This window comes from Ostrea edulis, chromosome 9 (genome assembly GCF_947568905.1).
Source record: "Ostrea edulis chromosome 9, xbOstEdul1.1, whole genome shotgun sequence".
In the NCBI taxonomy this organism is placed as follows: Eukaryota; Metazoa; Mollusca; class Bivalvia; order Ostreida; family Ostreidae; genus Ostrea; species Ostrea edulis.
Window position 1 is genome coordinate 68,152,782 of NC_079172.1, and position 72,089 is coordinate 68,224,870.

Consider the following 72,089-nt stretch of genomic DNA (forward strand, 5'->3'; position numbering starts at 1 on the left):
TGACCTCAGTAGAGAGGTTAGCCATAGTTAACGTCTGCATGGGCTGAACTAGGAAAATACCTGGTATGTTTGTGACTGTAAGGTTTATATCAAATGATCATGATCGAATTGGCATCTATTCAAGACTTTTATTGAGTAAACCAAGCAAAATAGCATATTTAATACGTTAAGTTCAATGTAGTGAGTATCATCAGCAAAAGTTAGTTCTGCGTATGATCAATTTTTAAATCAACGCAGGCTACTGAAAAGTGAGTTGATGTTACTGGGGTTTCAATCTTCTCGTTTAAAGTCTGCATTTTGCTTTCATGGTCGTTATGATGATCTAATTTGCAAATACTAGGCACCTGACCTTACCTCTGGTACTCCAAGGGCTTTATGTTTGCCCAATTCGCAATTTTGTAATCTACATCGGATTAACGAGATAAACCACTGTTTGTTATTTTCACTTTTTTATACAATACAAATAAGAATTTTTATATTGAGAAAACAAAATTATACCATATTACTAGATATTGTAACGCTTGATATGCTATATTGGTCTGCATCTTGTTCTTTATGACATGTCTGTGATATGTTCTTCCCAGTCTCCATATTTCGTATCTCTACCTGTATTCCTTCTCCTGTCCAGTTTTTCAACATTCAAATCACGAGTTCTGTTACAGACTCTATCCATCCTTTCGGTTCTTGTATTTAGATAACAGTACAGATATGGGTTTATAGTTGAATTGGAATAGCCAAGCCATGTTACCACAAACCATACCCTGTTGGAAATGTGTAAACCGAAGAGACTCTCCAGAAGCAACAACACAAAAAACGGCGTGGTACACACGAAGAACGTCCCCTGCAATATCATGATGGTTCTTGTAACTCTAGCCTCAAGATCATGTCGCTGGCGTTGGAGGGCGCTATCGCCAGTTCCTTGTTCGGTGCATAACAAAATGTTTCTGTTGCGAACTTTAAGACATATCTTAACACTTGCAATGATATTTAATAACAGCGGAAGGTAAAATGAAATGCCTGAACCAATAACAGACGGTATTACTTGAGCAATAGATGAGTAATTGCATTCATAGTTGTACATGCTTAAAATAGCAACGATTACTGAAATCATAATCGATAAAATCCAACAAATTATTATCATCAACGACACTAATTTTCCGGTCATTATCGTAAAGTATTTCAATGGATTTCTGATAGCCACAAAGCGATCAATGTTCATGCACGTGAAATGTAAAATCGAGGATGTGGTAAACATACAATCTAATGCAAGAAAGAGCCTGCTCCTCACATAGTCCATGAATAGTGAATGAACGATGAAGTATTGAATGATGGAAGGTACCATCACTAACACAGCAACACAGAAATCAGCCACAGCCAGCGATATCACAAATACACTGATCTTTCTGTGAAATTGTCCTCTTCTGACCACTGTCACTATCAGCATAATGTTTCCAATTACAGTGACAGCAAACACGCAAAATAAAAGAACTATGCAAACTATCCGTCCCGCTTGATTTGTTACGATCTCTTGTTGGGAGTCCTCACAATTTGTGTTGAAACTCACTGTCCTATTTTCTACCATTTCAGTTTGCAGTTCACTGGAGAGAGAATAAAAACATTTATATGATACTGAAATTTCATAAAAATGTCTAGCTTTAAACGCTTGAATCCCTATACTAATATTCGTCATTAAATGACTTAAGAGGACTATTTGGGGGAAATGCAATTACACATCAGTGTTGGATTCGGTTGAACAAATGAAACAGTTTGTGATGATTGGAAAATCAATCATTAAGTCCATCTGCGTAAATCTCACTAGGGAAAAACTGCATTTTGCCCTACAGAATATGGAATTAATTTTATGGAAAAGATAAATACAAATATTAATTAGAAAATCAACAAAGTCAACTTGGGCTCATCGTCGGATACCCAAGGTTGATTACGATTCGTTCTCTTTCCATCACATAGGTTCTTTCATACCAATCCACGTGTTCTCAGAAATAATAATATTTTTACTGTCCAATCAAAGTAATCGTTATAGAAACAGAACTCTTCTATTTTAAAGGTAGTATTACTTTAACCTTGCTATTACAGCAATGGCTGCAAAATCATTTCTGACCAGTCATATAGATTTCTGTCGTCAAACACAGGGATGGGTTTAAACTCTTGGACATTCCAAACGTAAAAGGATTTGCCTGTAATAAGTGGGCAAACAAGCTCAAACGTGTTATAAGATCAGCATGGACCTGAAAACAAAATCATTTAACATTAAAGAAGAACGGGATACGCTAGAGTAGAACACACTCTTCTGACATGTGGCTTGAATGGATAAATATCCACGAAATTCTGAGGGTATATAGGTATTTGTCATGTCTTTTCCACTTTCATGTCCGAACTTATTATAACTATTACTTACCAACCAGGTTGTCCATAGTTGGAGGGTGCCATGACCCTGAATCAAAGTCAGTTGACCACATAACTTTACTTAATGACAAGGTTGACACTTTATGATCCAAGGATGAGTCATTCCCTTGCCATAAAATCAGTTTTTGAAAAGCATGGTCACAGAATCTAATTCAAAAGATATTGAGTATGGTTCATAATTATTTTCTACTGAAACACCTCATCAAAGGACGTCATGACATTAAACCAGGGTCGTTACTGTACATTTATATCATTTAATATTCATATCAAGTACGAGTATGACAGTCATTTTAAAAAGACCATTAGTAGGGCAAGTCCTCGTGGACAACACTAGTTTCAACTTGAATTGGGACTTAATAATTTATCGTATGTGTTATTCTGCATGGATTAAACGTTCGAATCAAAGAAATTGTGATAATCATAATGGGTGTATTCTTGGGTACTGGTTCTGCTTTACTTCTAAAAATGTTAATTTAAAAAAATGAGAAGAGGTGGCTTATATACAATTACATGTACATATTGTATTTTTGGTCTTGAAATTATCAAACTACATGTACTTAATCTTAAGAATCTGGGTTCAATTTCAATAATATCATGTCATTAGTCTGGACTAGATGAGAAAGAAAACTGATATAGTCAGAATAGCCCATTAGGATTTATCGCAGTAATTCCAACCTACAGAAAATACTCACAGCGTTCTTTCATTGTTGTTCTTAATGATATCATTAAAACATTGCAGGAGAGACAGTGTTTTTTCTGTTCACAATACTTGAAAAGCTTGAAAGCATATCCTTTTGCCACGCCTGTCTTCATGTACACATATACAAATATCCATCCTTTTTCTAATGCATCTATTTTAAATGCCTTCAATTCTCTTATTCCAAATCGTTCACAAACTACTTGAGCAATGGTCGCCATTTTGAATTGTGTAATGAACGTGTGTAGAAAGAGTCGTACTGATTGGACAAATTGCCTCTGGTCTTCCTAGAACGCCCAATGTAATTGCTTCGTTAATTATTCATGAGAACGAGCTAGGGTATTGCTATAAATGGACGGTGATGGAGAGAGGAAGGAATCATAATCAACCGTGGGTATTCAACGATGAATTGGGTCAAGTCAATTGGTGCGTTTCTATATGTGACCTTGACCTTTGACTTCAAACGTATCGGTGGGTTTTTTTTTATCATATCAAGTACGCAATATATGGTAATGAAATCGTTGAATATCATAAGGGTTAGTCTTTGGTGTGGGGTCCACATTATATTATCGGTGATGCATGTATCATTATTTTCCAAAGTACATAAGTGCACTACATTACGTCATACAATGACGTCACACGGACTGCGAATAATCAATTTACACTGAATCGATTTAGCGGAAGATGTGCCCTCGGAATGTCAGTGATTCGTTCATACGGTAATAGGGAATTAAACATGCATCAATGTCATTGCTGTCCTAACCCCGTCCATCGTCCTCCTCGATCGTTATTTCAATAAATTCCGTACACATCGTCCATTGTTTCACTTAAATATTTGATTCATTATTCATGCATTATCTGATTGGATTTGAATGAACTATCTGGCGATCGAAGCAGTCTAACCGTTATCGATGTATTAACTATGTCAGTTTGGGGAAAAAACAATTATTTATTAATACATATTTACCTTTAAATATATGAGCATACAATTACTTTAGAAATGTACCATTCATTCATTGATATCCTGTTTCCATGTATATTAGTATTGCCTTTTAGTCTTACATTTTACAGAATTATAAAAATAATACACATAATCTAGTAGTTAGGATATTTGTACTCATAGCTGGCAAAAGATTAGCATATCAATTATTCATCTCGTATGAATGCATATGACCTAATAGAATTGAATTTTTGTAGGCTAACTAACAAATATAAAAATGTAAGAAATTTCTTTCAGCGTCCCTTACAACATGCTGGCGTGAAGAGGCTCGCGGTATTTCATCTCATTCAAAAACTGAAAGACATTTCTTACATAACGAGAAAACGTTCTCAATATAACGGCTCGGTTTTCTCTTGAAAACAACTTGATTATCTCTTTATAGCAAATTACTATCTCGTTACAACGAAACTTAGTTAGGCCTACCTCTTTGTAACGAGTTAATATCTTATCTCGCTATAACGAGTTTTAAAATATCTCGGTATTCCATTGACACATGTATATAACTTTTTGCCACTTACCGTGCAATAAAGATATGATACAGGAACGCCCCTTAAATCCCAGATCTCCAGCGATTCAGGACACCGGGGATGTATACAGACAATTCAGATGACAGTCTTAGTCAGTCCAGGCCTCTAGGTGAACACTCACCAGGGGTCACCGGGCTTGACCACTACTTCCACGACCAGAACCCGGAGAGAGTCAGTCAGAGATGTCATCAACAATCTAAATAACTAACAAAGATGGAACCCAGTCATTCAGGAGATATCACCAACAGGGGGATCTGGAATCTTTTCATACACCAAATAGTTCTATAGCAGTTTGCAACAATTTCCTTCCACAGCATCACAAACCTGGGCCACAGAGAATCCTGGCTAGGGATAATCAACTCGAGTAAGATGTGGAAGTGAATATTGACCAAACATTTCACGTCATCTACCCGCACCGCTACCGGTGACACTTCAGAGGGCGCAACGAGCAGAATATACCTTGTTTTGGACTTGTATCATATAGGTTTAGGGTTGTGCATCCCATCAGAGCTACCACTGGAGAATAAATACTGCAATGTATCATGATGTATTAATTTTAGTCCGGTTTGTTTGTATCTTCTTTTGTGTATCATTCGAGATTTTGTGTAACATGAAAACGACACCAGCTTTAGCCAGGTGAAGAGTGACGAACTTTGACCTGTAATAACGCCCGACGTCATAGAGCAGTGAGGTTTCTTTATCGTGCCCTGGCCTACCGTGTAGCGGGACTTCCGTTTCATGGTGACATCAGAAAGATCCGTGACTTCCACTTCTAAAGCAGGAAGTTGAACGAAGAAATAGTCTTTACCTATGTTAAACGTCTCCAATATCGAAATTTGAACACAGAACCCAGGACCTCCCTGGAGCGAAGCGAACGTCTTCGCCGATGGAACGAGTGAATATTAATAAATATTTAACCAGTGTCTGTGCAAAACAAAAACGCATTTCCCAGGAAGAAAGGTTTATCCTTCTTGCGTCTAAACAGACTCGCAAACAAACAATATCCCAGACACACAAAATCACTGAGTTCCTTCCTTTGATATAAATAGTCTCACACACGTACAGTACCATCGATTTCAATGTATTCAAAGTTATAGTGACGTAATCATTTTACATTCCAATCATGATTGTGTTATATATGTAGTAAAAATCCAATAGGATATCTTGTATTGTATGAGACCTAGAATCATCACAAAATCTGCTTGCACATCTTGTATTTCGGAATGAGCGCAACAGAGAATAACAACGTCTATGAAATAACACTCCTAAGATAAGGCTGTACACAGTATATGCATCATAACGCCAAACGTAAACCTAGAGGCCCATAGGCTACATAGCTCATGTGATCCACCTTGATTCTCCCGTTGCTCTAGGTCACTATGTCAAGCACCAAAGTAAAACGAGGTCTTGCTCTAAAGAACATATATATAAAATATAAAAGCTATACCTTAAATCGTTCAGGAAATATCAAATAGATCAGGATTTTTTAAAAGTAGGTCAAACTCCAAGATCAACAGATTAAACCTCATTTTGACACAAGGTCTTGCCATAAAGAATCTCTATACAAAATATGAGAGTCCCACCTAAAATAGTTCCTCATATACTTAATAGGTTATGGTTTCTTAAAAGTAGGTCAAACTCTTAGTTCAAAGTCACTAGGTCAAAGAATATGATATGAAATGAAAGGTCTTGCCATAAGACATTTATATACAAGATATGAAAGATCTACCTTAAATAGTTCAGGACATTTTGAATAGGTCAGATTTTTATTAAAAGTAGGTCAATGTTACAAGATCACACACCATTGGAGAACATGAAAGATCTTACCGTAAAGAATGTATACACAAAATAGGAAAGCCCAACCTTAAATAGTTCAAGAGATACTTTAAAAGATTTGTTTTCATATATATATATATATCAGCATGTAAAACTTTGATCCCTATTGTGGTCCAATCCTACCCCCTGGGACGATGATTTGAACAAACTTGAATCTACTCTATGTCAGGAAGCTTTCATGTAAATTTCCATTTTTCTGACCCAATGGTTCTTGAGATGAAGATTTTGACTTTTCCCCAGTATATTTGGAATGTAAAACTTTGATTCCCTATTGGTCCCACCCTAACCCTGGTACCATGATTTTAACAAACTTGAATCTGCACTATGTCAGAAAGCTTTCATATAGATTTCAACTTTTCTGATTCTTAAAAAGATTTTTAGATATTTTCCTTATATATTCACATGTTTAACTTTGATCCCCTACTATGGCCCCATCCTACCCCCGGGGGTCATGATTTTAACAAACTTGAATCTGCATTATGTCAGAATGCTTTCATGTGGATTTCAACTTTTTTGACATGTGGTTCTTGAGAAGATTTTTAAATGACCCCACACTATTTTAACATTTTCATAATCAATTCATATTTGAAGGGACGTGGCCCGCATTTGAACATACTTGAAAGCTCTTTAACCAAGGATGCTTTGTGCCAAGTTTGATTGAAATTGGCTAAGCGATTCTGGAGAAGAAGTCGAAAATGGAAACAATTTTCGGACGAACGCCGAACAAAAAGTTATCAGAAAAGCTCACTTGAGCTTTCAGTTCAGGTGAGCTAAAACAGATGGGCACCTATTGAAATTTTGATTAAATTCAAAACATTTTAGGAGAGTTGTTTCAACATGTACATGTATTAGTTTGATAAACTACGAATCCCGAGATTTCATCTAAAAATGACTTCTCGACATGATTGTGTAACAGCGGCTTATTTCAGATTCGTCTTATCTCTTTGGACGTAATCTCGTGAAGTGTCGGACGTAATCTCGTGAGGTGCCATCTCTCACTGACATTTATTGTAATGGGTGTAGACAGAGTGTTTGATACTTGAATAGACAGTTTTAGAGAACAGTAGATAAATCATGGGATTCACTGAGTACTTCACTAACCAGGCAATCCGTGCAGTAAATATAATACCTTTACACTCATTTTCTGTACAGCATACTCCGAAGTTAATCAAACAAAACGCTATGGGATATAGTGCCGCTGAAATTGTGAACACCACGAGAATTACTATGATCATTTTAGATATGTTTGAATTTGATGCTTAATTCGGCTTGTCCGTCGTCTCTCGTGTAATTCCGATTCAGATTTGATAGATACATTTCTTCATCAGCAATGTCGTAATAGACACAACCACTTTGAAATTAGATTTTTTGAAATAATGAATATTGAAGATAAAGGGGAGAGGTATCGATTAATTGATAAATAAGCAGCGACAAAACCTATGATGACATTGTTTCGTGTATTGGACTGTTTTGTAAACAAATTAGCGTAATTCAGAGATGAAACTTCGGGGACTTCGTTGTAATTTCAACACGATATCGTGACATTTATAAACACTTTAACACTTTTCGGAGACAGCTTCACGGTTGGAATTCGTGCTAACAATTTGCATTTGATACATTATCAGTGAGATTTTTGTGGGCATACCCTATAGCGGGTTTTTTTTCCGCAGGTCTACAATTTGGCGATTTACAATGGGTATGAAACACGCAAGACAACATTTGACCAAAATATAGGTTGTACTTGCGCACTAGATCATTATAACCTTATTACATATTCAAATAAATTTCAATTTTGCATGAGGGTATACTTCATGAAGCGCGTTATCTTTTATATTTATATTCTACTTTCATTTCTGCTGGGAGATTTCCAATCGTTAAGATGGACGTACTATATTAATCAAACATTTGATTGATCCAATGATAGGTTGTATTCTCACACTAGATCGTTATAATGACCATAAAAATTGCAAAATGCTGACTTTAAACGAGATTGTTGAAACCCCTGCACCATCATCTTGTTTTTCAGTAGCCTGTTTCAATTTAAAAACTGATCATACGCAGAACAAGTTCCTGCGTATCGAATCAGTTGAGATATATATAAATCAGTTGAGATATATATACACCATATACAGGTGATAATGGAATATTGCTATATAAATATGGGAAGTTGACGATGAAGAAGCTGAAAACATTCCGTTTGTCATAAAGTTGAGTTGGTAGTTTGCCGTTAATATCTATTTTCAATAAAAAATCTAAGTATGAAGCAGAAGTAGATGACTCTGCGGTGTCTATTATTTCGAGTTCACGGAGGTGTATCGAATCGACATATGAATAAAAATTATTATTGTTAATAGTAAAACGTCGTCGATATTTCTAAATGTCGAATTGAAGGCCACAGCAAGAGAATTTTTCCTCAGAAGTTTTTGAATAAAATCTGCTTCATAAGAGTATACAAACAGGTCAGCTAACAAAGGAGCACAATTCGTGCCCATAGAAATCCTGACAGACTGATGGAAGACCTGATCACCAAAGACCACGAAGATATTGTCAATGAGGAACTCCAGCATATTTTTATTTCATCTTCAGAGTATCTGTGCGTGGAATCAGATTAGTGCTTTAAAAAGTATAATTTTTTGGATGACTGATCACTAGATATGAATATTTCCGTTTTCCAGTTTTGTTGAAGAAGCAACTCTCCATTATGTCAAAAATTCTAGTCTTTAAATTGTCGTGAGTAATGGTCGTGTAAAGTGTTGAAAAGTCATACGTTTTGATGTTCATTTGAGAAAAGTTTTGCGATTTCAAATCTATAAAAAGTTCTTTGGATCTTTTTAGAATCCACATTTGATTTACACCACTCCTTCACAGCTGTTAATATTTTCATGAGGAGTAAAGATATGGGCTTGGTAGAAATTTACTGGATCCAGCAATATATCTTTGTAAGGGTTTTTATAAAGTTTAGGAATCCAGCATAGATACGGTAATTCATATTCTTCCGACCTATGTGTCTAAAACTGAAGCATGGTTTTGAAGAATTTCATCGTTTGAAAGTGCAGTGCAAGAAAGATTACCAAAAGTTAAATTAATGAAAAGTTCGTTTAAAACACAGTCGTACCGTAATCATGAGCCTTACAAAAAACGACAATGTTGTTACAAGCTTTGTCAGCTGAAACCAAAACGTATTCCTCATGTAACCTATCTAATTCTTAGATCACTTCTGGTTTACTGTATCAAGTTCTTTTTCATATTTTACCCATCGTCTGGCATAATCTTCGACAGAATTCATAATAGAGATGAAGTTGTGTCGCCAATTGAAAGACTGAATTTCTCTGTATTTAGCACCTTTTAAAATAAGTGATTTGAGGTCCTCATTTTCAACTATGTCAACATCACCAGTGATGACATGTCCAGCTGGACTATAGTTGAAACAAGACGACGAAGAAGAAGACAATGGTGGATTAAGTATAAGATGGTCTATATCTAGGCACTATAAAGTTTGTTTATAATCAAAGTTTGGATGCAATAGTAGAAGTATATTTGTAGGAAATACAGGTTGTAGACTTGAACTTTAAATATGTTGGAATACAAGATTGAATTCTTTTATGACGAAGAATGTTGCTTAATTCCTTTGTTTGCAAATTTAAGCTTAAAGAACTGGCGGCATGTTTCGGAAGGAATATCATCCATGACCCACGGTGGTTCGTTTATCAACCCATCTTGCTGCTATTACTAATTAATCATTGTAAGATATGTCCATAGTTTCATCTGCCATTACAGCATGCCATTTTGTTTCTTTCATATCAATGAACAAGTGCATAAAAACATCTTTCCCGATCAATGCAATTCGTTCAATCACAATTTCGGGAGATAAAACAATTTCGGCAGTTATCTAAGACTCCATTTCAGGTCTCTCGTTTTCTCGGAGATATAACAATTGTATGAAGTTGCTGGCGACTTCAATAAGCCCATGAATTGAAAGACCTTTTCGTAGCCAATAAATCAAAGTTGAGATCTGACACAAAAGGACTGAGTGTCTTCAGTTTGTTCCTGTTCAGCTTTGTTTTGCTTGTTAATCTGTCGTTGAACACTATCTTGGTCTTTGTTAAATGAATCAACTTTACATGTCGCTTCGTTGTGTACATAACTTTTTCGTGTTCTTTAAAGCATGTGATAGCTTTCTTCCAGTTTTGGAAACCATGAATCGGAACTTGCAATACAGTTCCCAAAGCCATTACCCAATTCCATTTCTGGTGTATCCCGGGGTCCGTGTTTGCCCAACTCTCTATTTTGTATTCCTTAAAGGAGTTAGATCACTTCGTTATCTTCACCTTTATAGGAGTTGGGAGATTGATCACTTCGTTATTTTCACCTTTATAGGAGTTAGGAGATTGATCACTTCGTTATCTTCACCTTTATAGGAGTTAGGAAATTAATCGCTTCGTTATCTTCACCTTTATAGGAGTTAGGAGATTGATCACTTCGTTATCTTCACCTTTATAGGAGTTAGGAGATTGATCACTTCGTTATCTTCACCTTTATAGGAGTTAGGAGATTGATCACTTCGTTATCTTCACCTTCATAGGAGTTAGGCGATTGATCACTTCGTTATCTTCACCTTTATAGGAGTTAGGAAATTAATCGCTTCGTTATCTTCACCTTTATAGGAGTTAGGAGATTGATCACTTCGTTATCTTCACCTTTATAGGAGTTAGGAGATTATCACTTCGTTATCTTCACCTTTATAGGAGTTAGGAGATTGATCACTTCGTTATCTTCACTTTTATAGGAATTAGGAGATCGATCACTGTTCGTTATCTTCACTTTTCTTATATACGGATGTATATTTAATTGCTGTTATAAAATGTAGAAATTCATTTCAAAATTAAGGATTATCTCCCTCATGCATAGCTCTTATCCTTAGACGAATTTAACTCCACTTTTTTTGGCACATTGTTTTTGGCTATAATAGTTCTAAAACTTCATTGTTATTTCGGATTTCAAACATTTCGATTGAGCATCACTGAAGAGACATAATTTGTCGAAATGCGCATCTGGTGCATCAAAATTGGTACCGTATAAGTTTTACATACAAGACATAACCATTCCCTATCTTAACAAGTTAAGAGGACAACATTTACCATTTTAACTTCATCTGAAAGGTTCTCACGTGAGACTTCATCTGAATGGTTCTTACGTGAAAATTCATCTGATTAGTTCTCACGTGAGACTTCATCTGAATGGTTCTCACGTGAGACTTCATCTGAATGGTTCTAATATGAGACTTCATCTGAATGGTTCTTGCGTGAGACTTCATCTGAATAGTTCTTACGTGAGACTTCATCTGATTAATTCTCACGTGGGACTTCATCTGAATGGTTCTTACGTGAGACTTCATCTGATTAGTTCTCACGTGAGACTTCATCTGAATGGTTCTCACGTGAGACTTCGTCTGAATGGTTCTCATGTGAGACTTCGTCTGAATGGTTCTCACATGAGCACACTGATTTTGACTGCGGATAACTCCGTTTACCTGATCAGGATATAGGGCTCACGGCGGGTGTGACCGGTCAACAGGGGATGCTTACTCCTCCTAGGCACCTGATCCCACCTCTGGTGTGTCCAGGGGTCCGTGTTTGCCCAACTATCTATTTTGTATTGCTTATAGGAGTTATGAGATTGATCACTGTTCGTTATCTTCACCTTACATGAGACTTCATCTGAAAGGTTCTCACGTGAGACTTCATCTGAATGGTTCTCAAGTGAGACTTCATCTGAGACTGGAAAGATCATAGATGCCGCATCCTTTACATTCCTGCACATGAAATATGTATTATTTACTACCGTGGTGTGATGTAAATATGATTGAATATTAAAATAAATTCACAAACTGTATGGATGCGTTGACTTGTTGACAAATGTTCATCGCCAGTAAAAATCAGGAATATGCCAGCATATATACCATAACAAATTCCCTGTCCATTTGAGACACATTACCTTACTTCTATCCACGCTATATGATATTGGGGAGATAACAAACTTGTCTTCTTTTTTTACGCAAGACCTAACGTTATCAAATTGCTTAGCTTCTAGGCATGACAATGCTTCCCTATCAAGCACCTCAGTGACAGAGGAAAGACGAGTAACGCCCATCACGTTAGCTTCTAGGCATGACAATGCTTCCCCATCAACCACCTCAGTGACAGAGGAAAGACGAGTAACGTCCATCACGTTAGCTTCTAGGCATGACAATGCTTCCCCATCAACCACCTCAGTGGCAGAGGAAAGATGAGTAACGCCCATCACGTTAGCTTCTAGGCATGACAATGCTTCCCCATCAATCACCTCAGTGACAGAGGAAAGACGAGTAAGTCCATCACGTTAGCTTCTAGGCATGACAATGCTTCCCCATCAACCACCTCAGTGACAGAGGAAAGACGAGTAACTTCCATCACGTTAGCTTCTAGGCATGACAATGCTTCCCCATCAACCAACTCAGTGGCAGAGGAAAGATGAGTAACGCCCATCACGTTAGCTTCTAGGCATGACAATGCTTCCCCATCAACCACCTCAGTGACAGAGGAAAGACGAGTAAGTCCATCACGTTAGCTTCTAGGCATGACAATGCTTCCCCATCAACCACCTCAGTGACAGAGGAAAGACGAGTAACGTCCATCACGTTAGCTTCTAGGCATGACAATGCTTCCCCATCAACCAACTCAGTGGCAGAGGAAAGATGAGTAACGCCCATCACGTTAGCTTCTAGGCATGACAATGCTTCCCCATCAACCACCTCAGTGACAGAGGAAAGACGAGTAAGTCCATCACGTTAGCTTCTAGGCATGACAATGCTTCCCCATCAACCACCTCAGTGACAGAGGAAAGACGAGTAACGTCCATCACGTTAGCTTCTAGGCATGACAATGCTTCCCCATCAACCACCTCAGTGACAGAGGAAAGACGAATAACGTCCATCACGTTAGCTTCTAGGCATGACAATGCTTCCCCATCAACCACCTCAGTGACAGAGGAAAGACGAGTAAGTCCATCACGTTAGCTTCTAGGCATGACAATGCTTCCCCATCAACCAACTCAGTGGCAGAGGAAAGATGAGTAACGCCCATCACGTTTGCTGAAAATGATGGAAATGAAAATTACTTCTTCTTTAGATAAGAAATATTTGGGGGGGGGGGGTATAATGACATAACCTGGTATTGCGCGATGAGGGCAAATTATGAAAAGGATACACTCATCCCAACTGGAGTAAGTCGTTATTAGATCCATTACGTATGCAAATAATCAAAATAACACTATATCCTTCAATGAAATATAGGACAGACAGGGGTTTTATAGATATTAATATACCCCCTCCTTTTGTTTACAAGGGGGTGATAAAACGTTTTGTTATAAAAAAAAAAATCTATATTGACCCGGAGTGACCGTAGCGGACTTGCATCTCATCATAATTAAGTGTCATACATTTTACCAGCTGTTGTCATTCATAAAGACAATGAATGAAATCAGACGTATGTGCTATCTTGACTGTAATGCTAAACAGACAACACGAAAAGTAGAGTCGGGTGTTTCACAAACAGCCTCCTCATCATTAATTATTTCATTAGTTTGACAATATGCAAATACAGGTATAAAAGAAAATTATTATAAATTTACAGCGAGCAGTGACAACCATACTAGCCATAGTTCTCTCACAACATACAATCCACTCAGAGCAGAGTCGTATAGAAATAAAAGGTTAAAATCTTATGGTGAAGGACTTTTGGGATGAAAAACTGGACAAAAAGAATTTCTCTATTCACAGTGTCATAAGTTCGCCGATTCGGACTTTGAAAGTCTCAAGTGAATCGGTGTCCACAATGTCCAAAGGGAAATAGTGGTTGGGAAAATGAATCCTGGTAACTTTTGATGTGGCAGAATGGTTGTAGAAACCGTTTTGTATGACCTCCTGTTGCTGTTCCAGTAGGTTGTAGAGGGATGGATGGCATGTTCACAATGTTGTTAGCAATGTGGTACATCATGGTAATAAAAGTTTATTTCCATTTCGGTGATAATTACATAATTGATGTTATTAAAAAAGTGGGAAAGAGTCACAAACATGATCCTCTGTAATTTTGTCAAAGCTATAAGTTTCTATGGTAACCGTATCAGTTCAAAGAATAAAATTATATGTGTTTGATGGACAAGATGGGTTCTAGGATCAGCGTGATCACTGACAACACGTGTGTGTTTGCTTCCTTGCCAAAATTACTTTTAAGCGATTCGATTCTATTTTTATTTAACACAAATACATCATATCTATACAATATGAGTTAATCTCCTTGAAAATTTCATAACGAGGCTAGTAGGTCAGCAACTGATATACAAGCAAATGGTTCAAATCACAGGGTAAAAATATCCATTCCAAGATCAGCTTGGTAAACTTTGACGATTTGTTAGATGACTCATTCCGGCTACACATAATATAAGTTGTTATCCATCTCGAGCAAAGTGAATTGTTTCGTTCATTGGTTGTAATGTGCTGTGAGGCTTACAGCCACGATAAACACGCTGTACATGAAAAACACCAGCATTCCAAATAGAACACGCTCAGATGACGTCAGGGGTCTATCCGGACTCATAAATTCATCCTGTATTTGAACTCTCGGCACCTTTATAAACAAAAGAACGAAAGGATATAAATGTACACTCTACCAAATATCCAGATCGTTTCTACAACTACACAAACAAGCATTCTGAGATAATTGCATGGCAAAACATAGTCCCCTACTTTTGACGAAAACATAATGCAAACTTCATGCATAATTTGTTAAAAATTCCCTCTAGAAATAGAGTAAAATTATCTCCAGCTGCAAATATTTTCAAAGTACAAGGGCCATAACTCGGTAAAAAAGAAATTGACCGTTACATAATGTGAACTTGAACTGTATCATGTCATGGTAAAAGCAAATATCACATGAATATCTGCAAGCATGATGGAAAATGCGTAAAGATGAGTATTTCCATTAATTATCTATGTCAAAGGGTCGTAACGCAGCAAATTTAATGAAACAGGTAGGTAGATAGGTAATAAGGTAGGAAGGTAGGTAGGTACATGTAGGTATGTACATGTACATACTGATGTTGTAGGATAGGGTATCTCCCACACTCTACACACTGATGTTGTAGGGTATCCCCCACACTCTACTCACTGATGTTGTAGGATAGGGTATCCCCCACACTCTACACACTGATGTTGTAGGATAGGGTATCTCCCACACTCTACACACTGATGTTGTAGGATAGGGTATCTCCCACACTCTAAAAACTGATGTTGTAGGATAGGGTATCCCCCACATTCTACACACTGATGTTGTAGGATAGGGTATCCCCCACACTCTACACACTGATGTTGTAGGATAGGGTATCACCCACACTCTACACACTGATGTTGTAGGATAGGGTATCCCCCACACTCTACCCACTGATGTTGTAGGATAGGGTATCCCCCACACTCTACACACTGATGTTGTAGGATAGGGTATCCCCCACACTCTACACACTGATGTTGTAGGATAGGGTATCTCCCACACTCTACACACTGATGTTGTAGGATAGGGTATCCCCCACACTCTACACACTGATGTTGTAGGATAGGGTATCTCTCACACTCTACACACTGATGTTGTAGGGAATCCCCCACACTCTACACACTGATGTTGTAGGATAGGGTATCCCCTACACTCTACATACTGATGTTGTAGGATAGGATATCCCCCACACTCTACACACTGATGTTGTAGGATAGGGTATCTTCCACACTCTACACACTGATGTTGTAGGGAATCCCCCACACTCTACACACTGATGTTGTAGGATAGGGTATCTCTCACACTCTACACACTGATGTTGTAGGATAGGGTATCCCCCACACTCTACACACTGATGTTGTAGGATAGGGTATCCCCACACTCTACACACTGATGTTGTAGGATAGGGTATCCCCCACACTCTACACACTGATGTTGTAGGATAGGGTATCCCCCACACTCTACACATTGATGTTGTAGGATAGGATATCCCCCACACTCTACACACTGATGTTGTAGGATAGGGTATCCCCCACACTCTACACACTGATGTTGTAGGATAGGGTATCTCTCACACTCTACACACTGATGTTGTAGGATATCCCCCACACTTTACACACTGATGTTGTAGGGTATCCCCCACACTCTACACACTGATGTTGTAGGATAGAGTATCCCCCACACTCTACCCACTGATGTTGTAGGATAGGGTATCCCCCACACTCTACCCACTGATGTTGTAGGATAGGGTATCCCCCACACTGTACACACTGATGTTGTAGGATAGGGTATCCCCCACACTCTACACACTGATGTTGTAGGACAGGGTATCCCCCACATTCTACACACTGATGTTGTAGGACAGGGTATCTCTCACACTCTGCACACTGATGTTGTAGGATAGGATATCCCCCACACTCTACACACTGATGTTGTAGGGTATCTCTCACACTCTACACACTGATGTTGTAGGATAGGGTATCATCCACACTCTACACACTGATGTTGTAGGACAGGGTATCTCTCACACTCTACACACTGATGTTGTAGGATAGGATATCCCCCACACTCTACATACTGATGTTGTAGGATAGGGTATCTCCCACACTCTACATACTGATGTTGTAGGGTATCCCCAACACTCTACACACTGATGTTGTAGGATAGAGTATCCCCCACACTCTACACACTGATGTTGTAGGATAGGATATCCCCCACACTCTACACACTGATGTTGTAGGATAGGGTATCCCCCACACTCTACATACTGATGTTGTAGGATAGGATATCCCCCACACTCTACACACTGATGTTGTAGGATAGGGTATCTCCCACACTCTACATACTGATGTTGTAGGATATGGTATCGCCCACACTCTACATACTGATGTTGTAGGATAGGATATCCCCCACACTCTACACACTGATGTTGTGGGATAGGGTATCTTCCACACTCTACACACTGATGTTGTAGGATAGGGTATCTCCCACACTCTACATACTGATGTTGTAGGATAGGGTATCCCCCACACTCTATATACTGATGTTGTAGGATAGGATATCCCCCACACTCTACACACTGATGTTGTAGGATAGGGTATCTCCCACACTCTACATACTGATGTTGTAGGATAGGGTATCCCCCACACTCTATATACTGATGTTGTAGGATAGGATATCCCCCACACTCTACACACTGATGTTGTAGGATAGGGTATCTCTCACAGTCTACATACTGATGTTGTAGGATAGGGTATCCCCCACACTCTACATACTGATGTTGTAGGATAGGATATCCCCCACACTCTACACACTGATGTTGTAGGATAGGGTATCTTCCACACTCTACACACTGATGTTGTAGGGAATCCCCCACACTCTACACACTGATGTTGTAGGATAGGGTATCTCTCACACTCTACACACTGATGTTGTAGGGTAGGGTATCCCCCACACTCTACACACTGATGTTGTAGGATAGGGTATCCCCACACTCTACACACTGATGTTGTAGGATAGGGTATCCCCCACACTCTGCACACTGATGTTGTAGGATAGGGTATCCCCCACACTCTGCACACTGATGTTGTAGGATAGGGTATCCCCCACACTCTACACATTGATGTTGTAGGATAGGATATCCCCCACACTCTACACACTGATGTTGTAGGATAGGGTATCCCCCACACTCTACACACTGAGGTTGTAGGGTATCCCCCACACTCTACACACTGATGTTGTAGGGTATCCCCCACACTCTACACACTGATGTTGTAGGATAGGGTATTCCCTACATTCTACAAACGGATGTAGGATAGGGTCAGTGTTAGGGTTAAGAATGGCGATAGGGTTAACGTTAGGATAGGGTATATCATTAATTATTTGTGTTAAGAAAAAGACTGAATTGCACCTAGTGACTTTCATGGCCATATATTGTTGACAGAAATATGTACCCTCCTAATCGTTTTCAATGTTGTAAATTAAATAAACAGTCTCTCGTGTATTGATCGACCCCGCGTCTTTGCTCAATACTAGAAATCAAATCGCCATTAATTTATACATATAAATTCAAAACCCAAACCCCCAAGAAAAGAGGACAATCCGAAAGCCATACGACCGAGATGTTTCCCCAAATCAAACAGAAGCTAGCACATAGTGTCCGTACTTGTGTATAAAGTCATACGACCGAGATGTTTCCCCAAATCAAATAGAGGCTAACACATAGTGTCCGTACTTGTGTACACATGGAGTGTTTCTGCTTTTATATATACGGTGTTCGTACTTATACGTACATTATTCGTAGTTTTTCCTTACCTTGTTTTCGTGATCTTTCTCCATTTTGTACAGCCGTCGACAAACACCGATATGGCTCAATAACTGTTTGTCATTTTAGCTGGAAGAGCTGACAACGAATGTGGGACTTCGACAAGGGTCGGTGATTTTCGAGGTAGAGAAAATTCTTTACCTTTCCTTAAATCTTTTAAATTGACATATACGTGTATCAGTCTGATCTGTGACTTTACCGAAACATTCATTTCTATGATAATCTATCAAAAATGTCAATGTGCAAGTGTTACGGTGAAACCATTGAACCTGCTGTCATAAAACAAAAGTCTCTGAGGGGAATGTAGCTCTACTATAATTTCTTATTTTTTTCCCTCTGAATTTGAAACAAAAATGTGGTGTTCAGCAATGACAACTCATATCTAGTATGTTTTTAAATTCATGAACTGCATGTTCAATACAATATCAATTTATGGAGTACATGTATATCAGTACGTCCATGAATAAAGATATGGCTTTCATTACATGTATCTATGCAATTTAGCTGTCCATAAAACATTTATTTATCTGTGACGGCGGCACTGTTCCAGAAGCATTACGGGTAATATCCATCATTTTTCAGCTGATGAAGAGCAAATCACGTGACTCATTCATTCATTCATTCATTTTATTCGCTCAAACCACAATGGAAGTGGTACTTGAGGTACAATGCAGAAATTTCATGTATCAATACAGAGGAATGTATATAGGCATGAAAATAAACTCAAAATTCAGGGGTGTCGGCAAAGGGGCGGCAGTCGCCGCCCCAATAATTTTGAAAAAAAAAAAGAATTTTTTTTATAAAAAAAAAACAACTTTTTGAGATTTTTTGTTTACTTTTGTCAGATATATTCCTGCATTTTGATTTGAAAAATGGACGGATTAACACGTATTAATCAACCTGCTAATTTTAAATTTCCAAAGCGGTCTTTCGGCAAAAAGAATCCAGAACTACGTTCGTTCAACTCCTGGTTCAAACCATACCCATGGTTGCATTATGACGAGGTATGTGTATGAGATTATTTTATATGTTTTAATTTATTCCATGATCCAGAATGAAATGCTACAAGTGATGGCTTTGAAGATATTGCGGGACGTGGCATCGAACATCAGAGAGAATGGTTATTTCTCCATCATGGTTGATGAGACAACAGATCAGTCTAACTGTGAACAAGTTGTGATTGTTATTCGTCATGTTGACAGGGATTTAAATGTGCATGTGCATGAAGACTTCATTGGACTGTATGGTGCCTTCCATCAACGCTACAACACTGACCAATGTAATTTTGGATACACTAATGCGGATGAACATTTCTTTGAATAAGTGCCGTGGGTAGTGTTATGATGGAGCCAGCAACATGTCCTGAGCTAAAAAAGGGTGTGGCTGCTAACATCACCAGAAAAGAAGCAAGGTCAATATACACACATTGTTATGGACACTCACTCAACCTGGCCGTTGGCGATACCGTGAAAATATCAAAGGTGATGCGTGATGCCTTAGATACTGTGTTTGAAATGTCAAAACTCATCAAATATTCGCCTAGGAGGGACACCATACTCGAGCAGCTGAAGCGCGAGATGGCACCAGATACACCAGGATTCCGTGTGATATGCCCCACTCGATGGACTGTTAGAGCTGCTAGCTTGATTAGTGTCTTGAAAAATTACTCTGTCCTTCAGTCTTTGTGGGAGACCTGCTACGAATGCACAAAGGATGCCGAAACCCGTTCAAGGATCATTGGTGTGAAAGTTTTGACTTCCTCTTTGGAGTGTCCCTGGGATACGACATGTCAATGAGCCAACTTTGCCAAGGCGAAGAAACCGGAAACGCCCCTCCAGAGTTTGCAGCATCAGAAAAAGACCTCTATAGACAACAGTATTTTGAGGCTTTAGATTTAGTAGTCAATTGTGTGAAGGATCGTTTTGACCAGTCGGGCTACCAAGTGTACCGCCATCTAGAGGACGTTCTTTTGAAGTATGTGCGTGGTGACAAGACATACACAGAAGATCTGGACTTCGTGATAAAATTTTACTGTGATGATTTGGACAAGACATCTCTATCTTCGCAGCTGGAAACATTCACATCATTCGCGAGAAACAGCTTGAGCAATTCATCAACTAGTGTTGTGTCTATTTCGTATTTGGTAAAGTTGGTGTCTGAAATGCCTCCAGCTACCAAATGTCTGTTCTCGGAGATTGTAACTCTTTTAAGACTCATTTTAGTGATGCCAGCCACTAATACCACAAGTGAGCGGACATTCTCTGCACTGCGCCGAGTCAAGACCTATCTTCGTGCGACTATGACACAGGAGAGGCTTAATCACTTGATGATTCTACACACCCACAGGGAAGCTACGGATAAAATGGACATATCAGAAGTCGCTGAAGAGTTTGTCTCAGCGCAGGATGGACGAGGACTTATTTTTGGACGTATCTGAACTGTTCAATGAATCAATGTACATTTATATAATTTGATAAAAATGAGTTTAATGTGTTTAACTTGCATACAACTTCCTTGATATTACTTAAGTTATTAAATGTTTGAATTGAAGACAAATATTGCAATTTTTTCAATAGATGAAAAGATATGTATTAGGAAAACATGGGGTGTTGGTGAATATATGTACATACTAGCTAAAATACGTTACACCCCCCCCCCTTTTTTTTAAAATCCAGTTCGTCGCCCCAATGTCAAAAACTTGCCGACGCGCCTGAAATACAAACCACAGTATGTAACCCACGACTCTTTTCCCTGGTTTACTTGTTCATTTAGCGAATTCACACCTGAACAAGCATATTCAAATGACAGAAGACATTTTGCATCCTTATTGGATTTAAAAGAACCAAAACGTTATCGCTATCGTTGACTCACGCTAAGTTTATTTTGGTTTTTACAGATTAATTCCATTCTCTTCTCTCCTTTCACAACCTAAAATAAAAACGAAGGATTTGAATTATTTATGGATGTTTCAAGACTCCTATGTGTTGAAGACGTTTGTATGTCGAATCCAATGCATGTATTACCGAGGTCCTTTGATTTTACATAAAAGTCCCGAATATCCAGATGAAGAGCCCGTAGAGCTTGTTTGATGGCGTTGTCAAGGTTACGGGGGTCCTTCTGGCGACATACGATGAAGTAACTGTCAGAAAGATGTGTTTGTTGGCGCCCGACGAAAAATCCCTCAGTGGGATGAGGATCAACATACTGAAATGTCATCTTAATTCCCTAAGGTCTCTTGTAAATTCAAAATTCAATACAGAGGCGTTATTTTCTAGAATGAACCTTAACTTATGTTGGATCCTGGAGATAATTTATATAGTGGTTTCATGGATGTCCGCCTCTCTCTCTCTCTCTCTCTCTCTCTCTCTCTCTCTCTCTCTCTCTTTTGCATTGGAATCAATTTACGCTATTATTTTTGTGATTGATACAGTTTATTCTACAATCATTAAAACGTCAATGCCTTTATTTCATTGCTGCACTTTGAAGTCCGTAAAAAGAAAGTGTGTGGACGAAATGACAAAAAGTAAATTGTTTTAGGAAGCAGATGTCATAGCCTTTTTACCCTCACAAAATTAAAAAATTTGGAGTCAGGGCCATTTTTCATAATTTTTGGCTTTAGTCCTTTCAGTTGATAAGAAATCTCTTGGATAGTCCAGACCTCACGATTACATACACACCATTTGTGGACATCCGGATAAGGAAGCCCTTGGGTAAGTCGGATTTTGTGGGTTGAAATGCTACAGCTGTTGTCCGACACTCCTCCAGAGACCTAAAATATTACATTTAATAAGAAGGATAAAGGCAGTTCAACAAAAATGGAAGAATTGATTCATTGTATATTGTTTAACATGAGTGAAATATTCTCGGGCGGGACGTTGAAAATACAGATGACCTTCAAAAAGCATTAGATGAGTTTCATGTGTACTGTTCTCAAAGGAAATTGAATGTAAATGTTGAGAAAACAAAGGTATTAGTGTTTTCAAAAAGGGCCTAGAAATATTATTACAACAAAAATATTGTTGAAAATGTGAATGAATTCAAATATTTAGGTATTGTATTTTCTAGAAGTGGATCTTTTTGTAAAGCCAAAAAACATCTAGTCAATCAAGCACAGAACGCAATTTACAATATCATTAGAAAAATAAGACTATTCAACTTACCATTTATAGAACAACAGTTTGATTTGTTTGATAAAGCAGTATTGCCAGTACTACTCTATGGCTGTGAAATGTGGAGGTACGAAAATTTGGATGTTATTGAGAGAGTACATTTAAAATTTCTGAAATATATTTTATGAATGAAAAGTAGTACGTCAGCATATATGGTCTATCAGGTCATTTTCCTCTGTCTGTCACTATATATTCAAGGATGATCTCCTATTGGGCAAAAATGTTTCAAGGCCAAGAAAATAAAACTATGTTTACTGTATATAGATATTTATTCAATTGATACATGCACAATAATGAGAGAGTGGACTCGTGGGTGATTTTTATAAGAAATGTTTTAGATTCCTGTGGTTTTTCTAATTTTTGGACAGGACAGCGCTCTGTAATGTTTAATGTCAAATGGATTACTGCTGTCATTAAACAAAGACTACAAGACCAGTTTATATAGAAGTGGACTAATGACATGCATGATTGTCAAAGGGTCAAATCTATCAAAAATTTAAGCTAAGCTTTGGCTTCGAGAAATACTAAAGCATTCTTTCGGGAAAAAAAAATTGGAAACTTCTTGTTAAATTCAGAACAACAAACCATTGTTTACCCACAGAGGTAGGTAGGTGATATGGAATTCCAGCAAATGATAGAAATTGCACACTCTGTAATACTGGTAAATTAGCCGACGAATACCACTTTCTCTTAGAATGTTAATCCCTATCCACTTTACGGAAAGAATTTATGGCTTCTAGAAATTGTCATGTACTAAATACACTGAAAGTTAGAGAATTAATGACAACATCAAACTTTAAAACATTTTTAAAAAATGTGAAAATTTATTTCTAAAATATGATATATATAATGAGGAAAGATCTTACGAAATCCAACGCTGAATGATTTGAACTGGTGTAATTCTTTCACCACAAGGTACCACAGAATCTACAAAAATATTGTCTCTGAAGGTGTTGTTTAACGTGTCCCTGAAAGCTACAAAACATTTATATTATTGACATACATTATTCGCCTTTTTAGCAAATTAAAATAAGCTGTTCTCTCTCGATGTACATACAATGGTAAGTAGGTTTTCCAATGATTATAAGTACATTTCTTCCTCAGCCTTTTGCGGTATGGCAGCACATACATACATGCATGCTCTGTTGTGCTGTTATATTTTGTATGTATAATTCATAATCATTAGGATTAACTGAATTCATATTTAATTTGATAATGCTGATACAAGTTTTCTGTAGTTGCTGAGTGACAATTTCGGAAAGATTTCTGGGTATGTTCAACTTGAAACCAATTATTTCACACACGAAAAATGCTTTAATAATTTCAGACAGGACAGCAGTTTCTTATTTGTAGCTTACCATTCTGTGGTCCACACTCCTGGGATTTAAATATTCTCTCTTAAAAATACCGTAATCTGAAGATGACGACGTTTCGGAACATCGAATCAGGAATACGAGTAAATATACTTTAAACATATGTAACATCTTAAGATGATGTTGAAAGCACAACTTGCCTTTATATATAATGGATCAACTGGTTGAAACTCACTGTCCTATTTTCTACCATTTCAGTTTGCAGTTCACTGGAGAGAGAATAAAAACATTTATATGATACTGAAATTTCATAAGAATGTCTAGCTTTAAACGCTTGAATCCCTATACTAATATTCGTCATTAAATGACTTAAGAGGACTATTTGGGGGAAATGCAATTACACATCAGTGTTGGATTCGGTTGAACAAATGAAACAGTTTGTGATGATTGGAAAATCAATCATTAAGTCCATCTGCGTAAATCTCACTAGGGAAAAACTGCATTTTGCCCTACAGAATATGGAATTAATTTTATGGAAAAGATAAATACAAATATTAATTAGAAAATCAACAAAGTCAACTTGGGCTCATCGTCGGATACCCAAGGTTGATTACGATTCGTTCTCTTTCCATCACATAGGTTCTTTCATACCAATCCACGTGTTCTCAGAAATAATAATATTTTTACTGTCCAATCAAAGTAATCGTTATAGAAACAGAACTCTTCTATTTTAAAGGTAGTATTACTTTAACCTTGCTATTACAGCAATGGCTGCAAAATCATTTCTGACCAGTCATACAGATTTCTGTCGTCAAACACACGTAAGGAATAGTACAGGGATGGGTTTAAACCCTTGGGCATTCCAAACGTAAAAGGATTTGCCTGTAATAAGTGGGCAAACAAGCTTAAACGTGTTATAAGATCAGCATGGACCTGAAAACAAAATCATTTAACATTAAAGAAGAACGGGATACGCTAGAGTAGAACACAGTCTTCTGACATGTGGCTTGAATGGATAAATATCCACGAAATTCTGAGGGTATATAGGTATTTGTCATGTCTTTTCCACTTTCATGTCCGAACTTATTATAACTATTACTTACCAACCAGGTTGTCCATAGTTGGAGGGTGCCATGACCCTGAATCAAAGTCAGTTGACCACATAACTTTACTTAATGACAAGGTTGACACTTTATGATCCAAGGATGAGTCATTCCCTTGACATAAAATCAGTTTTTGAAAAGCATGGTCACAGAATCTAATTCCAAAGATATTGAGTATGGTTCATAATTATTTTCTACTGAAACACCTCATCAAAGGACGTCATGACATTAAACCAGGGTCGTTACTGTACATTTATATCATTTAATATTCATATCAAGTACGAGTATGACAGTCATTTTAAAAAGACCATTAGTAGGGCAAGTCCTCGTGGACAACACTAGTTTCAACTTGAATTGGGACTTAATAATTTATCGTATGTGTTATTCTGCATGGATTAAACGTTCGAATCAAAAAAATTGTGATAATCATAATGGGTGTATTCTTGGGTACTGGTTCTGTTTTACCTCTAAAAATGTTAATTTAAAAAAATGAGAAGAGGTGGCTTATATACAATTACATGTACATATTGTATTTTTGGTCTTGAAATTATCAAACTACATGTACTTAATCTTAAGAATCTGGGTTCAATTTCAATAATATCATGTCATTAGTCTGGACTAGGTGAGAAAGAAAACTGATATAGTCAGAATAGCCCATTAGGATTTATCGCAGTAATTCCAAACTACAGAAAATACTCACAGCGTTCTTTCATTGTTGTTCTTAATGATATCATTAAAACATTGCAGGAGAGACAGTGTTTTTTCTGTTCACAATACTTGAAAAGCTTGAAAGCATATGCTTTTGCCACGCCTGTCTTCATGTACACATATACAGATATCCATTCTTTTTCTAATGCATCTATTTTAAATGCCTTCAATTCTCTTATTCCAAATCGTTCACAAACTACTTGAGCAATGGTCGCCATTTTGAATTGTGTAATGAACGTGTGTAGAAAGAGCCTTAATGATTGGACAAATTGCCTCTGGTCTTCCTAGAACGCCCAATGTAATTGCTTCGTTCATTATTCATGAGAACGAGATAGGGTATTGTTATAAATGGACGGTGATGGAGAGACGAAGGAATCATAATCAACCGTGGGTATTCAACGATGAATTGGGTCAAGTCAATTGGTGCGTTTCTATATGTGACCTTGACCTTTGACTTCAAACGTATCGGTGGTTTTTTTTATCATATCAAGTACGCAATATATGGTAATGAAATCGTTGAATATCATAAGGGTTAGTCTTTGGTGCGGGGTCCACATTATATTATCGGAGATGCATGTATCATTATTTTCCAAAGTACATAAGTGCACTACATTACGTCATACAATGACGTCACACGGACTGCGAATAATCAATTTACACTGAATCGATTTAGCGGAAGATGTGCCCTCGGAATGTCAATGATTCGTTCATAAGGTAATAGGGAATTAAATATTCATCAATGTCATTGCTGTCCTAACCTCGTCCATCGTCCTGCTCGATCGTTATTTCAATTCAATTCAATTCAATTCTTTATTGGCACTAAAGCACATTATATAAGAATGTGTTGTTAGCCATACATAGATACACATATATATTGATACATTACAAAATATCAAACTGTTGAAAACTTATTTCTAACATTAAAACAGTCTCTGATGTATAGACAGGTTTGTTTTGTAGATACAAGGTTATGTGGATTTAGTAAACAAAATAAGGTATTAATATCTAGTCGTTTTGAATGCATTTTTCTAATATGTTCATACACAGGACAATCAAGTAAAAAATGTTTTTCATCTTCAACAATAGTTTGACAATGAAAACAAAATCTATTTTCTCTAGGAATGACAGGATTACAATATCGACCTGTTTCTACATACAACTTATGTGCACTTATTCTTAATTTGGTAAGATAAGAAACTAAATTCTTAGGAAGTGGAAGACATAAATATGGTTGGATTTCTAGTTTCATAACATCATGGTTGAATAATGTACTATAAAATGAGAGCTTACCACTTTGAGTGTTGTTAATATGTTGAAGTTCAGAAAAGAATTTATTTTCAAAGAATTTTTTAAGTTTAGAAATAAACATTTTACATTCAGTGTCAACGTTAACATTTAACATCTTTTGTATTGATTTTATACAAGTTTGCCAGCATTTTTTATTTTCACTAGCCAAGTGTACATCTTCCAAGTAAGCATTCCTTAGTAAAACATTGTGATTATCATTAGATTTTGCTAAATTTTCCAATCTAGAATAGTATTTAATAGCAAGCTGGTATATTTTGGCATGAATAGGGAGAACACCTAATTCCATTTTTGTTGCCAAGTTTGATGCTTTATTATGTACACCTAAGATGTTTTTCAAGATAAAATTCTGAATTTTTTCAAAAGGAGTTTTATCAAAATTCAATAAATTCCGTACACGTCGTCCATTGTTTCACTTGAAATATTTGATTCATTATTCATGCATTATCTGATTGGATTTGAATGAACTATCTGGCGATCGAAGCAGTCTAACCGTTATCGATGCATTAACTATGTCAGTTTGGGGAAAAAACAATTATTTATTAATACATATTTACCTTTAAATATATGAGCATACAATTACTTTAGAAATGTCCCATTCATTCATTGATATGCGGTTTCCATGTAGATTAGTATTGCCTTTTAGTCTTACATTTTACAGAATTATAAAAATAATACACATAATCTAGTAGTTAGGATATTTGTACTCATAGATGGCAAAAGATTAGCATATCAATTATTCATCTCGTATGAATGCATATGACCTAATAGAATTGAATTTTTGTAGGCTAACTAACAAATATAAAAATGTAAGAAATTTCTTTCAGCGTCCCTTACAACATGCTGGCGTGAAGAGGCTCGCGGTATTTCATCACATTCAAAAACTGAAAGACATTTCTTACATAACGAGAAAACGTTCTCAATATAACGGCTCGGTTATCTCGTTAAAACAACTTGATTATCTCTTTATAGCAAATTACTATCTCGTTACAACGAAACTTAGTTAGGCCTACCTCTTTGTAACGAGTTAATATCTTATCTCGCTATAACGAGTTTTAAAATATCTCGGTATTCCATTGACATATATATATAACTTTTTGCCACTTACCGTGCAATAAAGATATGATACAGGAACGCCCCCTAAATCCCAGATCTCCAGCGATTCAGGACACCGGGGATGTATACAGACAATTCAGATGACAGTCTTAGTCAGTCCAGGCCTCTAGGTGAACACTCACCAGGGGTCACCGGGCTTGACCACTACTTCCACGACCAGAACCCGGAGAGAGTCGGTCAGAGATGTCATCAACAATCTAAATAACTAACAAAGATGGAACCCAGTCATTCAGGAGATATCACCAACAGGGGGATCTGGAATCTTTTCATACACCAAATAGTTCTATAGCAGTTTGCAACTATTTCCTTCCACAGCATCACAAACCTGGGCCACAGAGAATCCTGGCTAGGGATAATCAACTCGAGTAAGATGTGGAAGTGAATATTGACCAAACATTTCACGTCATCTACCCGCACCGCTACCGGTGACACTTCAGAGGGCGCAACGAGCAGAATATACCTTGTTTTGGACTTGTATCATATAGGTTTAGGGTTGTGCATCCCATCAGAGCTACCACTGGAGAATAAATACTGCAATGTATCATGATGTATTAATTTTAGTCCGGTTTGTTTGTATCTTCTTTTGTGTATCATTCGAGATTTTGTGTATCATGAAAACGACACCAGCTTTAGCCAGGTGAAGAGTGACGAACTTTGACCTGTAATAACGCCCAACGTCATAGAGCAGTGAGGTTTCTTTATCGTGCCCTGGCCTACCGTGTAGCGGGACTTCCGTTTCATGGTGACATCAGAAAGATCCGTGACTTCCACTTCTAAAGCAGGAAGTTGAACGAAGAAATAGTCTTTACCTATGTTAAACGTCTCCAATATCGAAATTTGAACACAGAACCCAGGACCTCCCTGGAGCGAAGCGAACGTCTTCGCCGATGGAACGAGTGAATATTAATAAATATTTAACCAGTGTCTGTGCAAAACAAAAACGCATTTCCCAGGAAGAAAGGTTTATCCTTCTTGCGTCTAAACAGACTCGCAAACAAACAATATCCCAGACACACAAAATCACTGAGTTCCTTCCTTTGATATAAATAGTCTCACACACGTACAGTACCATCGATTTCAATGTATTCAAAGTTATAGTGACGTAATCATTTTACATTCCAATCATGATTGTGTTATATATGTAGTAAAAATCCAATAGGATATCTTGTATTGTATGAGACCTAGAATCATCACAAAATCTGCTTGCACATCTTGTATTTCGGAATGAGCGCAACAGAGAATAACAACGTCTATGAAATAACACTCCTAAGATAAGGCTGTACACAGTATATGCATCATAACGCCAAACGTAAACCTAGAGGCCCATAGGCTACATAGCTCATGTGATCCACCTTGATTCTCCCGTTGCTCTAGGTCACTATGTCAAGCACCAAAGTAAAACGAGGTCTTGCTCTAAAGAACATATATATAAGATATAAAAGCTATACCTTAAATCGTTCAGGAAATATCAAATAGATCAGGATTTTTTAAAAGTAGGTCAAACTCCAAGATCAACAGATTAAACCTCATTTTGACACAAGGTCTTGCCATAAAGAATCTCTATACAAAATATGAGAGTCCCACCTAAAATAGTTCCTCATATACTTAATAGGTTATGGTTTCTTAAAAGTAGGTCAAACTCTTAGTTCAAAGTCACTAGGTCAAAGAATATGATATGAAATGAAAGGTCTTGCCATAAGACATTTATATACAAGATATGAAAGATCTACCTTAAATAGTTCAGGACATTTTGAATAGGTCAGATTTTTATTAAAAGTAGGTCAAGGTTACAAGATCACACACCATTGGAGAACATGAAAGATCTTACCGTAAAGAATGTATACACAAAATAGGAAAGCCCAACCTTAAATAGTTCAAGAGATACTTTAAAAGATTTGTTTTCATATATATATATATCAGCATGTAAAACTTTGATCCCTATTGTGGTCCAATCCTACCCCCTGGGACGATGATTTGAACAAACTTGAATCTACTCTATGTCAGGAAGCTTTCATGTAAATTTCCATTTTTCTGACCCAATGGTTCTTGAGATGAAGATTTTGACTTTTCCCCAGTATATTTGGAATGTAAAACTTTGATTCCCTATTGGTCCCACCCTAACCCTGGTACCATGATTTTAACAAACTTGAATCTGCACTATGTCAGAAAGCTTTCATATAGATTTCAACTTTTCTGATTCTTAAAAAGATTTTTAGATATTTTCCTTATATATTCACATGTTTAACTTTGATCCCCTACTATGGCCCCATCCTACCCCCGGGGGTCATGATTTTAACAAACTTGAATCTGCATTATGTCAGAATGCTTTCATGTGGATTTCAACTTTTTTGACATGTGGTTCTTGAGAAGATTTTTAAATGACCCCACACTATTTTAACATTTTCATAATCAATTCATATTTGAAGGGACGTGGCCCGCATTTGAACATACTTGAAAGCTCTTTAACCAAGGATGCTTTGTGCCAAGTTTGATTGAAATTGGCTAAGCGATTCTGGAGAAGAAGTCGAAAATGGAAACAATTTTCGGACGAACGCCGAACAAAAAGTTATCAGAAAAGCTCACTTGAGCTTTCAGTTCAGGTGAGCTAAAACAGATGGGCACCTATTGAAATTTTGATTAAATTCAAAACATTTTAGGAGAGTTGTTTCAACATGTACATGTATTAGTTTGATAAACTACGAATCCCGAGATTTCATCTAAAAATGACTTCTCGACATGATTGTGTAACAGCGGCTTATTTCAGATTCGTCTTATCTCTTTGGACGTAATCTCGTGAAGTGTCGGACGTAATCTCGTGAGGTGCCATCTCTCACTGACATTTATTGTAATGGGTATAGACAGAATGTTTGATACTTGAATAGACAGTTTTAGAGAACAGTAGATAAATCATGGGATTCACTGAGTACTTCACTAACCAGGCAATCCGTGCAGTAAATATAATACCTTTACACTCATTTTCTGTACAGCATACTCCGAAGTTAATCAAACAAAACGCTATGGGATATAGTGCCGCTGAAATTGTTAACACCACGAGAATTACTATGATCATTTTAGATATGTTTGAATTTGATGCTTAATTCGGCTTGTCCGTCGTCTCTCGTGTAATTCCGATTCAGATTTGATAGATACATTTCTTTATCAGCAACGTCGTAGTAGACACAACCACTTTGAAATTAGATTTTTTGAAATAATGAATATTGAAGATAAAGGGGAGAGGTATCGATTAATTGATAAATAAGCAGCGACAAAACCTATGATGACATTGTTTCGTGTATTGGACTGTTTTGTAAACAAATTAGCGTAATTCAGAGATGAAACTTCGGGGACTTCGTTGTAATTTCAACACGATATCGTGACATTTATAAACACTTTAACACTTTTCGGAGACAGCTTCACGGTTGGAATTCGTGCTAACAATTTGCATTTGATACATTATCAGTGAGATTTTTGTGGGCATACCCTATAGCGGGTTTTTTTTCCGCAGGTCTACAATTTGGCGATTTACAATGGGTATGAAACACGCAAGACAACATTTGACCAAAATATAGGTTGTACTTGCGCACTAGATCATTATAACCTTATTACATATTCAAATAAATTTCAATTTTGCATGAGGGTATACTTCATGAAGCGCGTTATCTTTTATATTTATATTCTACTTTCATTTCTGCTGGGAGATTTCCAATCGTTAAGATGGACGTACTATATTAATCAAACATTTGATTGATCCAATGATAGGTTGTATTCTCACACTAGATCGTTATAATGACCATAAAAATTGCAAAATGCTGACTTTAAACTAGATTGTTGAAACCCCTGCACCATCATCTTGTTTTTCAGTAGCCTGTTTCAATTTAAAAACTGATCATACGCAGAACAAGTTCCTGCGTATCGAATCAGTTGAGATATATATAAATCAGTTGAGATATATATACACCATATACAGGTGATAATGGAATATTGCTATATAAATATGGGAAGTTGACGATGAAGAAGCTGAAAACATTCCGTTTGTCATAAAGTTGAGTTGGTAGTTTGCCGTTAATATCTATTTTCAATAAAAAATCTAAGTATGAAGCAGAAGTAGATGACTCTGTGGTGTCTATTATTTCGAGTTCACGGGGGTGTATCGAATCGACATATGAATAAAAATTATTATTGTTAATAGTAAAACGTCGTCGATATTTCTAAATGTCGAATTGAAGGCCACAGCAAGAGAATTTTTCCTCAGAAGTTTTTGAATAAAATCTGCTTCATAAGAGTATAGAAACAGGTCAGCTAACAAAGGAGCACAATTCGTGCCCATAGAAATCCTGACAGACTGATGGAAGACCTGATCACCAAAGACCACGAAGATATTGTCAATGAGGAACTCCAGCATATTTTTATTTCATCTTCAGAGTATCTGTGCGTGGAATCAGATTAGTGCTTTAAAAAGTATAATTTTTTGGATGACTGATCACTAGATATGAATATTTCCGTTTTCCATTTTTCTTGAAGAAGCAACTCTCCATTATGTCAAAAATTCTAGTCTTTAAATTGTCGTGAGTAATGGTCGTGTAAAGTGTTGAAAAGTCATACGTTTTGATGTTCATTTGAGAAAAGTTTTGCGATTTCAAATCTATAAAAAGTTCTTTGGATCTTTTTAGAATCCACATTTGATTTACACCACTCCTTCACAACTGTTAATATTTTCATGAGGAGTAAAGATATGGGCTTGGTAGCATTTTACTGGATCCAGCAATATATCTTTGTAAGGGTTTTTATAAAGTTTAGGAATCCAGCATAGATACGGTAATTCATATTCTTCCGACCTATGTGTCTAAAACTGAAGCATGGTTTTGAAGAATTTCATCGTTTGAAAGTGCAGTGCAAGAACGATTACCAAAAGTTAAATTAAAGCTGACATGAATTAATAAATACGTACACCTTTCTCATCTTATCCGCCATATTTCTCTCAGGTAGCCTAATTTACTCTACCCGTATATACCCCAAATGTGATTGTCACACCTGAGTGATTTTTGTAGGTGGACTCGACCAGTGCACATCTCCGATAGTAATATATAGGGAATGAGAAACAAATAAAATAACAGATTAAAACATTATGCTTTGCTCAAATTTACAAAATATTGATTGTATACTAATGCAACATTCTGGAAGTTTAGATAAGTTAGACAAAAATACAAAAAAACAAAAAACTTTTCTTGCATACTTGCAAATGCATGCAAGTATTTGCATTTTCTAATAAAATAAATGCGGGTAAATCATTTGCCAATTACATACTGATAGAATGGAATAGGCAAAGAGCATAAACTATATTATTTATATCACTTCTTGCAAAATAAAGGTGCATGCTATATGCATAATATGCAATGCACAAGGTATAATCGCCAAAAAAAAGTATCAAATACGGGCGTCTATTCAACAGGTATCGGAGATGTGCACTTACCGAAAATATTAGATTCTCTTTATTCTGATAAATCCACGAAACAAAATGATAAACTCCATTTGTATCTCGTTAGAACTTTACAACACGTTGTCATTCCATTATACAGACTGCGACACACTTCACCCGTGCCAAACAGGGTGTCTTCAATCAGGGGAGATGTCAGAGTCGAAAATTGTTCCTGCATTGAATGCTTGTCTGGTCGAGGTTTTGCAGTTTATAGAAATGGGGAATCTAATATTTGGTTGGATATATTGCGTGCACAATTCAAAATTTCTCGATGATCATATACAAACTTGGATATACAAATAAGGGAATAATGATCGAAAATATACATATGTGTGCAAATGCGTGTATTACATTTGCAATCCATAATAAACAGTTCATTACACAAAGACATATGAAAGGAAATTTATAAACGAAAATATTGTTTTGTTGTCTCTTTTGGAACCACATAATTATTTACGGTCTCTGTATGTCCATATTCAGAGAGAGAGAGAGAGAGAGAGAGAGAGAGAGAGACCGTCCTACTTCGATTTATAATATATCATTTCACAGAAGGAAAGAAAATTGATCACTTATATAAATGTAAGCTTACAAGCATTAAAAATTTCCAGCTATCTAAAAATTTGTGATTGACAATATATTGGAAACTTACAGGAGTTGATGCTTATAATTGAATTCATTACAAATTTAAAAAAAAGAATATTAGTTTGAACTGTGCGTGTAGAAAATACGGACTTTGTATGTTAGAATAATGGGGAAAAAGTAAATTGTCAAAAAAAGTGGGAAAAGCAGACCAGCCTTCCTGCCCACCCCAACCCCTTGTTTTCGTACCTGGAACAACATATCAATTCGTGTTGAAAGAAAGGTGCATATCTACATTTCATTAAATTCCAAAGGAGCTCGAATTTATGTGTTCCCCTGTTAATTATTTTGTATGCAAGATTCGTTCCCGAATTTAGAATCATGCTTTCAGTCAGAGCAGAAATGAATTCATGTTGAAGTACATCTAGTTTGAATGCAAATGTTGGATTCCTTCTTTTAATTTCATCAGACTCATTAGAAATCCCTCTCCCAAACTATGCAGCTTTGTTTTTATTGATATCTAAATCGGTATAAATAAATCCGGATATAAATTATCATAATGTTTTTTTGGTTTTTTTTTCGTGATCATATAGATATTGATACTGATAATGAAAAAAGAAAATGTTTATACTCTTGCCTTTTGCATATCCTACTAATGCATTACAGTATATTGACATTGTATCATATCAAATAAAACCTCAACACGAATTTTACTGATTTATGCATACTAACATCTTATCGAATACATTTGAATTTGAAATTTCTACGTACAGCGGTATGGCCATTGCGCCAGATCTACGAAATGAAAATATTTATGAATAAATTACACTCAAGCCTCAAAGTAATCATTATGGCATGTTACAGAAACGTTAAAACACACAAATGCTATAGTCCTGCAATGCATGCATGCGATTTTTCTGAATACATGTATTCATGTATTCATGAATGAAGTTCCTACGCTTGAAAATATCTTGGTCTTTATTGCATTTTGTTTTGTGATTTTGGTTTACCATTCCTTACACTGTGTAAATGAAGGAAAACTTGGTAAAGGGTGCAATTCTACATGCACCATACAATTAGTATACATGCATGTGTTTCAAAGCAAAATGTACATGTAATAACCAGACATGTATCGTCATTTTTCATGGGGGGGGGGGGGGGGGTAGAACAGGGGAAAAAATGGAAAATTGGATTCTTCAAAATCTCTTGCCATTCAAAATAATTATTAAAAAAGATGAACGAAAACAGCAATAAAATAAAACAAAACACCCAAACAAACCAAGATGTTTTGTCCGATGTTCAAAGTCCTAATGTGGGGGTGAAGGGTTACAAGAGTCTTTTACTTTGGCTACCTCGATAATTTCCCCCTACACTTCATTTTCTTCAATCGTTGGGGGTCGGATGGGGTGGTTAGTCCTCTACTAAGAGTGCCTCATATCTTCATTTTCTTAATTGGTGGTGGTGTGTGTCTTTTACTATTATATCAGAACTTTCAAGCTGGGGTAAGTGGGGGAGGGGTTGTCACTCAATGTATCTTTTATTTGCATTACAAACTAACAAAAAATGGATATTGTTATTAAAGGTGGGTGACAGACACTCTTGTACTCTCCCCTTGATGTTTGATAACGACGCATAATATGATAAACTCGATTATTACATTTTGCGTTAGTACAATTTGCGTCGAGTTCGACGCAGAATGTAATAACGCAAAATGGCGTAGATATATAAGATCTATTGAGCGCCAAATTAGCATAAAATGAAGTAATTGAAAATAACATTATTTAAAAATGTTTAATTTTTAATTATTGCGTGCTTTAAATGAATCAAATAAATCTGTATTATCAATTAATGAGAGCAATATTGAGTTACTAGCTATAGTACTGTTCTCTTTTTATTGAATTAGCGATATCATTTGTCTTAATAAGAGCACGATTGTTACAAGATCATCGGTTCTCTCTCTCTCTCGTTGTTCTCTCTCTCTCTCTCTCTCTCTCTCTCTCTCTCTCTCTCTCTCTCTCTCTCTCATCCCATACACTCGTACAGTGTTGTATATGCAAAGTTATGTTCCTAAATGATTTCCTGATTTATAAATCATATGGTATAAGGATTCATGCACAATACAGGGTAAATATTATACTCTGATACTTCCCCTGATTGAAGATAGCTGATCGGCACGGGCTAAGTGTGTCGCAGTCTGTACAATGGACAATGTTGTTTACTGTTGGAATGCAAATGGAGTTTATCGTTTTGTTTCATGGATTATGCAAATAAATGGAGTTTTACTACTACTTAGAGTATTTTCGACAAGTGTACACGTACATCTGCGGTCCTTTACAGATATTACGAGTAGGCCCAGGTAAATAGTCGTCCGCATTCGATGCATTTTCATGGCGAGCATACATGCCATTTTCATAAGTATAGTGGTATTTATGTCTTTGCCTTTTACTTGAAGTAATTGTAATTGGTATAGATCGTATAATCTTTGCTTATTCCATTTTATCAATAGATAAAAGATGAAATATTTGACCGCATATTTGTATAGTTTTGACATATTTACTGCAAATGTACGCACGTTCACGTAAAGAAAAGGCATTCTATGTATATTTATCCAAATATATATATTTAGAATGATTTACTACTGTACGATATGTTTATTATAATTTTGAGCACTGCGTGGTGTTCCAAAACGTGATTTCATTTCTTCTTGATGTCCTATAAATTAGTATCGGAGATGTACGTGTTACCTGTCGAAGCTACCCGCACAGGTAAATCGAAGACACTGATGTGAAGTGAGGCGTAGCAAAGCTCGTCCCCTTATATACCATGCGAACCCTGATATATATAAAATCTAAATTTTTAGTATTAAAATTTGTATTTGTTAAATAAATACTTACCTTTATAAATTTAGATATTCACCTGCTTGCAGTCTTGTATCGGAAAAAAAAACCATGTAATAAAAAAGCACCCTTTGTGACCCGCCACCTCTGACATGCTCAGAAACCAACATCCGGTATCATCTATTCTTTGACATAAAACAAAAAATTAGAAGGGGGATGAAGGGGAGGTGGGTTGGGACCTCTGATTTATAAAGGTAAGTATTTATTTAACAAATACAAATTTTAATACTAAAAATTTAGAATTTATCACAATAAATACGTTACCTTTATAAATTTAGATAAGCAGAATTCAAAGTAGAGCTGAATCCCCCTGAGATTGGCAACTAGGAGGAAAAACCACTTTTTGAGCTGAAACTAGAGGTCCAAGCGAGAACAAACTGTCACTATGAAGGGGCATAGATCTAAGGTAATGGTTATAAAAGGTACTATCAGACCTCCAATAACCAGCTGACATGATTTCCGACATAGAGGAGGAATTGAAAATAGCCCAGGAGCAAGACAATGCTCTAATTTCATGTGCCTGAACTTGAACACGAGACAAGGCTTCTGGAGATGAAGATTGGTAAGCCATCTTAACAGTATGACAAAGCCAAGTAGAAATAGTCTTAGCCGAAATATCCTTTAGACCTTTCTTAATAGCAACAAATACCATGCAATACTTAGCCAAAAATAGCAAGTAGAAAAAATTCTTTTCCTCCTCGAGAAAAACGTGACTGCACTCCACAACGGCGGAAAATAAAAGATGATACCGGATGTTGGTTTCTGAGCATGTCAGAGGTGGCGGGTCACAAAGGGTGCTTTTTTATTACATGGTTTTTTTTTCCGATACAAGACTGCAAGCAGGTGAATATCTAAATTTATAAAGGTAACGTATTTATTGTGATAAATATAGAAATTCCAACTAATATGGCGGATTAGCAGAGAAATATGGCGGACATATAGAATTATACTATATTTATTAATTCATGTCAGCTTTAATGAAAAGTTCGTTTAAAACACAGTCGTACCGTAATCATGAGCCTTACAAAAAACGACAATGTTGTTACAAGCTTTGTCAGCTGAAACCAAAACGTATTCCTCATGTAACCTATCTAATTCTTTGATCACTTCTGGTTTACTGTATCAAGTTCTTTTTCATATTTTACCCATCGTCTGGCATAATCTTCGACAGAATTCATAATAGAGATGAAGTTGTGTCGCCAATTGAAAGACCGAATTTCTCTGTATTTAGGACCTTTTAAAATAAGTGATTTGAGGTCCTCATTTTCAACTATGTCAACATTACCAGTGATGACATGTCCAGCTGGACTATAGTTGAAAGAAGACGACGAAGAAGAACACAAAGGTGGATTAAGTATAAGATGGTCTATATCTAGGCACTATAAAGTTTGTTTATAATCAAAGTTTGGATGCAATAGTTGAAGTATATTTGTAGGAAATACAGGTTGTAGACTTGAACTTTAAATATGTTGGAATACAAGATTGAATTTTTTTATGACAAAGAATGTTGCTTAATTCCTTTGTTTGCAAATTTAAGCTTAAAGAACTGGCGGCATGTTTCGGAAGGAATATCATCCATGACCCGCGGTGGTTCGTTTATCAACCCATCTTGCTGCTATTACTAATTAATCATTGTAAGATATGTCCATAGTTTCATCTGCCATTACAGCATGCCATCTTGTTTCTTTCATATCAATGAACAAGTGCATAAAAACATCTTTCCCGATCAATGCAATTCGTTCAATCACAATTTCGGGAGATAAAACAATTTCGGCAGTTATCCAAGACTCCATTTCAGGTCTCTCGTTTTCTCGGAGATATAACAATTGTATGAAGTTGCTGGCGACTTCAATAAGCCCATGAATTGAAAGACCTTTTCGTAGCCAATAAATCAAAGTTGAGATCTGACACAAAAGGACTGAGTGTCTTCAGTTTGTTCCTGTTCAGCTTTGTTTTGCTTGTTAATCTGTCGTTGAACACTATCTTGGTCTTTGTTAAATGAATCAACTTTACATGTCGCTTCGTTGTGTACATAACTTTTTCGTGTTCTTTAAAGCATGTGATAGCTTTCTTCCAGTTTTGGAAACCATGAATCGGAACTTGCAATACAGTTCCCAAAGCCATTACCCAATTCCATTTCCGGTGTATCCCAGGGTCCGTGTTTGCCCAACTCTCTATTTTGTATTCCTTAAAGGAGTTAGATCACTTCGTTATCTTCACCTTTATAGGAGTTGGGAGATTGATCACTTCGTTATTTTCACCTTTATAGGAGTTAGGAGATTGATCACTTCGCTATCTTCACCTTTATAGGAGTTAGGAGATTGATCACTTCGTTATCTTCACCTTCATAGGAGTTAGGCGATTGATCACTTCGTTATCTTCACCTTTATAGGAGTTAGGAAATTAATCGCTTCGTTATCTTCACCTTTATAGGAGTTAGGAGATTGATCACTTCGTTATCTTCACCTTTATAGGAGTTAGGAGATTAATCACTTCGTTATCTTCACTTTTATAGGAATTAGGAGATCGATCACTGTTCGTTATCTTCACTTTTCTTATATACGGATGTATATTTAATTGCTGTTATAAAATTTAGAAATTCATTTCAAAATTAAGGATTATCTCCCTCATGCATAGCTCTTATCCTTAGACGAATTTAACTCCACTTTTTTGGCACATTGTTTTTGGCTATAATAGTTCTAAAACTTCATTGTTATTTCGGATTTCAAACATTTCGATTGAGCATCACTGAAGAGACATAATTTGTCGAAATGCGCATCTGGTGCATCAAAATTGGTACCGTATAAGTTTTACATACAAGACATAACCATTCCCTATCTTGACAAGTTAAGAGGACAACATTTACCATTTTAACTTCATCTGAAAGGTTCTCACGTGAGACTTCATCTGAATGATTCTTACGTGAGACTTCATCTGATTAGTTCTCACGTGAGACTTCATCTGAATGGTTCTTACGTGAAAATTCATCTGATTAGTTCTCACGTGAGACTTCATCTGAATGGTTCTCACGTGAGACTTCATCTGAATGGTTCTCATGTGAGACTTCATCTGAATGGTTCTAATATGAGACTTCATCTGAATGGTTCTCGCGTGAGACTTCATCTGAATGGTTCTTACGTGAGACTTCATCTGATTAGTTCTCACGTGGGACTTCATCTGAATGGTTCTTACGTGAGACTTCATCTGATTAGTTCTCACGTGAGACTTCATCTGAATGGTTCTCACGTGAGACTTCATCTGAATGGTTCTCAAGTAAGACTTCATCTGGAAGGTTGTCGCGTGAGACTTCGTCTGAATGGTTCTCATGTGAGACTTCGTCTGAATGGTTCTCACATGAGCACACTGATTTTGACTGCAGATAACTCCGTTTACCTGATCAGGATATAGGGCTCACGGCGGGTGTGACCGGTCAACAGGGGATGCTTACTCCTCCTAGGCACCTGATCCCACCTCTGGTGTGTCCAGGGGTCCGTGTTTGCCCAACTATCTATTTTGTATTGCTTATAGGAGTTATGAGATTGATCACTGTTCGTTATCTTCACCTTACATGAGACTTCATCTGAAAGGTTCTCACGTGAGACTTCATCTGAGACTGGAAAGATCATAGATGCCGCGTTCTTTACATTCCTGCACATGAAATATGTATTATTTACTACCGTGGTGTGATGTAAATATGATTGAATATTAAAATAAATTCACAAGCTGTAGGGATGCGTTGACTTGTTGACAAATGTTCATCGCCAGTAAAAATCAGGAATATGCCAGCATATATACCATAACAAATTCCCTGTCCATTTGAGACACATTACCTTACTTCTATCCACGCTATATGATATTGGGGAGATAACAAACTTGTCCTTTTTTTTACGCAAGACCTAACGTTATCAAACTGCTTAGCTTCTAGGCATGACAATGCTTCCCTATCAAGCACCTCAGTGACAGAGGAAAGACGAGTAACGCCCATCACGTTAGCTTCTAGGCATGACAATGCTTCCCCATCAACCAACTCAGTGGCAGAGGAAAGATGAGTAACGCCCATCACGTTAGCTTCTAGGCATGACAATGCTTCCCCATCAACCACCTCAGTGACAGAGGAAAGACGAGTAACGTCCATCACGTTAGCTTCTAGACATGACAATGCTTCCCCATCAACCACCTCAATGACAGAGGAAAGATGAGTAACGCCCATCACGTTAGCTTCTAGGCATGACAATGCTTCCCCATCAACCACCTCAGTGACAGAGGAAAGACGAGTAACGTCCATCACGTTAGCTTATAGGCATGACAATGCTTCCCCATCAACCACCTCAGTGACAGAGGAAAGATGAGTAACGCCCATCACGTTAGCTTCTAGGCATGACAATGCTTCCCCATCAACCACCTCAGTGACAGAGGAAAGACGAGTAACGTCCATCACGTTAGCTTCTAGGCATGACAATGCTTCCCCATCAACCACCTCAGTGACAGAGGAAAGATGAGTAACGCCCATCACGTTAGCTTCTAGGCATGACAATGCTTCCCCATCAACCAACTCAGTGGCAGAGGAAAGACGAGTAACGCCCATCACGTTTGCTGAAAATGATGGAAATGAAAATTACTTCTTCTTTAGATAAGAAATATTTGGGGGGGGGGAGTATAATGACATAACCTGGTATTGCGCGATGAGGGCAAATTATGAAAAGGATACACTCATCCCAACTGGAGTAAGTCGTTATTAGATCCATTACGTATGCAAATAATCAAAATAACACTATATCCTTCAATGAAATATAGGACAGACAGGGGTTTTATAGATATTAATATACCGCCTCCTTTTGTTTACAAGGTTGTGATAAAACGTTTTGTTATAAAAAAAAATCTATATTGACCCGGAGTGACCGTAGCGGACTTGTATCTCATCATAATTATAAGTGTCATACATTTTACCAGCTGTTGTCATTCATAAAGACAATGAATGAAATCAGACGTATGTGCTATCTTGACTGTAATGCTAAACAGACAACACGAAAAGTAGAGTCGGGTGTTTCACAAACAGCCTCCTCATCATTAATTATTTCACTAGTTTGACAATATGCAAATACAGGTATAAAAGAAAATTATTATAAATTTACAGCGAACAGTGACAACCATACTAGCCATAGTTCTCTCACAACATACAATCCACCCAGAGCAGAGTCGTATAGAAATAAAAGGTTAAAATCTTATGGTGAAGGACTTTTGGGATTAAAAACTGGACAAAAAGAATTTCTCTATTCACAGTGTCACAAGTTCGCCGATTCGGACTTTGAAAGTCTCAAGTGAATCGGTGTCCACAATGTCCAAAGGGAAATAGTGGTTGGGAAAATGAATCCTGGTAACTTTTGATGTGGCAGAATGGTTGTAGAAACCGTTTTGTATGCCCTCCTGTTGCTGTTCCAGTAGGTTGTAGAGGGATGGATGGCATGTTCACAATGTTGTTAGCAATGTGGTACATCATGGTAATAAAAGTTTATTTCCATTTCGGTGATAATTACATAATTGATGTTATTAAAAAAAGTGGGAAAGAGTCACAAACATGATCCTCTGTAATTTTGTCAAAGCTATAAGTTTCTATGGTAACCGTATCAGTTCAAAGAATAAAATTATATGTGTTTGATGGACAAGATGGGTTCTAGGATCAGCGTGATCACTGACAACACGTGTGTGTTTGCTTCCTTGCCAAAATTACTTTTAAGCGATTCGATTCTATTTTTATTTAACACAAATACATCATATCTATACAATATGAGTTAATCTCCTTGAAAATTTCATAACGAGGCTAGTAGGTCAGCAACTGATATACAAGCACATGGTTCAAATCACAGGGTAAAAATATCCATTCCAAGATCAGCTTGGTAAACTTTGACGATTTGTTAGATGACTCATTCCGGCTACACATAATATAAGTTGTTATCCATCTCGAGCAAAGTGAATTGTTTCGTTCATTGGTTGTAATGTGCTGTGAGGCTTACAGCCACGATAAACACGCTGTACATGAAAAACACCAGCATTCCAAATAGAACACGCTCAGATGACGTCAGGGGTCTATCCGGACTCATAAATTCATCCTGTATTTGAACTCTCGGCACCTTTATAAACAAAAGAACGAAAGGATATAAATGTACACTCTACCAAATATCCAGATCGTTTCTACAACTACACAAACAAGCATTCTGAGATAATTGCATGGCAAAACATAGTCCCCTACTTTTGACGAAAACATATTGCAAACTTCATGCATAATTTGTTAAAAATTCCCTCTAGAAATAGAGTAAAATTATCTCCAGGTGCAAATATTTTCAAAGTACAAGGGCCATAACTCGGTAAAAAAGAAATTGACCGTTACATAATGTGAACTTGAACTGTATAATGTCATGGTAAAAGCAAATATCACATGAATATCTGCAAGCATGATGGAAAATGCGTAAAGATGAGTATTTCCATTAATTATCTATGTCAAAGGGTCGTAACGCAGCAAATTTAATGAAACAGGTAGGTAGATAGGTAATAAGGTAGGAAGGTAGGTAGGTACATGTAGGTATGTACATGTACATACTGATGTTGTAGGATAGGGTATCTCCCACACTCTACACACTGATGTTGTAGGATAGGGTATCCCCCACACTCTACACACTGATGTTGTAGGATAGGGTATCTCCCACACTCTACACACTGATGTTGTAGGATAGGGTATCCCCCACACTCTACACACTGATGTTGTAGGATAGGGTATCTCCCACACTCTACACACTGATGTTGTAGGATAGGGTATCTCCCACACTCTACACACTGATGTTGTAGGATAGGGTATCCCCCACACTCTACATACTGATGTTGTAGGATAGGGTATCCCCCACACTCTACACACTGATGTTGTAGGATAGGGTATCCCCCACACTCTACACACTGATGTTGTAGGATAGGGTATCTCCCACACTCTACACACTGATGTTGTAGGATAGGGTATCCCCCACACTCTACACACTGATGTTGTAGGATAGGGTATCTCCCACACTCTACACACTGATGTTGTAGGATAGGGTATCCCCCACACTCTACACACTGATGTTGTAGGATAGGGTATCTCCCACACTCTACACACTGATGTTGTAGGATAGGGTATCTCCCACACTCTACACACTGATGTTGTAGGATAGGGTATCCCCCACACTCTACATACTGATGTTGTAGGATAGGGTATCCCCCACACTCTACACACTGATGTTGTAGGATAGGGTATCCCCCACACTCTACACACTGATGTTGTAGGATAGGGTATCTCCCACACTCTACACACTGATGTTGTAGGATAGGGTATCTCTCACACTCTACACACTGATGTTGTAGGGAATCCCCCACACTCTACACACTGATGTTGTAGGATAGGGTATCTCTCACACTCTACATACTGATGTTGTAGGGTATCCCCCACACTCTACACACTGATGTTGTAGGATAGGGTATCCCCCACACTCTACATACTGATGTTGTAGGATAGGATATCCCCCACACTCTACACACTGATGTTGTAGGATAGGGTATCCCCCACACTCTACACACTGATATTGTAGGATAGAGTATCCCCCAAATTACACACTGATGTTGTAGGATAGGGTATTCCCACACTCTACACACTGATGTTGTAGGATAGGGTATCTCCCACACTCTACACACTGATGTTGTAGGATATCCCCACACTCTACACACTGATGTTGTAGGATACGGTATCCCCCACACTCTACAGATTGATGTTCTAGGATAGGGTATCCCCCACACCCTACACACTGATGTTGTAGGATAGAGTATCTCCCACACTCTACACACTGATGTTGTAGGATAGGGTATCCCCCACACTCTACACACTGATGTTGTAGGATAGGGTATCCCCCACACTCTACACACTGATGTTGTAGGATAGGGTATCCCCCACACTCTACACACTGATGTTGTAGGGTATCCCCCACACTCTACACACTGATGTTGTAGGATAGGGTATTCCCTGCATTCTACAAACGGATGTAGGATAGGGTCAGTGTTAGGGTTAAGAATAGCGATAGGGTTAACGTTAGGATAGGGTATATCATTAATTATTTGTGTTAAGAAAAAGACTGAATTGCACCTAGTGACTTTCATGGCCATAAATTGTTGACAGAAATATGTACCCTCCTAATCGTTTTCAATGTTGTAAATTAAATAAACAGTCTCTCGTGTATTGATCGACCCCGCGTCTTTGCTCAATACTAGAAATCAAATCGCCATTAATTTATACATATAAATTCAAAACCCAAACCCCCAAGAAAAGAGGACAATCCGAAAGCCATACGACCGAGATGTTTCCCCAAATCAAACAGAAGCTAGCACATAGTGTCCGTACTTGTGTATAAAGTCATACGACCGAGATGTTTCCCCAAATCAAATAGAGGCTAACACATAGTGTCCGTACTTGTGTACACATGGAGTGTTTCTGCTTTTATATATACGGTGTTCGTACTTATACGTACATTGTTCGTAGTTTTTCCTTACCTTGTTTTCGTGATCTTTCTCCATTTTGTACAGCCGTCGACAAACACCGATATGGCTCAATAACTGTTTGTCATTTTAGCTGGAAGAGCTGACAACGAATGTGGGACTTCGACAAGGGTCGGTGATTTTCGAGGTAGAGAAAATTCTTTACCTTTCCTTAAATCTTTTAAATTGACATATACGTGTATCAGTCTGATCTGTGACTTTACCGAAACATTCATTTCTATGATAATCTATCAAAAATGTCAATGTGCAAGTGTTACGGTGAAACCATTGAACCTGCTGTCATAAAACAAAAGTCTCTGAGGGGAATGTAGCTCTACTATAATTTCTTATTTTTTTCCCTCTGAATTTGAAACAAAAATGTGGTGTTCAGCAATGACAACTCATATCTAGTATGTTTTTAAATTCATGAACTGCATGTTCAATACAATATCAATTTATGGAGTACATGTATATCAGTACGTCCATGAATAAAGATATGGCTTTCATTACATGTATCTATGCAATTTAGCTGTCCATAAAACATTTATTTATCTGTGACGGCGGCACTGTTCCAGAAGCATTACGGGTAATATCCATCATTTTTCAGCTGATGAAGAGCAAATCACGTGACTCATTCATTCATTCATTCATTTTATTCGCTCAAACCACAATGGAAGTGGTACTTGAGGTACAATGCAGAAATTTCATGTATCAATACAGAGGAATGTATATAGGCATGAAAATAAACTCAAAATTCAGGGGTGTCGGCAAAGGGGCGGCAGTCGCCGCCCCAATAATTTTGAAAAAAAAAAAGAATTTTTTTTATAAAAAAAAAACAACTTTTTGAGATTTTTTGTTTACTTTTGTCAGATATATTCCTGCATTTTGATTTGAAAAATGGACGGATTAACACGTATTAATCAACCTGCTAATTTTAAATTTCCAAAGCGGTCTTTCGGCAAAAAGAATCCAGAACTACGTTCGTTCAACTCCTGGTTCAAACCATACCCATGGTTGCATTATGACGAGGTATGTGTATGAGATTATTTTATATGTTTTAATTTATTCCATGATCCAGAATGAAATGCTACAAGTGATGGCTTTGAAGATATTGCGGGACGTGGCATCGAACATCAGAGAGAATGGTTATTTCTCCATCATGGTTGATGAGACAACAGATCAGTCTAACTGTGAACAAGTTGTGATTGTTATTCGTCATGTTGACAGGGATTTAAATGTGCATGTGCATGAAGACTTCATTGGACTGTATGGTGCCTTCCATCAACGCTACAACACTGACCAATGTAATTTTGGATACACTAATGCGGATGAACATTTCTTTGAATAAGTGCCGTGGGCAGTGTTATGATGGAGCCAGCAACATGTCCGGAGCTAAAAAAGGGTGTGGCTGCTAACATCACCAGAAAAGAAGCAAGGTCAATATACACACATTGTTATGGACACTCACTCAACCTGGCCGTTGGCGATACCGTGAAAATATCAAAGGTGATGCGTGATGCCTTAGATACTGTGTTTGAAATGTCAAAACTCATCAAGTATTCGCCTAGGAGGGACACCATACTCGAGCAGCTGAAGCGCGAGATGGCACCAGATACACCAGGATTCCGTGTGATATGCCCCACTCGATGGACTGTTAGAGCTGCTAGCTTGATTAGTGTCTTGAAAAATTACTCTGTCCTTCAGTCTTTGTGGGAGACCTGCTACGAATGCACAAAGGATGCCGAAACCCGTTCAAGGATCATTGGTGTGAAAGTTTTGACTTCCTCTTTGGAGTGTCCCTGGGATACGACATGTCAATGAGCCAACTTTGCCAAGGCGAAGAAACCGGAAACGCCCCTCCAGAGTTTGCAGCATCAGAAAAAGACCTCTATAGACAACAGTATTTTGAGGCTTTAGATTTAGTAGTCAATTGTGTGAAGGATCGTTTTGACCAGCCGGGCTACCAAGTGTACCGCCATCTAGAGGACGTTCTTTTGAAGTATGTGCGTGGTGACAAGACATACACAGAAGATCTGGACTTCGTGATAAAATTTTACTGTGATGATTTGGACAAGACATCTCTATCTTCGCAGCTGGAAACATTCACATCATTCGCGAGAAACATCTTGAGCAATTCATCAACTAGTGTTGTGTCTATTTCGTATTTGGTAAAGTTGGTGTCTGAAATGCCTCCAGCTACCAAATGTCTGTTCTCGGACATTGTAACTCTTTTAAGACTCATTTTAGTGATGCCAGCCACTAATACCACAAGTGAGCGGACATTCTCTGCACTGCGCCGAGTCAAGACCTATCTTCGTGCGACTATGACACAGGAGAGGCTTAATCACTTGATGATTCTACACAACCACAGGGAAGCTACGGATAAAATGGACATATCAGAAGTCGCTGAAGAGTTTGTCTCAGCGCAGGATGGACGAGGACTTATTTTTGGACGTATCTGAACTGTTCAATGAATCAATGTACATTTATATAATTTGATAAAAATGAGTTTAATGTGTTTAACTTGCATACAACTTCCTTGATATTACTTAAGTTATTAAATGTTTGAATTGAAGACAAATATTGCAATTTTTTCAATAGATGAAAAGATATGTATTAGGAAAACATGGGGTGTTGGTGAATATATGTACATACTAGCTAAAATACGTTACACCCCCCCTTTTTTTTTTTTTTAAATCCAGTTCGTCGCCCCAATGTCAAAAACTTGCCGACGCGCCTGAAATACAAACCACAGTATGTAACCCACGACTCTTTTCCCTGGTTTACTTGTTCATTTAGCGAATTCACACCTGAACAAGCATATTCAAATGACAGAAGACATTTTGCATCCTTATTGGATTTAAAAGAACCAAAACGTTATCGCTATCGTTGACTCACGCTAAGTTTATTTTGGTTTTTACAGATTAATTCCATTCTCTTCTCTCCTTTCACAACCTAAAATAAAAACGAAGGATTTGAATTATTTATGGATGTTTCAAGACTTCTATGTGTTGAAGACGTTTGTATGTCGAATCCAATGCATGTATTACCGAGGTCCTTTGATTTTACATAGAAGTCCCGAATATCCAGATGAAGAGCCCGTAGAGCTTGTTTGATGGCGTTGTCAAGGTTACGGGGGTCCTTCTGGCGACATACGATGAAGTAACTGTCAGAAAGATGTGTTTGTTGGCGCCCGACGAAAAATCCCTCAGTGGGATGAGGATCAACATACTGAAATGTCATCTTAATTCCCTAAGGTCTCTTGTAAATTCAAAATTCAATACAGAGGCGTTATTTTCTAGAATGAACCTTAACTTATGTTGGATCCTGGAGATAATTTATATAGTGGTTTCATGGATGTCCGCCTCTCTCTCTCTCTCTCTCTTTTTTTTTTTTTTTTTTTTTTTTTTTTTTGCTGCATTGGAATCAATTTACGCTATTATTTTTGTGATTGATACAGTTTATTCTACAATCATTAAAACGTCAATGCCTTTATTTCATTGCTGCACTTTGAAGTCCGTAAAAAGAAAGTGTGTGGACGAAATGACAAAAAGTAAATTGTTTTAGGAAGCAGATGTCATAGCCTTTTTACCCTCACAAAATTAAAAAATTTGGAGTCAGGGCCATTTTTCATAATTTTTGGCTTTAGTCCTTTCAGTTGATAAGAAATCTCTTGGATAGTCCAGACCTCACGATTACATACACACCATTTGTGGACATCCGGATAAGGAAGCCCTTGGGTGAGTCGGATTTTGTGGGTTGAAATGCTACAGCTGTTGTCCGACACTCCTCCAGAGACCTAAAATATTACATTTATTAAGAAGGATAAAGGCAGTTCAACAAAAATGGAAGAATTGATTCATTGTATATTGTTTAACATGAGTGAAATATTCTCGGGCGGGACGTTGAAAATACAGATGACCTTCAAAAAGCATTAGATGAGTTTCATGTGTACTGTTCTCAAAGGAAATTGAATGTAAATGTTGAGAAAACAAAGGTATTAGTGTTTTCAAAAAGGGCCTAGAAATATTATTACAACAAAAATATTGTTGAAAATGTGAATGAATTCAAATATTTAGGTATTGTATTTTCTAGAAGTGGATCTTTTTGTAAAGCCAAAAAACATCTAGTCAATCAAGCACAGAACGCAATTTACAATATCATTAGAAAAATAAGACTATTCAACTTACCATTTATAGAACAACAGTTTGATTTGTTTGATAAAGCAGTATTGCCAGTACTACTCTATGGCTGTGAAATTTGGAGGTACGAAAATTTGGATGTTATTGAGAGAGTACATTTAAAATTTCTGAAATATATTTTATGAATGAAAAGTAGTACGTCAGCATATATGGTCTATCAGGTCATTTTCCTCTGTCTGTCACTATATATTCAAGGATGATCTCCTATTGGGCAAAAATGTTTCAAGGCCAAGAAAATAAAACTATGTTTACTGTATATAGATATTTATTCAATTGATACATGCACAATAATGAGAGAGTGGACTCGTGGGTGATTTTTATAAGAAATGTTTTAGATTCCTGTGGTTTTTCTAATTTTTGGACAGGACGGTGCTCTGTAATGTTTAATGTCAAATGGATTACTGCTGTCATTAAACAAAGACTACAAGACCAGTTTATATAGAAGTGGACTAATGACATGCATGATTTGTCAAAGGGTCAAATCTATCAAAAATTTAAGCTAAGCTTTGGCTTCGAGAAATACTAAAGCATTCTTTCGAGAGAAAAAATTGGAAACTTCTTGTTAAATTCAGAACAACAAGCCATTGTTTACCCACAGAGGTAGGTAGGTGGTATGTAATTCCAGCAAATGATAGAAATTGCACACTCTGTAATACTGGTAAATTAGCCGACGAATACCACTTTCTCTTCGAATGTTAATCCCTATCCACTTTACGGAAAGAATTTATGGCTTCTAGAAATTGTCATGTACTAAATACACTGAAAGTTAGAGAATTAATGACAACATCAAACTTTAAAACATTTTTAAAAAATGTGTATATTTATTTCTAAAATATGATATATATAATGAGGAAAGATCTTACGAAATCCAACGCTGAATGATTTGAACTGGTGTAATTCTTTCACCACAAGGTACCACAGAATCTACAAAAATATTGTCTCTGAAGGTGTTGTTTAACGTGTCCCTGAAAGCTACAAAACATTTATATTATTGACATACATTATTCGCCTTTTTAGCAAATTAAAATAAGCTGTTCTCTCTCGATGTACATACAATGGTAAGTAGGTTTTCCAATGATTATAAGTACATTTCTTCCTCAGCCTTTTGCGGTATGGCAGCACATACATACATGCTCTGTTGTGCTGTTATATTTTGTATGTATAATTCATAATCATTAGGATTAACTGAATTCATATTTAATTTGATAATGCTGATACAAGTTTTCTGTAGTTGCTGAGTGACAATTTCGGAAAGATTTCTGGGTATGTTCAACTTGAAACCAATTATTTCACACACGAAAAATGCTTTAATAATTTCAGACAGGACACCAGTTTCTTATCTGTAGCTTACCATTCTGTGGTCCACACTCCTGGGATTTAAATATTCTCTCTTAAAAATACCGTAATCTGAAGATGACGACGTTTCGGAACATCGAATCAGGAATACGAGTAAATATACTTTAAACATATGTAACATCTTAAGATGACGTTGAAAGCACAACTTGCCTTTATATATAATGGATCAACTGGTATCGTCTGTTTCTTATATACTACCAATCGCATGACTCAAATCACTCCGCGGCGCATGAATACATCCAAGGGATATTAAAAAAGGAACTATGGACATCAGTTTTGTAGAAAAGAAAAACGATGGAAATCTCAGATTTATGTCTTAAACTTGTAACACATCACCTAGTTTAAAAATAAATCGGTGGTGATCACTATTTTAAAAAGGATGATTTAAAGGATGAAGATAATGTGCATTATCTATAGCTTGGGTGACATTTTCTCTTGTATTTGCAACAAAAACAATGTTAAGATTCAACACTACTCCATCTTTACTGAAAATCATTATTTTAAAAAATATTTTGCATGAAAAGTGTCACTTGAATCGTGCCTTGTATTTTGTAAGAAATAGGACATTTCTAGCAGTAGCTTGAGGAATATTTTATTCAATTTTCTTCAGAGAGATTTTCAAACCCTGGAATAGGGTAAACGTTTTTAAAAGCTTTTTAACAGTGACGTGATGACGTCACACCATTTGAGACCCATGAGTCGTAAAACGATGTGTTGCAAATGTATTAAATAGTTGTAATCAAATTAAATAGTTAAACCTTCATTTTACCGAAATCAAATTTTTTATTACTCAACTTTCAGAAGGAAAGACAAAACTCTTCCTTACGTATGACTGAATTTCAAATTACTAGAGTATAAATACATGTATACATTTAGCTCTCTAAAGGTCTATGAAATCCTGATTTGTTCTTTTACTAGCTATGAAAAGGTCAAGATAACGAAGAGTGATCAATCTCATCACTCCTATAAGCAATACCAAATAGAGAATTGAGCAAACACGGACCCCTGGACATACCAGAGGTGGGATCAGGTGCCTAGGAGGAGTAAACATCCCCTGTCGATCGATCACATCCGCCTTGAGCCCTATATCTTGATCAGGTAAACAGAGTTATCTGTAGTCAAAATCAGTGTATAAAGAGAGGCCTGACAATATTACATGTAGGTATGAAACACGTCAGACAGCATTTGACCCAATGATAGGTTGTCTTGGCAAACTAGATCGTTATAACGACCATAGAATTTGCGAAATTCTGACTTTAAACAAGACTGATGAAACCCAGGACCATCAACCTGTTTGTCATATGCATTCAATCTAGATGTCAGTGTGTGTGTGTGTGGGGGGGGGGGGGGGGGGGGGGGGGTTAGGGTTAAACATGCACAATATGGACAATGATTCGCACGAGACACGGATGAGTCAATTGTCGACAGTATCAAATGAAATTCTCTCACAAATGTGCAGACTCATAAACAGTAGCCATTATATTGACTCGTGTATTGACTAGTGGGAATTCGTATATCGCAAACTCATTGTCAAGTTATTGACATCCCCAACAGCGGACGTAAACACACGTATTGAGGTTAACACGTTGTTATCTTTTGACATATCTTAAATTTAATAAACCATAATGAAAACTCCCAGTGTGTATTCTTCATAGGATTTATGAGGTTGATAAAAGTTTGTTTTCTTTACTTTATCATATTCCTTAAGGTCGGGGCAGCAATTTCGCATCCCAAGATAAAATCGTTTTGAAGGTGTTGCTTACAACTAAACAGAATAGATGGTACAGATGACACATGCTTATCGATGTATCGGAAGATTTTACGACTTTTTCGAAATTAGAAAGTGCCTAAATAAACATAAAACTTTGGAAAATTACAATCAATCTGGATTGCGCCACAGTACGTCACATGTGCAAAGAAGGGGCGGTAACTCGCAGATAGAATCTTAAGGAGGTATGCTACACCAGAGAAATTTGATGTGGATGAAAAGTGGAGGATATGTACAACAATATTTTGAAGTTGAAAATTTTCAAATTTACTTAATTTTGTCAAAAAATGCAGTTTTAGTAGAAAGTAATTTGGAAAAAAATTAAAACCCCTGTTGGACTCGAACCTGCGATCTACAGCTCAGCAGTCGGTATTCAAACTTACTGAGCTAGTCGGCTAGCTATTGAAATTGAAAAGGAAAAGTAAAATATTGCTGATATCGATTTTTTCATCCATGTTTTTACAGGAAGTCAGCCATTATGACGATGTAGAGTACTACCTTAAATTTCTTTAGAAGGAGGTACTCTACATCGTCATAATGGCCGACTTCCTTTTAAATCAAGGATGAAAATATAGATATCAGCAATATTTGTCTATTCATTTCAAAACTCATCGTCTAGCTGAGTAGCTCAGTAGGGTAGCACGTCGACTGTTGAACTGTAGATCGCGGGTTCTCGACCAGCAGGGTTTTTTAGAAAAAAAATCATATTGGTTTCTGCTAAAACTGCATATTTTTACTAAATAAAATGAATTTGAAAGTTTTCAATTTCAAAATATTGTTGTAGATATCCTCCACTTTTCATCCATATCAAATTTCTCCGGTGTAGCATATCTCCTAAAAGATTTAATTTCCATGAAGTCACAAAAATTTTCGCAATGCATTTACTTATGAAATAATAAATTTCATTTTTGACAATATTTTAGGGTATATGAACTCTGACGCTTCATGCAGTCACACTGAGGCCCGATTGATTTGAACAAACTTAAATCTGCCCCAACTGAAGATGCCTACACTTTAAAATGAGTCATGATCATGCAGCTGTCCAGGAGAAATTTTAACAAGAGGCACATGGGCCACATCGCTCACCTGAGTCACCTTGACCCATATCTGAAGACTTTCCATATATATTTGCATGTAAAACCTTAGTCCCTATTATGGCCCAAACTACCCTTTGCAAACTTTAATCTACACTATGTCAGAAAGCTTTCATGTAAATGTCAACTTCTTTGGCCCAATGGTACTTGAGAAGATTTTTAAAGCTTTTTCCTAAGTTTTGTATGTAAAACTTCGACACCCCCCCCCCCACTTGTGGCCCCATCCTACCCCCCGGGGCCATGATTTGAACAACTTGAATCTGCACTATGTCTGAAAGTTTTCTTGTAAATATAAGTTTTTCTGACTCAGTGGTTATTGAGAAAAAGATTTTAACTATATATTTGTATGTAAAACTTTGATCCTCCTTGTGGCCCCATCCTACTCCCGGGGCCATGATTTGAACAAACTTGGATCTGCACTATGTCAGAAAGTTTTCATGTAAAAATCATCTTTTCTGGCTCAGTGGTTCTTGAGAAGAAAAGTGTTCCTATATATTTGTATGTAAAACTTTGATCCCCTATTGTGGCCCCATCCAACCCCCGGAACCCATGATTTGAAGAAACTTGAATCTGCATTATGTCAGGAAGCTTTCATGTAAATCTCAGCTTTTCTGGCTTAGTGGTTCCTGAGAAGAAGATTTTTAAAGTTCTTCCCTATACATTTGTATGTAAAACTTTGATCACCCCCCCCCCCTTTGTGGCCCCATCCTACCCCCAGGGGCCATGATTTGAACAAACTTGAATCTGCACTATGTCAGAACGTTTTCATGTAAAAATCAGCTTTTCTGCCTCAGTGGTTCTTGAGAAGAAGATTTTTAAAGATTTTTCCTATATATTTGTATGTAAAACTTTGATCCCCTATTGTGGCCCCATCCAACCCCAGGGGCTCATGATTTGTACAAACTTGAATCTGCATTATGTCAGGAACCTTTAATGTAAATCTCAGCTTTTCTGGCTTAGTGGTTCCTGAGAAGAAGATTTTTAAAAAATTTTCCCTATATATTTGTATGTAAAACTTTGATCCCCCTTGGGGCCCCATCTTATCCCCGGGGGGCATGATTTGAACAAACTTGAATCTGCACTATGTCAGAACGTTTTCATGTAAAAATCAGCTTTTCTGGCTCAGTGGTTCTTGAGAAGAAGATTTTTAAAGATTTTTCCTATATATATATATATGTATGTAAAACTTTGATCCCCTATTGTGGCCCCATCCAATCCCAGGGGCCCATGATTTGAACAAACTTGAATCTGCATTATGTCAGGAACCTTTAATGTAAATGTCAGCTTTTCTGGTTTAGTGGTTCCTGAGAAGAAGATTTTTAAAGTTTTTCCCAATATATTTGTATGTAAAACTTTGATCCCCTATTGTGGCCCCATCCAACCCCAGGGGCCCATGATTTGAACAAACTTGAATCTGCATTATGTCAGGAACCTTTAATGTAAATCTCAGCTTTTCTGGCTTAGTGGTTCCTGAGAAGAAGATTTTTAAAAATTTTCCCTATATATTTGTGTGTAAAACTTTGATCCCCCCTTGGGGCCCCATCTTATCCCCGGGGGCCATGATTTGAACAAACTTGAATCTGCACTATGTCAGAACGTTTTCATGTAAAAATCAGCTTTTCTGGCTCAGTGGTTCTTGAGAAGAAGATTTTTAAAGATTTTTCCTATATATATATATGTATGTAAAACTTTGATCCCCTATTGTGGCCCCATCCAATCCCAGGGGCCCATGATTTGAACAAACTTGAATCTGCATTATGTCAGGAACCTTTAATGTAAATGTAAGCTTTTCTGGTTTAGTGGTTCTTGAGAAGAAGATTTTAAAAGTTTTTCCCTATATATTTGTATGTAAAACTTTGATCCCCCCTTGTGGCCCCATCCTACCACCAGGGACCATGATTTGAACAAACTTGAATCTGCAATATGTCAGGAAGCTTTCAGGTAAATTTCAGCTCTTCTGGCCCAGTGGTTCTTGAGAAGAAGATTTTTAAATGACCCCACCCTATTTTTGTGATTATCTCCTCTTTGAAAGGGACATGGCCCTTCATTTGAACAAACTTGAAAGCCCTTCACCCAAGGATGCTTTTGGCTATGTTTGGTTGAAATTGGCCCGGTGGTTCATGAAAAGAAGATGAAAATGTGAAAAGTTTACAAACAGACGGACGCCGGACAAAATGTGATCAGAAAAGCTCACTTGAGCCTTCGGCTCAGGTGAGCTAAAAAGTTTTTCACTATATATATTCCTGCAAAAAACTTTGATCCCATATTTGGCCCTACCATATATCCCGGGGGCCATGATTGGAACAATTTTGAATTTACACTCATTAAGGTTTATAATAATAATAATAAAGCCTTTATTTATCCAGGATTACATATTTAGCGATAACGCTAGTTTTCAATATGGTCCTGCATAAAGGTTTCATTTGTTTTACGTCCCTTTGAGAATTTTTCACTCATGTTGAGATGTGAAGTACCACTTTAGACCTATGCTTAGCGCTCAAGGCCGTAGTAGTGAGGGTTCTTCAACATGTCCCTCCATTGTTAAGGTCATATCAGAGAGACTCGTGATTCTCACTAATAAATGCTGAGCGTTTGAAGAGGCAATCATTACTTAGGTTTGAGTATGACACGTGCAGGACTCGAACTCACAACCTCCCAGTTACTACTGACATACCATGACTGGTCCGCTCATTCAGAAAGTTTTACACAAATTTAAGGAATTTTGTTAATATTTGGTCCCAAAGGTTCTTGAGAATTAAATTTTAAAAGACACAAACATATTTTTACTATTCTTATTATCTCCCCTTTGAAAAGGGTGTGACCCTTTATTTGAAATATTTTCAATCCTTTTAACCCAAGGATGCTTTAAATCAAATTTGGTTGAAATTGGCCCAGAGGTTCTCAAGAAGTAAAAATTGTGTAAAGTTTACGCATGGATGGACAAAAGAAAGGCGGCCAAGCTTATAGCTCAGGTGAGGCAACAAAACTGAATCTGCACTACATGAGAATACCTGCATGTCAAAGATTAGTCCCTTAGTCCTCAAGAAAAATTTAAATATACTTCCTTTATATTCCTAATGTAAAATTTGGAACACATACTTTAGCCCCTAAGTTAAGATCCGAACTTGAATTTTCACCAAATAACAAAGTTTTTCATGTTAATTTTGGCTCCCTGGTCCTGTGGTTCTAAAGTAAATTTTAAACATTCAACCTTATTTCCACCCCTTGGAAGGAGACACATGACCTCAATTGAACAAACTTGAATCTAAAAAGCTTTGCACACATTATATGATAGAAAATTTTTCTAAGAATTACATTGGTGTTACAAATACAACTTGAGGATATTTGTCAAGAAAACATGGAAACACTAAACTGTCACAAAAACTGAATTCCTACTTCACAAATACTTTAAGGAGGTACTCTGCAGTGTCATAATGGCTGGCTTCCTTTTAAAACATGGATGAAAATATAAATATCAGCAATATTTGTATATTCATTTCTACAATCATCGCCTAGCTGAGTAGCTCAGTAGGTTAGCATGTCAACTGCTGAATTGTAGATCATGCGTTCAAGTCCAGCAGGGTTTTTCAATTTTTTGTCTGATTGCTTCCTACTAAAACTGCATTTATTGACTAAATAAAGTAAATTCGAAAGTTTTCAATTTCAAAATATTGTTGTATATATCCTCCACTTTCCATCCATATCAAATTTCTCTGGTGTAGCATACCTCCTTAAAGGTCCCACATTAAGCATCATCCCAATCTTAATCCACTACCTTTAACTAAGCCTGCTGCCCAATCCCATCAAATTATTCAATAAATTAAGAAGGCTTTGGATCAAGTTTATCTGACATTCCCATTGGCCTAGTGGTTATTCAAGTTATGGATGCCATCAGAAAACAGACATACAGACAAAATCTGATTATAAACATGCAAAGAAAAAAAGAAAGTGAACTTTGTTTGCCAATTCTTTATTATCTACAATGATTTTAAAAATATACACATGTAGCATGTATGTACATGTATCTATTGACATAAGTACTTGGGCACAGAGAAAAAAAACCCACTTTGAATGATAAATGATGAAAATTCTTTTGTTGACAAGTACAAGTTTTCATAGCACTTTAAACTATCATATTAGCACAAGATCAGTACAAAAGTCGGGGGGTGGGTGGGTGGGTGGGGGGGGGGTTGTTTAAAAAACACATTACCAAAGTGACAATAACAAACAAAACATCCAGGAAATTCCATTCACCTGAAAAATGTTGGTTTCCATCAAAACTTCACTAAACTGATGAAAAAGCAGGCCAAAATGGCCGGAGTAACTTTTAAAGTTAAGAACAAGACTGAACATGGTTAGTGCATACTCCTTAATTCAAAATATTCAAATCACAACACTGTACAGAAAAAAATCACTCTCTGGTCAAGAAAACAACAACAAAAATACCTCAAAAAACTGTATGTTAATGGGGCCAGTATATCATTTGTTTTTCTGCCAAAAAGAATATAGACTTAACATCATACTTGGTCATTGAATTTTTACTGACTTAATGTAAAATAATTTATATTTCAAGATGCTAAACATTAATTTGATGAGGCAAACTACAATCAAACAACATTATCAACCAAATTATGATATAATCAGTAATTACTCAGCAAGCCTCAAAAAGGGAGACAACTGGAAATAGGTTTTAGAATACCTGATCAAGTCAGAAAAAAAACCTCTGCTCACTACTGCAGCAAATTAAAGCTACCATAACTATGACAGGCATGATGTTATTCCCGGTAGAGTTCAGTCTTATTGTCTCCTTACATTGATAAAAAAAAAAAGGGGGGGGGAGGAGAAAAGATATCAAACACAACAGACAAATCTAGAGAAATGTACAGGGTAGTTCATTATTTTTTAAAGCTGTTTGAAATGTAATACAGGCCCAAACAAAAGCTGACGTCTTTAATTGTTCTGTGTACCTATAAATGTATACACTATATAAAAGATATCTGGATAAGTACAATTTGGATTATGGTGGTATTTTCCACTGAAGTTCTATACTTTCATCTTACAATATGTTTTATTTCTGACTAAATAAATTTCTTTAAATCATGAATTTTGTAAACCTAAACATTGCTGTCAATTGGATTTTTTTTTTAATTTTCAATACAATTCTCTCTGCTACATTAACATGGAATACCTAGTAGTGTACCTACAAATGTACAACTTTGAGAACCTGCCTTTTGTACTTAAAATATACAAGGTAGTACATGTCGATGATCAAGCTGGAGTCTTTCAACAACAAAACATGATGATTCTGTTATTATACTTTAAATTCAGGAGTTCTGTCTTCTCTCCGTAGTCAGTAGAGCATAAAGTATCGTCCAACTCACTAGCACCTGTTTACAGGCATACAGTTGTAGGTACATTTCAAAATGTCTTTTGTTCCATTTTTACAATGCAAATTACCTTTATAATTGTGTCATCTACTACAAATAGCATCCTTCAAATATTTCACCAAAACCTAATTTCTAATTTTCATGTTCTGACAATGGTATCACTTACATGCTCATCCATGGTTAACACAATGAAATAGCAACATGTGACACGCACTTATGTCCTATGTCCATGGTTAACACAATGAAATAGCAACATGTGACACGCACTTATGTCCTATGTCCATGGTTAACACAATGAAATAGCAACATGTGACACGCACTTATGTCCTATGTCCATGGTTAACACAATGAAATAGCAACATGTGACACGCACTTATGTCCTATGTCCATGGTTAACACAATGAAATAGCAACATGTGACACGCACTTATGTCCTATGTCCTATGGTTAACACAATGAAATAGCAACATGTGACACAAACTTATGTCCTATGGTCACTGAATGTTATCTTGTTGGCAATTTATTCATGAAGAGGAAAAAGAAAAGAAAACCGGGGGTGGGGTGGGTCACTGATGATGATTTTGGGTGTGAGGTGTCACTGATGATGATTGGGGGTGGGGTGGGTCACTGATGATGATTGGGGGTGGGGTGGGTCACTGATGATGATTTTGGGTGTGGGGTGTCATTGATGATTATGACATGTAGAATATCTATAAACTGAGCTGGGACTAGACCACTTTTAACATCTCAAGGTGCTGGTCATACATATTGAAATTAAAAAATAACTCAACTGTCATATCACCTGACATGCCACAACACAGTATTTCTATTGACATGTATTAAGTATCCCAATTTTTGATTAAAGACTAAATTTCCTAGAAATCAAAAACGTCATCACAGAATTTGATGTGCAGAGCATCGTAGTTACATTGTATGTACAAATATCACAGATAATGATGACGATATAGCAAATTCGTTGATTTCTTTGAAAATGAGGAACTGATTACAACAATTAACATACAATATACATAAATTAATTAACAATTAACAGAAAAAAATATGCCATCCATGGTTTCCATCAACAAGACAACATTCACAACAGAAAAATAATGAACTCAGTATCTCCTCAAGTCACGGACGATTTAACATTACATGTTTATTTTGTCATGAAATTTTTAATGTGAAACAGTAAATATCTGCTGAAAAATGCCAAGTATTGGCAGTTTAAATAGAACTTTGTGGTCATCAATCTTCAACAGAATGGGTAAAAAATTAGTCTCCTGAGTATGTAATAATTTCACTTTTTTGGGGGTCTAAAAATCACCTTCATACTGAACAATCATTCTGAGAAAGACCCAGAATTTGTAGCAAAGAAACCCCAAACAAACTGTGGGGGGAGCAGGAGTGGGGGTGTCTCTCTTTGTGCAATTTTTCACCAGAAAACATAAAGCCTTGTCAGATAGCACTATATGTGTATATCTTTGGTATTTTTTTTACTTAATAGAAAACCTTCTCTAAAAAAAACAATTCAGAATTATAAACCTTGAAGTGGAAACATATTTCTAAACACAATAATAAATTACAGTATACATGGACTTCAATATACATTTGGTCATAAAATGGCACTTTGACAGTAAATTGAATATGCATCGATTGTGTACAAAATAAAGTTCTTCATAAAATATATTTGTTGACTAACTGTATAAACATAAGGTGTATTCTATCACACACCAGCACCACAATGGACAGAGGATGACACGATCACATACGCGTCTTGGATATTGAGCGAAGTTTGATGACCGGTGAGCTGTCCTCCGCTATAGGGTCCTTGATGAATTTCTGTGTGCCGCAGCTGGACAGAGGCTGTAGTGGAACGCAGGACTCAGAATGGACCTGAAAGTTATCCATAAAAAATTAATCCTTACTGCAATGTATTATTTCACTCATTGTCACATTTTTCTTTTTCTACTTCTCGCAAATTTGTAAAAAGTAATTTCAAAAGATCTAATGTGCACTGTTAGTGCTGGGTACTGTAAGCCAACTTTAATTCGTGGGTGGGGAAATTTTGCCAGATTCACGTGCTACAGTTTTTTTTGTTTTTGTTTATATCCATCGCTATAAACCAATCCTAACGTACAATCGCTTTCACTAACCATTTGTAACGGTAGTACATAAAGCGTACACGTGATCTCCATAGAAAATATTACTCAATGCATATACTTTTCCCGTTAATGATCTGTTAATAAAAGATCAAATTAGTCATAGATTTCAGTTGGTTTACAGTACTTCCAATCCGATTAAAATCAGCTCCTCCATAAAAAAAAAAAAGGAGTGGATAGAGGAGCTGATTTTAATCCGATTGACAGTAGTTCAAGTGTTAGACCCATCATAAGTCCACCATTTACATGCAATACAGTGAAATAAGTGCCTCCATTATATCCCAAAGACTAAGCTAAATGACACCAATGACAGATGCATTTATTAGTAATGTGCTCACATCAGTATCGCAGTACTAAAACCACATTAACTTTACGTTAAATCATTTACATGAATGCTGCTAAAGAATTAAAACATCCTGTAGATCTAGATTTAAATCTTTGTTTAGTGCTCTACTAAGTCACGTACAACAATTCAACGACTGACCTTGACCTCATTCTGGGTCATCTATCAGAAAATCAGCTATCACTATACATGTATTTGGGGAACAGCTTGGGTAAAATTATTTCAAGTTTTTCTGGGGGGTTTTGGGGGGTTGTTTGTTTTTTAATTTTCAGTCCAACAATGCAATATGTTACAACATGAAAATATTAAATCACTTTTTTCAAAATTTACACACACCCTCTAAACTTGAAAATTCAGAGACCCAAGAACCTCAACGTTCACCCGAGTATATTACAAGCGAGGAGTAGATGTCGAAGCTGTTTGTGATATTGGGGCACGAAAACAATGAAAGCGTCTACTTTCTCATCATTAAAATGTTGTGGTGCAGACAAATATTTCTAAATAAATGTTATTTTTAGATTTGACCTTTGTCACATGACCTTGTTGTAGCATCACCACATATTGTCTGGTCATAAATATCTCACCTTCTACTGTTGTTCCATTACAGATATATGGCCAGAACACCCCCCCCCCCCCCTAAAAATAAAGACAAAGTGATGAACACTACCTAATCCGGTTAGTTTTCTACATAATGCATTTTCTGGTCATGACTCATAGCCCCGATCCTCGCTGGAAAACTTAAAAACCAGACCCAGAAGCCATACGAGTATCAGAATTCTGTTAAATGCCTTCATGCTCAAAACTAGGCACTGCATGAACATTTTTAAAGGCATTTCCACTACAAAAAAGCCTTGCCCCCAAGTCTCAACCTTAGACCCTGGGGATCATGAATGCAGTTTACAATTCCAGTAGAGACCCCTGTGATTGTTATATTTTTATGTACACATTTCATATGCTAAATTTACAAAGTAAACAGCTAGTAGTTTTGCCCCACTCCTCGGTCCCCAAAAGGACTACATTGTAAAACCCAAACATTCACATAAGTTTTGGTCCCCATACTACAAGAATTTACCCACCATGTTCCTGAGAAGTAGAACATTTTCATAAGTTTACATTGCACGACGAACAAGTATGGATAGCAGTAAAGAATTAGATAAAAATAAAAAAAATTTAAATGTTGGTCAGTTTGAATTCCTCTAACACAAATTTGACAGATAATGACATGCACACAAACATTATACTGACACTTACCTATTTGTGATCTCTGTTTGTAACAGGTGTAAAAAAGAAAGATTCCAATTTCAGAACGAGTTGCATTCTTTGATAACAAAGAATTGATTCAAGTATTCAGATATATAATATAAATAAAAAAAGCTAAACCTCTAATTCTATTTCAAATAAAACCTACAAGAAACTAAACACAAACTAGGGGACTGTGCAAAATCACTAATTTTCAGTATATTCATCCCCCCCCCCCCTCCCCCCCCCACAAATAACCCAGGTTATACACTTTTCATAGCATTACAATGTACATGTTGTCCTACACTGATGATTATCTGAACATCATAACCGATGATTATCTGAACATTGTAACTGATATTATCTGAACATCGTAACCAATGATTATCTGAACATCGTAACCGATGATTATCTGAACATTGTAACCGATGATTATCTAAACATCGTAACTGTCGGGCTCTAGACAGGTTTCTTCATCATTTGAAAAAACCTACATTGTAACAAACAACATATGGTGGTGTGCACTCTAGTGAGAGGCTTATCAATTACTGTCACTCTTCTTTTTTTAATCGGGGAGGGGGGGGGGGGGGGGTAATGGTAATTTATTCACAGAATATCTGTTGCATTGTCCAAGACCAGTCTAGATATGTCACATTTCTGGTTTAAATAAACTGCGGCTATATTACTAGTCGTTCATATTCTATACGAGGGAAGTTATGAGTTTCTGCATGATCAATCAGAGACTATGTCGGCCATATTGGATTCCTGAAAAGAATATCCCCAGGATTGTTTTTTTTTAATATCTAATACGAGTAAATATTGATCTAAATGTTATGAATTTTTTATTCATTTTAACTACACTTGGAAGAGAATGAGATTTCTAAAATTACTTCTTAATAACAAATTTACCATACAACAAATTTTAAAGGTTATATTTGAAGTTGATTATGAAAGTTGGATGGTAGGCGGGTTATTCCATAGAGGAACAGGTGCCCCACATACCATACAGTAGATTAATATCAAGAGAGGTCACTCTGATCATCTACACTGATGTGATCATTTCAATTGTGTTTCATATGAAATATTAAATTGTTAATACAAGAAACAGGTGGTGAACAGAACATCTAAAGCTACATTCACAAAGCACACGTGGTGGCTGTCTGTTATAGGTGCTAGGATTTCCTCCCAGAGTTAGCCAAAATTAGTGACAACATGATGCACAATTACCCCATATACCTAAAAGTCCTCAGCTAATTCCATCCGTGACAAGGTCAGTTTTCCTTTGCGCTTAGAGAACGAAATGCTAAGCTTATCAGCTGGAGGGTTCTACAATTCAATTACACAATACACACACTGTTAGATTCAATTCCAAGTAAACCCACGCTAGTATGGTTCAGTCTAGTTCAACCACCATTTCATTTTAATTTTCTAAAAGTAAACTTTTGAATTTTTAATACCAATATTTCTGGATAATTGCTTTTCCCCTCGCTAAATGCAGCAGACAATTAAGTACAAAAGCAATTAGTTAATTACAAAGCAAAAAAAATTAATGCTTGGTTCTGTTTTCCAATAGTAGTGACTTTTTCTACAAATAAATGTCTTTCTGACCCCAGTAATTCTACAGTTCCTAGGAGTATTTCTAATCATTAGTACGTACGTGGTATCACTCATTCCATCACTTCAACCATCAAGATATATACCAAGGATATGGCAGTGCAAAACTGTCTGCTTGATTTGGATTAAAGGGTATAGCAAAATAAATCCATGTGGCTTCAAAACATCAGCAGTTGATGCAAGTACATGTGCATTTTATATAAAAGCATGCCCTCTCTCTCTCTCTCTCTCTCTCTCTCTCTCTCTCTCTCTATCTCTCTCTCTCTCTGGGAACACAGTGGTAGATTTAAGGGGGGTTGGGTTAAGGGGGCTGCAACCCCGTTGACATTTTTCTAGATCCACCCCTGAAACAGGTGTCATTATTAGGTCTGCATATAATCAAGCTTCTATGGATACTATATTAAAAGCTTTTAGAAAATTGTCTGCGTCCTGTGTTAGTCTTATCTGGCCTGTTACAGAGCCTCCGACTTACTCTTCTATTGGAGCTGAATGGTAAACACATGGGCCATGAGATTGTCCACTGTAATGCACACCAAACAGTTTAAAGTGATGCAAGAGTTTGCTGGTCATTGTGTAGTGAAAATTGGTAGAGAATTGTGACACTTTTTTTCTTTCGCTAACAACCTATCCAAATAGAGTTGTACAATTCTTAAACGAGGCCCATGGGCCACAAAAATTGCCCAAGTTACATCATTCTCTTACAAAAATGTAGCATGAACTTTGAACTTTACTGTGACCTAGATACTTGATATTTAGCCAATGAGGATGCTTGTTTACTAATTTTGTAATCTGTAGTCGTGTTCTTGAAAAGATTTTCTAAATATACATTGCATACCAGATTATTTTCTATTACTTCTTAGTAAACCCGATCATCTTCTCGAGGCCTAGCTTGCCCTCGGAAGTTAGGATGTCGACACACCTAAATCTACACTATACAGTAAAACACACTTATAGTGAAGTGCTGGGGATAATCATATTCTTGATTTTATCATAATGTAATTCATTATATCCGTTAACAGGAAATGATATGGACCTGACAGGGATTTGAATCCGAGCCCCCTGAAACCCTAGTTGGGTGCTCTATCAACTGAGATTTCTAGCCACCGGCAATCAAACCCATCTGACTGCTACATATCTAATAAGATCATAAAATGTTTTAAAACTACAGGGAATTTAAATCACTTCGCTGTAGACCTGAGTTCGTTATAAGCATGTTTGTGTAACCTTGTTTAACTGTATAACGATGTTTTAAAAACTGATCTGACAAATTCATCTTAAATATAAATTTCCGAGATTTCCTACAAACAACATGAAGACATTAAAACTTTGGTCCGAGGTCTTGACATCACGTCTTGTGAACAACAAATACTTGTCAAAAACATTCTATCTAACTCTCATCATGGAGGCAAACTTCAGTTGTATTTTCAACTTTCACAAGTTCTAAATACTAGGATTAGGAAGGCATATTTTCTATCCCTGAAAATGAAAGTTACTCTAAAGTTTGATATCTGCTAACATGGTTTTGTGCACGGGGTATTAGTACAGTAGTGACGGGGTCGGGGGTGGGGAGATGTGATAGCACATCATCACAAACGGAGGTCACTGACAGAGTACATACAGCAAGAGTGGGAACTAGACACTGAATATTGTCATCAGTAAAGACAGGTAATTAAACGAACTTTGCCCCACTCTTTATATACCATATAACGGTTATTTTCTGCCATTTTGTGCAGAATTTTGCGGATAGGAAAAATCTGCAAAAATTACTATCGCAAAATATTATATACATGCATATAGGTACATATAGGTATAATGCAACCACAGGAATTGGGTATGCAGAATATAACTTGCTACCATTTACGGATCGCAAAAATTTCAAACCACAGAAAATACCTGTTATACAGTATAACTCTGTTACTGTCCAGGTCTCATCTTGCTTTCTGCGTGTATAATTTTAACTCGTGAACCCGCCTTCCACTCTTGTTGTATGTACTCTATAGAGTTCTATTCACACTCACTGTTCGTGTTCTGGTTCTTATGGAAAGAAACCGGAAATCTGGAAATACGATCGAATTTCCAAACAGATTGAAAACAAAGTTAACAGGTATATTCATGGAACTCTTTCAGTCTCTGGTTATGGAACACAAAAATTGAATGCCATTCCAATATGGTGCATCTAAGACAGATGGTCTGAGAACCGATAAGACCCTTGGTTCTCTCTCAGAATGTGGGTGGTTTTTTTTTTTTTTTGGGGGGGGGGGGGGGGGGGTACTGCTTTCATAGTTCAAAATATATCCCTTTTTTATGTAATTGTTTATGAACATATGTACAATACATTTGTAGAATATAACAAAAAGTTGTCATGATATAAATACAGCTAAAAGAGGTATATGTAAAGAGTCAGCTGGGCATTGAGAGATTGCTGGTACTTAGTGTCATATAATTATATAGAAATCTCATAAATGAAAAGTCCATGACAATACTGTTACCATGACAATCATCACCTATTAAAGGTCACATGACTATATGGTACTCCATTGTTAGAGAGTTTGTTAATATGTGTACTTCAGCAGAAATATCACAATTCTAGAAAGATGCAACTAAAACCAAAGGTCATCACCATAGAAATATGGAACTATGATTACAATAAACTGGTTCCCTTGAAGTGACTAATGATTTGGAGAAATTCATGCTCTGCAGTAATCGTCAGTTATAAAGTTTTGCAATCAGGCAAAATGTGACAAGTCACATGTACTGAAGATAACTTACAACTTTTTTTCTATTCCAATCTAAGATAGAATACATTAAACTTCTTCTGTAATAAAAATGTTATACATAATGGTTTTGGTGTGTTTTTCCTTCAAATTTACAGGTACTGGTAATAATTAAAAAAAAAATTAACACAAATCATACATGTATAAAACCAGCTTCTGCTGCCATAAAATATGAAAAATTCTAAAGTCTTTACTTTATTCAACAATTAAAAAAACAAACAAATCAAAAGGCCACCCTTCTTAAATTAGTTACGGTACACAGGCCGACCGAAACAAATTCTGAACTTTATGCCAAATAACTTTTTGTAAACCTATAAAATAGGAAGTGTACAATAAACTTTCACAATGAATTTATTTTCCATGTATAACTATAACTACCAGGTAAGCTAAATATGTAAGAAACATTGCAGCTTTGTTGAACTCTCAAAGAAAAGATTAGCCAGAGGTTCTGACCTATCACATCTGTATTAACAATTCAAAAAACAAAACAATTTAAAATTTTCATTTCAAAACTAAAAATGTTTCATTTTGGCTTCAAATTTTACAACTTCCATGCTTTTTTTTTTTTTTTTTTTTTTGGCCAGGTTTTGGAAAAAAAATTGTATGCACAGTTTACAAACAAACCTAAATTTATTTAAGTCGGCCAGACAAGAAGTCGCTGCTGTGATCAGTAAATATGTGACATGCAATGGAATATCTGTCTAGCATCTACGGAGTGTAGCAGACAACATTTACCCACCCGCTGTTTGGTGGTCTCTGACACGAGACTGCTGGTGTCTCGGGCCACCCTGATGATGACGTCTGGGAACAGGGCTATGAGTGGCAGCAACACAATACCTAACCAGACGGTACCACTGGACAGAGAGGTGGTGTACACTTTATAGTTGTCCTGTAGTGACTGTATAAAAGCCCTGTGCAAAATAAAATGTAAATAAAACATTTCTATGACCTAACACTAGTAATTTAACAAACTTTGACCAAAAATCTTTACTTATTCAAGGCTCTCAGAATTTTTGATTGTATGCTATAGACAGATAAAGCTTTGTTTCTGGTCAGCAAGTCCTGCTTGAGATCATACATTTAAGCTAGCAGTAGAGGAAGTGTTAAGTTGTAAGTAATTTTCTTCTATTCATTTTGATTACAAATTGATTAAAATATGTTCAAAACAAATCAGTTAGCACTTGTGTCCACCAAAGAGACAATTTCAAAAATTGCTGGAAGAATTTTAAAACTGATCGAGTATATCCTCTGATTACAATGAAGATAACAAACTCACGGCCATATGATCATGGTGTACAGGAGAGTCATACAGAGATTGCCCACGCCAGTGACGACATAAGCCATGAACATAGGAAGTGGCCAGTAGTACGTCTCCAGGCACAGCTGTAAAATATAGGCCACATCTTCAAAACTCCCAACATTTTCCCCAGTAATATCATTGATAAAAGGTTCATTGATGGGCTCTAATGATTTCCCCCGAGTATCACAAACAATATTCTACAAAGTCTGTTCCTGGGCTAAAATGAATGCTGTCACCAGTTACTTTGACCACAGAGGATAAAGACTTAGGACCCATTTCACAAAAGATCAATATAAGTATAATCTTTTTAAAATATGTTCTCAGTATATCTCAATATACACATTAACTGGCAAGTGTAATTATTTTACTAAAATCCCACTAAAATAAGTACTTCTCAGTACAAATTATTATGTAATTGTAATTATTCAACTGCAAAATCCCACTTAAGTACGGTATAAGTAGAAATCTTATCGAGGATTTACTTCTGGCATTATTAGTGACAGCACTAAGGTCGCTAAACTTGATTTATTCCATACAGAGGTAATAGCTACCTTTCTTGGAATTGTAAAGTCACTAAAATTAGCTCTTGCTAAATATATATACCCATAAATCATGGACCAATCGCTAATTTTGTGTCTCGCTAAAAATGCCATTTATACGGTAAGTACTCTTAATTACTTATAAGTATAACTCACTCAGGATAATGGAGATAATATATTTCTTACCTTCAGATTGACTGCAATAACACAGACTGTATAAGCTATGGTGCCGAAACTCAGGAGTCCCATCATCTGCAATGTGTGTACACCATTACTTAACCAGCACCAAAAAAAAGGACCAATCAAATGTCCCATACCAAATGTTACTCACTCTTTTCATCATTATATTATGACACCACCCAAATTCACTTTACCATATCCCATAATGTAATTTTTATCCCTTTACAATTCACATGTGCTCCCTTCTAAATCCAGGTGGAAGCCTGAGTTGAAGCACCATCTACCGAGAATCTACTGAAGTCCGAAATCTTAAATTTTTCATGACCCTCAATAATAATCCATAAATATATTGCATCATACTTGTAATAGGGATTTACTTTGATCACAAAAATGAAAATGTGCATAATTAAATAATTTTTTTAGTGATTCTCAGTTAAAGGTCTCGTGTCTTCAATAAAGCCTGTATGCTGTCAATCATACTGTTATTTTTTTTTTAAAAAACATGACAAAAATTTTTTGAGCCTTTCAACAACAGGATGTTTTGAGATGCTATATTTCCTTGCTGTCTGTTACAGCTTAAGTACGTGCCTCAGTCACGGACGTTATTTTTGTATTCCCTACCTTCCCATCAGGCCACAGTGGGACATCGTCTCCAAACAAAAACAAAACACCAAAGAAGAACACAAAAACATGCCATAATCCTACAATAAAAAAATTAAGCATGTAATAATTAGCTACACAAAACTACACTGATAACATTTCAATCAGCAGGAACTAAAAATAAAACTAATCAAAGTACTGAAAGTACTGAACACCAATAAGCATTTACATGAAATATGGCTTTACTTTAACAATATTAACTAGGTATAATACTAGTATTTTTTTTTACCAGCGGTTCTAAACGCGCAATCAACTCATTTTAAACTTCAAAATAAATAAAAGATCATGTACATTCATTATCTGCCCCTGCTGTTATGAATGAAAACCCCGTATTATGAGGTCATCTATGACTTTTCCGAGAACAGTTTACTCTATAGTAATACAGTCAGTACTAGATGACATTGAAGGAAGAAAGCCGAAGAATCGATTGAAAATCAAGTAATGTTAATAAACACATTGTTACTTAGGCTCAGCTCTTAATAGTCTTAGTGTTTATAAATATATTGTTACTTAGGCTCAGCTCTTAATTGTCTTAGTGTTTATAAATATATTGTTACTTAGGCTCAGCTCTTAACTGTCTTAGTGTTTATAAATACATTGTTACTTAGGCTCAGCTCTTAATTGTCTTAGTGTTTATAAATATATTGTTACTTAGGCTCAGCTCTTAATTGTCTTAGTGTTTATAAATATATTGTTACTTAGGCTCAGCTCTTAACTGTCTTAGTGTTTATAAATACATTGTTACTTAGGCTCAGCTCTTAATTGTCTGAGTGTTTATAAATATATTGTTACTTAGGCTCAGCTCTTGTCTTAGTGTTTATACAGTATAATTTGTCCAAACTTACTCCGGCGCTCTGTCAATTCCGGCCATAAAAAATAGACCCTAATATTTCTTTAACAAATCCTTTATTAATAATTCCCTGTACTCCGGATACTGCATATTCTGTATATCGGCCGGCTTACACGGTCCCAACTGCTATCAATTAACTTTAATTATCCTGGGTAAACCGGCCCCTCGATGATACACCACCCTAATTGTTGCAGTACACAAGGTCCTAACTGCTCGTAATTAGTTCTAATTGTCGCATTTAAACCAGCCACCCCATGGTGACCAACCTGTCGGTATTCGGTCGATCACACGTGGTGTACACAAGGGGTGTCTCAAGGGGAGTCTCAGGTTAAGTAAAAGAGTGCAACTGGCGATGAGTCGCGATCAATTTAAAATAAAACCTGATTTTTAGGGGGTGCACTTTTCAATTATGACAGCACCACACACGAGGTAATGGCACCCTCCCCCTAACGACAGAGATGAGAACTGACATTAAAAGACAAAGTTCAATTAATCGATGAATTTGATACATTCTTGGAATGAA

The 72,089-nt window shown here is 36.7% G+C and overlaps 2 protein-coding genes and 2 long non-coding RNA genes across 20 annotated transcripts in view; all 4 read right to left on the reverse strand.

Moving 5' to 3' along the window:
• Window positions 1-432: 432 nt before the first annotated feature.
• LOC125658694 (5-hydroxytryptamine receptor 4-like) lies at window positions 433-5,295 on the reverse strand. Of its 2 annotated transcripts, none has more exons than XM_048890050.2 (2): window positions 4,640-5,295; window positions 433-1,598 (listed from the first exon to the last, which is right to left on the reverse strand). In XM_048890050.2, exon 2 carries the CDS (start codon window positions 1,580-1,582, stop codon window positions 554-556), a length of 1,029 nt encoding a protein of 342 aa, XP_048746007.2. In that variant the 5' UTR covers window positions 1,583-1,598; window positions 4,640-5,295; the 3' UTR covers window positions 433-553. The 2 variants fall into 2 exon arrangements, with proteins under 2 accessions (XP_048746007.2, XP_048746008.2); XM_048890051.2 differs by lacking the exon at window positions 4,640-5,295 and adding an exon at window positions 2,082-2,312.
• An 8,700-nt stretch (window positions 5,296-13,995) lies between these two features.
• LOC125658469 (uncharacterized) lies at window positions 13,996-19,150 on the reverse strand. The gene is made up of 2 exons (XR_007363755.2): window positions 18,880-19,150; window positions 13,996-15,147 (listed from the first exon to the last, which is right to left on the reverse strand). It is a non-coding gene; the product is annotated as an uncharacterized LOC125658469 (long non-coding RNA).
• A 23,437-nt stretch (window positions 19,151-42,587) lies between these two features.
• LOC130050398 (uncharacterized) lies at window positions 42,588-46,420 on the reverse strand. The gene is made up of 2 exons (XR_008798836.1): window positions 46,118-46,420; window positions 42,588-43,683 (listed from the first exon to the last, which is right to left on the reverse strand). It is a non-coding gene; the product is annotated as an uncharacterized LOC130050398 (long non-coding RNA).
• A 12,056-nt stretch (window positions 46,421-58,476) lies between these two features.
• Window positions 58,477-72,089, reverse strand: part of LOC125657739 (phospholipid-transporting ATPase IF-like) — a 65,508-nt gene continuing 51,895 nt past the window's right edge. For 3 of the 16 annotated variants that reach the window (XM_056150428.1, XM_056150427.1, XM_056150429.1), the window contains 5 exons: window positions 70,678-70,757; window positions 70,063-70,128; window positions 69,314-69,420; window positions 68,777-68,948; window positions 58,477-61,801 (listed from right to left, as the gene is read on the reverse strand). In XM_056150428.1, coding sequence (XP_056006403.1) covers window positions 61,670-61,801; window positions 68,777-68,948; window positions 69,314-69,420; window positions 70,063-70,128; window positions 70,678-70,757 — 557 coding nt within the window. In that variant the 3' untranslated portion in view covers window positions 58,477-61,669. Of the gene's footprint in view, window positions 63,675-64,885; window positions 64,976-65,735; window positions 65,784-67,281; window positions 67,320-68,032; window positions 68,079-68,776; window positions 68,949-69,313; window positions 69,421-70,062; window positions 70,129-70,677; window positions 70,758-72,089 lie in introns of those variants that run through there. The other 13 variants (XM_056150426.1, XM_056150433.1, XM_056150432.1 and 10 more) reach the window with 13 other exon arrangements.

Bases quoted from the DNA above. Each gene is read 5' to 3' on its own strand.
- LOC125658694 (XM_048890050.2), bottom strand. From the start codon at position 1,582: ATGGTAGAAAATAGGACAGTGAGTTTCAACACAAATTGTGAGGACTCC.